Here is a 55,000-nt window from a genome sequence, read left to right as displayed (position 1 = left end):
GCAAGAGGAACCGCCCCTCCTGCAAGAGGAACCGCCCCTCCTGCAAGAGGAACCGCCCCTCCTGCAAGAGGAACCGCCCCTCCTGCAAGAGGAACCGCCCCTCCTGCAAGAGGAACCGCCCCTCCTGCAAGAGGAACCGCCCCTCCTGCTAGAGGAACCGCCCCTCCTGCTAGAGGAACCGCCCTCCTGCAAGAGGAACCGCCCCTCCTGCTAGAGGAACCGCCCTCCTGCAAGAGGAACCGCCCTGTCGTGACATCATCCCTGACAAGTAGTTTTATAATATATAATAGTAGTTTTATGTGTTTGAATTCTTATTTCAGTTCACAATACAAGTTGATAACAAGTATTTCCGTTCTCCGTCTATAGATGTTTAAACTTATCCTTTTGTAAAGGTATTCTAGCTCAGGTTTGTCCGTTTCCTTTGTTAAATAAATGTTGCCCAACCACTTACAGTGTGCCTGAACATAATTCATAAGTAAATAAATGACCTACGACCTTGCGAAAGTATTCGGCCCCAAAACTGATAGAGACATACCCCAAACGACTTACAGCTGTAATCGCAGCAAAAGGTGACGCTACAAAGTATTAACTAAGGGGGCTGAATAATTTTCCAATTTTTTCAGTTTTTTGATTTGTTAAAAAAAGTTTGAAATATCCAATAAATGTCGTTCCACTTCATGATTGTGTCCCACTTGTTGTTGATTCTTCACAAAAAAAATACAGTTTTATATCTTTATGTTTGAAGCCTGAAATGTGGCAAAAGGTCGCAAAGTTCAAGGGGGCCGAATACTTTCGCAAGGCACTGTATAAATTCTACTTAGAAATCAGCATATTTAAAGAGATCTTTTTTTTTACAAAGTACTGGTTAGCCATGTACTGTCACATGAATATCTCACACAGACAGGATGAGGCTGGATGACAGTGTTGTGTTGTGGTGAAGGATGAGATCAGAGATGATGACCGCAGCAGCTGTAGTTGACAGCCAGTAACAGTCTGGAGCTCATTAACCCTGACAGTAACAGTCTGGAGCTCATTAACCCTGACAGTAACAGTCTCTGTTACATTAACCCTGACAGTAACAGTCTGGAGCTCATTAACCCTGACAGTAACAGTCTCTGTTACATTAACCCTGACAGTAACAGTCTCTGGTACATTAACCCTGACAGTAACAGTCTGGAGCTCATTAACCCTGACAGTAACAGTCTCTGTTACATTAACCCTGACAGTAACAGTCTCTGGTACATTAACCCTGACAGTAACAGTCTCTGTTACATTAACCCTGACAGTAACAGTCTCTGTTACATTAACCCTGACAGTAACAGTCTCTGTTACATTAACCCTGACAGTAACAGTCTCTGTTACATTAACCCTGACAGTAACAGTCTCTGTTACATTAACCCTGACAGTAACAGTCTGGAGCTCATTAACCCTGACAGTAACAGTCTGGAGCTCATTAACCCTGACAGTAACAGTCTCTGGTACATTAACCCTGACAGTAACAGTCTCTGTTACATTAACCCTGACAGTAACAGTCTGGAGCTCATTAACCCTGACAGTAACAGTCTCTGGTACATTAACCCTGACAGTAACAGTCTCTGTTACATTAACCCTGACAGTAACAGTCTCTGTTACATTAACCCTGACAGTAACAGTCTCTGGTACATTAACCCTGACAGTAACAGTCTCTGTTACATTAACCCTGACAGTAACAGTCTCTGGTACATTAACCCTGACAGTAACAGTCTCTGTAACATTAACCCTGACAGTAACAGTCTCTGGTACATTAACCCTGACAGTAACAGTCTGGAGCTCATTAACCCTGACAGTAACAGTCTCTGTTACATTAACCCTGACAGTAACAGTCTCTGTTACATTAACCCTGACAGTAACAGTCTCTGTTACATTAACCCTGACAGTAACAGTCTCTGGTACATTAACCCTGACAGTAACAGTCTCTGTTACATTAACCCTGACAGTAACAGTCTCTGGTACATTAACCCTGACAGTAACAGTCTCTGGTACATTAACCCTGACAGTAACAGTCTGGAGCTCATTAACCCTGACAGTAACAGTCTCTGGTACATTAACCCTGACAGTAACAGTCTGGAGCACATTAACCCTGACAGTAACAGTCTCTGTTACATTAACCCTGACAGTAACAGTCTCTGGTACATTAACCCTGACAGTAACAGTCTCTGTTACATTAACCCTGACAGTAACAGTCTCTGTTGCATTAACCCTGACAGTAACAGTCTCGGTTACATTAACCCTGACAGTAACAGTCTCTGGTACATTAACCCTGACAGTAACAGTCTCTGGTACATTAACCCTGACAGTAACAGTCTGGAGCTCATTAACCCTGACAGTAACAGTCTCTGGTACATTAACCCTGACAGTAACAGTCTCTGTTACATTAACCCTGACAGTAACAGTCTGGAGCTCATTAACCCTGACAGTAACAGTCTCTGGTACATTAACCCTGACAGTAACAGTCTCTGTTACATTAACCCTGACAGTAACAGTCTCTGTTGCATTAACCCTGACAGTAACAGTCTGGAGCTCATTAACCCTGACAGTAACAGTCTCTGTTACATTAACCCTGACAGTAACAGTCTCTGGTACATTAACCCTGACAGTAACAGTCTCTGTTACATTAACCCTGACAGTAACAGTCTCTGTTGCATTAACCCTGACAGTAACAGTCTGGAGCTCATTAACCCTGACAGTAACAGTCTCTGTTACATTAACCCTGACAGTAACAGTCTCTGTTACATTAACCCTGACAGTAACAGTCTCTGTTACATTAACCCTGACAGTAACAGTCTCTGTTGCATTAACCCTGACAGTAACAGTCTCTGTTACATTAACCCTGACAGTAACAGTCTGGAGCTCATTAACCCTGACAGTAACAGTCTCTGTTGCATTAACCCTGACAGTAACAGTCTGGAGCTCATTAACCCTGACAGTAACAGTCTCTGTTACATTAACCCTGACAGTAACAGTCTGGAGCTCATTAACCCTGACAGTAACAGTCTGGAGCTCATTAACCCTGACAGTAACAGTCTCTGTTACATTAACCCTGACAGTAACAGTCTGGAGCTCATTAACCCTGACAGTAACAGTCTCTGTTACATTAACCCTGACAGTAACAGTCTCTGTTACATTAACCCTGACAGTAACAGTCTCTGTTGCATTAACCCTGACAGTAACAGTCTGGAGCTCATTAACCCTGACAGTAACAGTCTCTGGTACATTAACCCTGACAGTAACAGTCTCTGTTACATTAACCCTGACAGTAACAGTCTCTGTTGCATTAACCCTGACAGTAACAGTCTCTGGTACATTAACCCTGACAGTAACAGTCTGGAGCTCATTAACCCTGACAGTAACAGTCTCTGGTACATTAACCCTGACAGTAACAGTCTCTGGTACATTAACCCTGACAGTAACAGTCTGGAGCTCATTAACCCTGACAGTAACAGTCTCTGTTACATTAACCCTGACAGTAACAGTCTGGAGCTCATTAACCCTGACAGTAACAGTCTCTGTTACATTAACCCTGACAGTAACAGTCTCTGGTACATTAACCCTGACAGTAACAGTCTCTGTTACATTAACCCTGACAGTAACAGTCTCTGTTACATTAACCCTGACAGTAACAGTCTCTGTTACATTAACCCGGACAGTAACAGTCTCTGTTACATTAACCCTGACAGTAACAGTCTCTGGTACATTAACCCTGACAGTAACAGTCTGGAGCACATTAACCCTGACAGTAACAGTCTCTGGTACATTAACCCTGACAGTAACAGTCTCTGTTACATTAACCCTGACAGTAACAGTCTCTGTTACATTAACCCTGACAGTAACAGTCTCTGTTACATTAACCCTGACAGTAACAGTCTCTGTTACATTAACCCTGACAGTAACAGTCTCTGTTACATTAACCCTGACAGTAACAGTCTGGAGCTCATTAACCCTGACAGTAACAGTCTCTGTTACATTAACCCTGACAGTAACAGTCTCTGTTACATTAACCCTGACAGTAACAGTCTCTGTTACATTAACCCTGACAGTAACAGTCTCTGGTACATTAACCCTGACAGTAACAGTCTCTGCACCTATATTATCATACTACAGTATAGTCTGTCTGTAGCACCTATATTATCATACTACAGTATAGTCTGTCTGTAGCACCTATATGTACTACAGTATAGTCTGTCTGTAGCACCTATATTATCATACTACAGTATAGTCTGTCTGTAGCACCTATATTATCATACTACAGTATAGTCTGTCTGTAGCACCTATATGTACTACAGTATAGTCTGTCTGTAGCACCTATATTATCATACTACAGTATAGTCTGTCTGTAGCACCTATATGTAATACAGTATAGTCTGTCTGTAGCACCTATATGTACTACAGTATAGTCTGTCTGTAGCACCTATATGTACTACAGTATAGACTGCTTAAACTCCAAACTCAGACTGCTTCACTCTGTTTTAGGAGTCATGAAAATCTGTGAAGGCAACACACGCTGTCGCTCTGTGTGGTCAAAGTGCATCTCATCTCAACAGCACTACGCTCTCGAATGCTCCTCTCCTACAACCCCATCACATGAAACTATCTCTCTCTCTCTCTCTCTCTCTCTCTCTCTCTCTATCTTCTACACCCCCTCTCTCTCTCTCTCTCTCTCTCTCTCTCTCTCTCTCTCTCTCTCTCTCTCTCTCTCTCTCCTCTCTCCCCCTGTCTCTCTCTCTCCCCCTGTCTCTCTCTCTCTCCCTGTCGCTCTCTCTCACCCTGTCTCTCTCTCTCCCTGTCGCTCTCTCTCCCCCTGTCTCTCTCTCTCTCTCCCCCTGTCTCTCTCCCTCTCTCTCTCTCCCCCTCTCTTTCCTTCTCTCTCTCTCTCTCTCTCCCCCTCTCTCTCTCTCTCCCTGTCTCTCTCGCCCCGTCGCTCTGTCTCCCCCTGTCTCTCTCTTTCTCTCCCCCTGTCTCTCTCTCTCTCTCCCCCTGTCTCTCTCTCTCCCCCTGTCTCTCTCTCTCTCTCCCCTGTCTCTCTCTCTCTCCCCCCTGTCTCTCTCCTTCTCTCTCTCTCACCCCCTCTCTCTCCCCCTGTCTGTCTCCCTCTCTCTCTCTCTCTCTCTCTCTCTCTCTCTCTCTCATCCTCCCCCTCTCTCTCTTCCTCCCCATATCACTCTCCCTCTCTCTCTCTCTCATCCCCTTCTCTCTCCCTCTCTCTCTTTCCTCCCCATATCTCTCATTCTCTCTCTATCTCATCCTCCCCCCTCTCTCTCTCTCCCTCTCTCTCTCTTCCTCCCCCTGTCTCTCTCTCTCACCCCCTCTCTCTCTCTCTCTCTCTTCCTCCCCATATCTCTCCCTCTCTCTCTCTAATCCTCCCCCTCTCCCTCTCTCTCTCTTCCTCCCCTGTCTCTCTCTCTCTCATCCTCCCCCTCTCTCTCCCTCTCTCTCTCTCCTCCCCATCTCTCTCTCTCTCTCTCTCTCTCTCTCTCTCTCTCTCTCTCTCTCTCTCTCTCTCTCTCTCTCTCTCTCTCTCTCTCTCTCTCTCTCTCTCTCTCTCTCTCTCTCTCTCTCTCTCATCCTCTCCCCTCTCTCTCCCTCTCTCTCTTTTCCTCCCCTGTCTCTCTCTCATCCTCCCCCTCTCTCTCCCTCTCTCTCTTTTCCTCCCCCTGTCTCTCTCTCTCTCACCCCCCTCTCTCTCTCTCTCTCTCTCTCTCTCTCTCTCTCTCTCTCTCTCTCTCTCTCTCTCTCTCTCTCTCTCTGTCTCTCTCTCTCTCTCTCTCTCTCTCTCTCTCTCTCTCTCTCTCTCTCTCTCTCTCTCTCCCTCCCCCCTGTCTCTCTCTCTCTCCCTGTCGCTCTCTCTCACCCTGTCTCTCTCTCTCCTGTCACTCTCTCTCCCCCTGTCTCTCTTTCTCTCCCCCTGTCTCTCTCTCTCTCACCCCCTCTCTTTCCTTCTCTCTCTCTCTCTCCCCCTGTCTCTCTCTCTCCCTGTCTCTCTCGCCCCGTCACTCTGTCTCCCCCTGTCTCTCTTTCTCTCCCCCTGTCTCTCTCTCTCTCTCCCCCTGTCTCTCTCCCTCTCTCTCTCTTCCTCCCCATATCTCTCCATCTCTCTCTCTCTAATCCTCCCCCTCTCCCTCTCTCTCTCTTCCTCCCCCTGTCTCTCTCTCTCATCCTCCCCCTCTCTCTCCCTCTCTCTCTTCCTCCCCATATCTCTCTCTCTCTCTCTCTCTCTCTCTCTCATCCTCCCCCTCTCTCTCCCTCTCTCTCTTTTCCTCCCCCTGTCTCTCTCTCTTCCTCCCCTGTCTCTCTCTCTCTCTCATCCCCCTCTCTCTCTCATCCCCCCTCTCTCTCTAATCCTCCCCCTCTCCCTCTCTCTCTTTTTCCTCCCCCTGTCTCTCTCTCTCTCTTCCTCCCCCTGTCTCTCTCTCTCATCCTCCCCACCGCTCCCTCTCCCCCATCTCCTCTCATCACCCTCCTCCTCCCTCCCCCTCTCTCTCTCATCCTCCCCACCCCTCCCTCTCCCCCTCTCCTCTCATCCTCCCCACCCCTCCCTCTCCCCCTCCCCACCCCTCCCTCTCCCCCTCTCCTCTCTTTCCTCCCCATATCTCTCTCTCTCTCTCTCTCTCTCTCTCTCTCTCTCTCTCTCTCTCTTCCTCCCCCTGTCTCTCTCTCTCTCATCCTCCCCACCCTCCCTCTCCCCCTCCCTCTCATCCTCCCCACCCCTCCCTCTCCCCCCTCTCCTCTCATCACCCCCTCCCTCTCCACCCCTCCCTCTCCCCCTCTCCTCTCATCACCCCCCTCCTCTCCACCTCCCACAGCAGCAGGAAACACCTGTTCTACCATCCTCCCTCATCCTCCCCCTCTCTCTCTCTCCCTCTCTCTCTCTTCCTCCCCTGTCTCTCTCTCTCACCCCCTCTCTCTCCTCTCTCTCTCTCCTCCCCATATCTCTCCCTCTCTCTCTAATCCTCCCCCTCTCCCTCTCTCTCTTCCTCCCCTGTCTCTCTCTCTCATCCTCCCCCCTCTCTCTCCCTCTCTCTCTCTTCCTCCCCATATCTCTCTCTCTCTCTCTCTCTCTCTCTCTCTCTCTCTCTCTCTCTCTCTCTCTCTCTCTCTCTCTCCTCCTCTCTCTCTCTCTCTCTCATCCTCCCCCCTCTCTCTCTCTCTCTCTCTTTTTCCTCCCCCTGTCTCTCTCTCATCCTCCCCCTCTCTCTCCCTCTCTCTCTTTTCCTCCCCCTGTCTCTCTCTCTCTCACCCCCCCTCTCTCTCTCTCTCTCTCTCTCTCTCTCTCTCTCTCTCTCTCTCTGTCTCTGTCTCTGTCTCTGTCTCTGTCTCTCTCTCTCTCTCTCTCTCTCTCTCTCTCTCTCTCTCTCTCTCTCTCTCTCTCTCTCTCTCTCTCTCTCCCCCCCCTGTCTCTCTCTCTCTCCCTGTCGCTCTCTCTCACCCTGTCTCTCTCTCTCCCTGTCACTCTCTCTCCCCCTGTCTCTCTTTCTCTCCCCCTGTCTCTCTCTCTCTCACCCCTCTCTTTCCTTCTCTCTCTCTCTCTCCCCCTGTCTCTCTCTCTCCCTGTCTCTCTCGCCCCGTCACTCTGTCTCCCCCTGTCTCTCTTTCTCTCCCCCTGTCTCTCTTTCTCTCTCCCCCTGTCTCTCTCCCTCTCTCTCTCTTCCTCCCCATATCTCTCCATCTCTCTCTCTAATCCTCCCCCTCTCCCTCTCTCTCTCTTCCTCCCCTGTCTCTCTCTCTCATCCTCCCCCTCTCTCTCCCTCTCTCTCTCTTCCTCCCCATATCTCTCTCTCTCTCTCTCTCTCTCTCTCTCTCTCTCTCTCTCTCATCCTCCCCCTCTCTCTCCTCTCTCTCTTTTCCTCCCCCTGTCTCTCTCTCTTCCTCCCCCTGTCTCTCTCTCTCTCATCCCCCCTCTCTCTCTCATCCCCCTCTCTCTCTAATCCTCCCCCTCTCCCTCTCTCTCTTTTCCTCCCCCTGTCTCTCTCTCTCTCTTCCTCCCCCTGTCTCTCTCTCTCATCCTCCCCACCGCTCCCTCTCCCCATCTCCTCTCATCACCCTCCTCCTCCCCTCCCCCTCTCTCTCTCATCCTCCCCACCCCTCCCTCTCCCCCTCTCCTCTCATCCTCCCCACCCCTCCCTCTCCCCCTCCCCACCCCTCCCTCTCCCCCTCTCCTCTCTTCCTCCCCATATCTCTCTCTCTCTCTCTCTCTCTCTCTCTCTCTCTCTCTCTCTCTCTTCCTCCCCTGTCTCTCTCTCTCTCATCCTCCCCACCCCTCCCTCTCCCCCTCCCTCTCATCCTCCCCACCCCTCCCTCTCCCCCTCTCCTCTCATCACCCCCTCCCTCTCCACCCCTCCCTCTCCCCCTCTCCTCTCATCACCCCCTCCTCTCCACCTCCCACAGCAGCAGGAAACACCTGTTCTACCATCCTCCCTCATCCTCCCCCTCTCTCTCTCTCCCCTCTCTCTCTCTTCCTCCCCTGTCTCTCTCTCTCACCCCCTCTCTCTCCCTCTCTCTCTCTTCCTCCCCATATCTCTCCCTCTCTCTCTCTAATCCTCCCCCTCTCCCTCTCTCTCTCTTCCTCCCCCTGTCTCTCTCTCTCATCCTCCCCCTCTCTCTCCCTCTCTCTCTCTTCCTCCCCATATCTCTCTCTCTCTCTCTCTCTCTCTCTCTCTCTCTCTCTCTCTCTCTCTCTCTCTCTCTCTCTCTCTCTCTCTCTCTCTCTCTCTCTCTCTCTCTCTCTCTCCCTCCCCCTGTCTCTCTCTCTCTCCCTGTCGCTCTCTCTCTCACCCTGTCTCTCTCTCTCCCTGTCACTCTCTCTCCCCCTGTCTCTCTTTCTCTCCCCCTGTCTCTCTCTCTCTCACCCCCTCTCTTTCCTTCTCTCTCTCTCTCTCCCCCTGTCTCTCTCTCTAAACCTTACCAACAGTATTATATATTATATAGTATTATAAACCTTACCAACAGTATTATATATTATATAGTATTATAAACCTTACCAACAGTATTATATATTATATAGTATTATAAACCTTACCAACAGTATTATATAGTATTATAAACCTTACCAACAGTATTATATAGTATTATAAACCTTACCAACAGTATTATATATTATATAGTATTATAAACCTTACCAACAGTATTATATAGTATTATAAACCTTACCAACAGTATTATATATTATATAGTATTATAAACCTTACCAACAGTATTATATATTATATAGTATTATAAACCTTACCAACAGTATTATATAGTATTATAAACCTTACCAACAGTATTATATATTATATAGTATTATAAACCTTACCAACAGTATTATATATTATATAGTATTATAAACCTTACCAACAGTATTATATATTATATAATATTATAAACCTTACCAACAGTATTATATATTATATAGTATTATAAACCTTACCAACAGTATTATATAGTATTATAAACCTTACCAACAGTATTATATATTATATAGTATTATAAACCTTACCAACAGTATTATATAGTATTATAAACCTTACCAACAGTATTATATATTATATAGTATTATAAACCTTACCAACAGTATTATATATTATATAGTATTATAAACCTTACCAACAGTATTATATATTATATAGTATTATAAACCTTACCAACAGTATTATATAATATTATAAACCTTACCAACAGTATTATATATTATATAGTATTATAAACCTTACCAACAGTATTATATATTATATAGTATTATAAACCTTACCAACAGTATTATATAGTATTATAAACCTTACCAACAGTATTATATAGTATTATAAACCTTACCAACAGTATTATATAGTATTATAAACCTTACCAACAGTATTATATATTATATAGTATTATAAACCTTACCAACAGTATTATATATTATATAGTATTATAAACCTTACCAACAGTATTATATAGTATTATAAACCTTACCAACAGTATTATATAGTATTATAAACCTTACCAACAGTATTATATATTATATAGTATTATAAACTGTACCAACAGTATTATATATTATATAGTATTATAAACCTTACCAACAGTATTATATATTATATAGTATTATAAACCTTACCAACAGTATTATATATTATATAGTATTATAAACCTTACCAACAGTATTATATAGTATTATAAACCTTACCAACAGTATTATATATTATATAGTATTATAAACCTTACCAACAGTATTATATATTATATAGTATTATAAACCTTACCAACAGTATTATATATTATATAGTATTATAAACCTTACCAACAGTATTATATATTATATAGTATTATAAACTGTACCAAAAGTATTATATATTATATAGTATTATAAACCTTACCAACAGTATTATATATTATATAGTATTATAAACCTTACCAACAGTATTATATATTATATAGTATTATAAACCTTACCAACAGTATTATATATTATATAGTATTATAAACCTTACCAACAGTATTATATATTATATAGTATTATAAACCTTACCAAAAGTATTATATATTGTTATATATACCTTACCAACGGTATTATATATTATATAGTATTATAAACTGTACCAAAAGTATTATATATTATATAGTATTATAAACCTTACCAACAGTATTATATAGTATTATAAACCTTACCAACAGTATTATATAGTATTATAAACCTTACCAACAGTATTATATAGTATTATAAACCTTACCAACAGTATTATATATTATATAGTATTATAAACCTTACCAACAGTATTATATATTATATAGTATTATAAACCTTACCAACAGTATTATATAGTATTATAAACCTTACCAACAGTATTATATAGTATTATAAACCTTACCAACAGTATTATATATTATATAGTATTATAAACTGTACCAACAGTATTATATATTATATAGTATTATAAACCTTACCAACAGTATTATATATTATATAGTATTATAAACCTTACCAACAGTATTATATATTATATAGTATTATAAACCTTACCAACAGTATTATATAGTATTATAAACCTTACCAACAGTATTATATATTATATAGTATTATAAACCTTACCAACAGTATTATATATTATATAGTATTATAAACCTTACCAACAGTATTATATATTATATAGTATTATAAACCTTACCAACAGTATTATATATTATATAGTATTATAAACTGTACCAAAAGTATTATATATTATATAGTATTATAAACCTTACCAACAGTATTATATATTATATAGTATTATAAACCTTACCAACAGTATTATATATTATATAGTATTATAAACCTTACCAACAGTATTATATATTATATAGTATTATAAACCTTACCAACAGTATTATATATTATATAGTATTATAAACCTTACCAAAAGTATTATATATTGTTATATATACCTTACCAACGGTATTATATATTATATAGTATTATAAACTGTACCAAAAGTATTATATATTATATAGTATTATAAACCTTACCGTTGGTAAGGTATATAATACTATATAATATATAAATATTATATAGTATTATAAACCTTACCAAAAGCAATATATATTATTGTATAATAAACATTATTTATTTTACCGGGTAAGTTGACTGAGAACATGTTCTCATTTGCAGCAACGACCTGGGGAAGAGTTACAGGGGAATAATGAGCCAATTGTAAACTGGGGATGATTAGGTGACTGTGATGGTTTGAGGGCCAGATTGGGAATTTAGCCAGGGCACTGGGGTTAACACCCCTACTCTTACAATAAGTGCCATGGGATCTTTAATGACCTCAGAGAGTCAGGACACCCGTTTAACGTCCCATCCGAAAGACGGCACCCTACACAGGGCAATGTCCCCAATCACTGCCCTGGGGCATTGGGATATTTTTTTTAGACCAGAGGAAAGAGTGCCTCCTACTGGCCCTCCAACACCACTTCCAGCAGCATCTGGTCTCCCATCCAGGGACTGACCAGGACCAACCCTGCTTAGCTTCAGAAGCAGGCCAGCAGTGGGATGCAGGGTGGTATGCTGCTGGCAGAAATTATGTATTGTATAGTATTATATATTGTATAGTATTATACACCTTACCAACAGTATTTTATATTATATTCCTTACCTCCAGTATTATATAGTATTATATTCCTTACCTCCAGTATTATATAGTATTATAAACCGTACCAACAGTATTATATAGTATTTTATACCTTACCAACAGTATTCTATAGTATTATAGGGACGGTGGGAGGGAGGGTGGGAGGGGAGGGAGGGAGGCAGGGAGGGTGGGAGGTGAGGGAGGGAGGGAGGGAGGGTGGGAGGGAGGGTGGGAGGGTGGGAGGGGAGGGAGGGAAAGAGGGTCGGTCGGTGTGAGGGAGGGAGGGGAGGGTGGGAGGAGAGGGAGGGAGGGAAAGAGGGTCGGTCGGTGCGAGGGAGGGAGGGGAGGAGGGAGGGAGGGAGGGAGGGTGGGAGGGAAAGAGGGACAGTGGGAGGGAGGGAGGGAGGGGAGGGTGGGAGGGGAGGGAGGGTGGGAGGGAAAGAGGGAGGGAAAGAGGGTCGGTCGGTGCGAGGGAGGGAGGGGAGGAGGGAGGGAGGGAGGGAGGGAGGGGAGGGAGGGAGGGAGGGAGGGGAAAGAGGGAGGGAAAGAGGGTCGGTCGGTGCGAGGGAGGGAGGGGAGGAGGGAGGGAGGGAGGGAGGGGAGGGAGGGAGGGAGGGAGGGGAGGAGGGAGGGAGGGAGGGAGGGAGGGAGGGAGGGAGGGAGGGAGGGAGGGAGGGAGGGAGGGAGGGAGGGAGGGAGGGGGGGGGAGGGAGGGAGGGGAGGGAGGGAGGGAAAGAGGGACGGTGAGAGGGAGCCTCACTGCTGCTTTCCGAGTGCACTGTGTGTACTGCTCTTTGACACCCCTGTTGTCCTGTCTGATCTAAGGGTTGTTCTCTGCCTGATTGACATCTGTCTCAGGGTGTGTGTGTGTAACACAGTAAGGCAGAGTGTGTGTGTGTCTTGGGGTGTGTATGTCTGTGTTTCTTGGGGTGTGTGTGTCTGTGTTTACATTTACATTACATTTAAGTCATTTAGCAGACGCTCTTATCCAGAGCGACTTACAAATTGGTGCATTCACCTTATGACATCCAGTGGAACAGTCACTTTACAATAGTGCATCTAAATCTTAAAGGGGGGGGGGGTGAGAAGGATTACTTATCCTATCCTAGGTATTCCTTAAAGAGGTGGGGTTTCAGGTGTCTCCCGAAGGTGGTGATTGACTCCGCTGTCCTGGCGTCGTGAGGGAGTTTGTATTGGGGTTTCTTGGGGTGTGTGTGTCTGTGTGTCTTGGGGTGTGTGTGTCTTGGGGTGTGTGTGTCTGTGTGTCTTGGGGTGTGTGTGTCTGTGTTTCTTGGGGTGTGTGTGTCTGTGTGTCTTGGGGTGTGTGTGTGTGTGTGTCTTGGGGTGTGTGTGTCTGTGTGTCTGTGTGTCTTGGGGTGTGTGTGTGTGTGTGTCTTGGGGTGTGTGTGTCTGTGTTTCTTGGGGCAGATAGATGCTGATGTATCTGGTTTCACGCTGTGTCCTTGTGCTACCTGATATCCCCAGCTCGTGTGTGTGTGTGTGTGTGTGTGTGTGTGTGTGTGTGTGTGTGTGTGTGTGTGTGTGTGTGTGTGTGTGTGTGTGTGTGTGTGTGTGTGTGTGTGTGTGTGTGTGTGTGTGTGTGTGTGTGTGTGTGTGTGAGAGAGATATCCTGGTTCAGTGACACAACGGAACACAAAAATAACGACCAGCTTAGCGTCAAGACTCTAGAATACAATGTCTACATTCTAGTGTTCTATCCAGAGTGTTCTATCTAGAGTGTTCTGTGCAGAGTGTTCTATCTAGAGTGTTCTATCCAGAGTGTTCTATCCAGAGTGTTCTGTGCAGAGTGTTCTATCCAGAGTGTTCTATCTAGAGTGTTCTATCTAGAGTGTTCTGTGCAGAGTGTTCTATCTAGATTGTTCTGTGCAGAGTGTTCTGTGGCTGGGCTGTGGATCACAATGGGACTCCATAGAAGAGGATTCTAACTAGGCCGTCTCTGTTATTTGCGAGTTGAATAATTAATCCGTTGGTTGGAGGCAGCAGGGCAACATGAAGACGGTGGTGCTACTGGTGTGGATCAGCTGCTGGATCGATGGTGAGAGAACCTCTATCATGTTGATAATTAGTGTTATAGATAAATGGTGAGAGAACCTCTACCATGTTAATTAGTGTTATAGATAAATGGTGAGAGAACCTCTATCATGTTAACTAGTATTATAGATAAATGGTGAACCTCTATCATGTTAATTAGTATTATTGTTATGCAGGTGAAGGAGGACCCAAACGCGACTTAACAGAAACAGAGTTTATTAATGCTCAAAACCGAATAACTGAAATCCTCTAGATAGTAGAGGGGAAAACAACTGGAGAAGCGGCCACAGACTGCAGGTCGCTTCGGGTAGGCGCAGGCCGTAGTCAACTGAGACACCTGCTCACACGCAGCGTCTGAAGAAGGCACAAAACACGACAGGACAGGGTGATACACAATCACGGCAAAAAACACGACAGGACAGGGCGAAACGCAATTACAGCATGGAATACAAAACAAGGAACCGATGGAACAGGAACGGATCACAAAGGAATAAATAGGGAGTCTAATCAGGGGAAAGGATCGGGAACAGGTGTGGAAAGACTAAATGATGATTAGGGGAATAGGAACAGCTGGGAGCAGGAACGGAACGACAGAGAGAAGAGAGAGCGAGAGAGTGAGAGAGGGAGGGGGAGAGAGAAGGATAGAACCAAACAAGACCAGCAGAGGGAAACGAATAGCATGGGGAGCACAGGGACAAGACATGACAATGAATGACAAACATGACAGTACCCCCCCACTCACCGAGCGCCTCCTGGCGCACTCGAGGAGGAATCCTGGCGGCAACGGAGGAAATCATCGATGAGCGAACGGTCCAGCACGTCCCGAGACGGAACCCAACTCCTCTCCTCAGGACCGTAACCCTCCCAATCCACTAGGTATTGGTGACCCCGTCCCCGAGAACGCATGTCCATAATTTTATGTACCTTGTAAATAGGTGCGCTCTCGACAAGGACGGGAGGGGGAGGGAAGACGAACGGGGGTGCGAAGAAAGGGCTTAACACAGGAGACATGGAAGACAGGATGGACGCGACGAAGATGTCGCGGAAGAAGCAGTCGCACAGCGACAGGATTGACGACCTGGGAGACACGGAACGGACCAATGAACCGCGGAGTCAACTTACGAGAAGCTGTCGTAAGAGGAAGGTTGCGAGTGGAAAGCCACACTCTCTGGCCGCAACAATACCTTGGACTCTTAATCCTGCGTTTATTGGCGGCTCTCACCGTCTGTGCCCTGTAACGGCAAAGTGCAGACCTCACCCTCCTCCAGGTGCGCTCACAACGTTGGACAAACGCTTGAGCGGAGGGAACGCTGGACTCGGCAAGCTGGGATGAGAACAGAGGAGGCTGGTAACCCAGACTACTCTGAAACGGAGATAACCCGGTAGCAGACGAAGGAAGCGAATTGTGAGCGTATTCTGCCCAGGGAGCTGTTCTGCCCAAGACGCAGGGTTCCTGAAAGAAAGGCTGCGTAGTATGCGACCAATCGTCTGATTGGCCCTCTCTGCTTGACCGTTAGACTGGGGATGAAACCCGGAAGAGAGACTGACGGACGCACCAATCAAACGACAGAACTCCCTCCAAAACTGTGACGTGAATTGCGGACCTCTGTCTGAAACGGCGTCTAACGGGAGGCCATGAATTCTGAATACATTCTCAATAATGATTTGTGCCGTCTCCTTAGCGGAAGGAAGTTTAGCGAGGGGAATGAAATGTGCCGCCTTAGAGAACCTATCGACAACCGTCAGAATCACAGTCTTCCCCGCAGACAAAGGCAGACCGGTAATGAAGTCTAAGGCAATGTGAGACCATGGTCGAGAAGGAATGGGAGCGGTCTGAGACGACCGGCAGGAGGAGAGTTACCCGACTTAGTCTGCGCGCAGTCCGAACAGGCAGCCACGAAACGGCGCGTGTCACGCTCCTGAGTCGGCCACCAAAAGCGCTGGCGAATAGACGCAAGAGTGCCTCGAACACCGGGATGACCCGCTAACTTGGCAGAGTGAGCCCACTGAAGAACAGCCAGACGAGTGGAAACAGGAACGAAAAGGAGGTTACTAGGACAAGCGCGCGGCGACGCAGTGTGCGTGAGTGCTTGCTTAACCTGTCTTTCAATTCCCCAGACTGTTAACCCGACAACACGCCCATAAGGAAGAATCCCCTCGGGATCAGTAGAAGCCACAGAAGAACTAAACAGACGGGATAAGGCATCAGGCTTGGTGTTCTTGCTACCCGGACGGTAAGAAATCACAAACTCGAAACGAGCGAAAAACAACGCCCAACGAGCTTGACGGGCATTAAGTCGTTTGGCAGAACGGATGTACTCAAGGTTCTTATGGTCTGTCCAAACGACAAAAGGAACGGTCGCCCCCCAACCACTGTCGCCATTCGCCTAGGGCTAAGCGGATGGCGAGCAGTTCACGGTTACCCACATCATAGTTGCGCTCAGATGGCGACAGGCGATGAGAAAAATAAGCGCAAGGATGAACCTTATCGTCAGACTGGGAGCGCTGGGATAGAATGGCTCCCACGCCTACCTCTGAAGCGTCAACCTCGACAATGAATTGTCTAGTGACGTCAGGAGTAACGAGGATAGGAGCGGACGTAAAACGTTCTCTTAGAAGATCAAAAGCTCCCTGGGCGGAACCGGACCACTTAAAACACGTCTTGACAGAAGTAAGAGCTGTGAGAGGGGCAGCAACTTGACCGAAATTACGAATGAAACGCCGATAGAAATTAGCGAAACCTAAGAAGCGCTGCAACTCGACACGTGACCTTGGAACGGGCCAATCACTGACAGCTTGGACCTTAGCGGAATCCATCTGAATGCCTTCAGCGGAAATAACGGAACCGAGAAAAGTAACGGAGGAGACATGAAAAGAGCACTTCTCAGCCTTTACGTAGAGACAATTCTCTAAAAGGCGCTGTAGAACACGTCGAACGTGCTGAACATGAATCTCGAGTGACGGAGAAAAAATCAGGATATCGTCAAGATAGACAAAAACAAAAATGTTCAGCATGTCTCTCAGAACATCATTAACTAATGCCTGAAAAACAGCTGGCGCATTGGCGAGACCGAACGGCAGAACCCGGTACTCAAAATGCCCTAACGGAGTATTAAACGCCGTTTTCCACTCGTCCCCCTCTCTGATGCGCACGAGATGGTAAGCGTTACGAAGGTCCAACTTAGTAAAGCACCTGGCTCCCTGCAGAATCTCGAAGGCTGATGACATAAGGGGAAGCGGATAACGATTCTTAACCGTTATGTCATTCAGCCCTCGATAATCCACGCAGGGGCGCAGAGTACCGTCCTTCTTCTTAACAAAAAGAACCCCGCCCCGGCCGGAGAGGAAGAAGGCACTATGGTACCGGCGTCAAGAGACACAGACAAATAATCCTCGAGAGCCTTACGTTCGGGAGCCGACAGAGAGTATAGTCTACCTCGAGGAGGAGTGGTCCCCGGAAGGAGATCAATACTACAATCATACGACCGGTGAGGAGGAAGGGAGTTGGCTCGGGACCGACTGAAGACCGTGCGCAGATCATGATATTCCTCCGGCACTCCTGTCAAATCGCCAGGTTCCTCCTGAGAAGTAGGGACAGAAGAAATGGGAGGGATGGCAGACATTAAACACTTCACATGACAAGAAACGTTCCAGGATAGGATAGAATTACTAGACCAATTAATAGAAGGATTATGACATACAAGCCAGGGGTGACCCAAAACAACAGGTGTAAACGGTGAACGGAAAATCAAAAAGACATAGTCTCACTGTGGTTACCAGATACTGTGAGAGTTAAAGGTAGTGTCTCAAATTTGATACTGGGAAGATGACTACCATCTAAGGCAAACATGGGCGTAGGCCTGTCTAACGGTCTGAAAGGAATGTTATGTTTCCGAGCCCATGCTTCGTCCATGAAACAACCCTCAGCCCCAGAGTCAATCAAAGCACTGCATGTAGCACCCGAACCGGTCCAGCGTAGATGGACCGACATAGTAGTACAAGATCTAGATGAAGGGACCTGAGTAGTAGCGCTCACCAGTAGCCCTCCGCTTACTGATGGGCTCTGGCCTCTTACTGGACATGAAATAACAAAATGTCCAGCAACTCCGCAATAGAGGCACAGGCGGTTGGTGATCCTCTGTTCCCTCTCCTTATTCGAGATGCGAATCCCTCCCAGCTGCATGGGCTCAGTCTCAAAGCCAGAGGGAGATGGTTGCGATGCGGAGCAGGGAAACACCGTTGATGCGAGCTCTCTTCCACGAGCCCGGTGACGAAGATCTACCCGTCGTTCTATGCGGATGGCGAGAGCAATCAAGGAGTCCACATCTGAAGGAACCTCCCGGGAGAGAATCTCATCCTTAACCACTGCGTGGAGTCCCTCCAGAAAACGAGCGAGCAGCGCCGGCTCGTTCCACTCACTAGAGGCAGCAAGAGTGCGAAACTCAATGGAATAATCCGTTATGGACCGTTCACCTTGGCATAAGGAAGCCAGGGCCCTAGAAGCCTCCTCACCAAAAACTGAACGGTCAAAAACCCGAATCATCTCCTCTTTAAAGTTCTGGAATCTGTTAGAGCAATCAGCCCTTGCCTCCCAGATAGCTGTGCCCCATTCTCGAGCCCGGCCAGTAAGGAGTGAAATGACGAAAGCAACCCGAGCTCTCTCTCTAGAGTATGTGTGGGGTTGGAGAGAGAACACAATCTCACACTGCGTGAGAAAGGAGCGGCACTCAGTGGGCTGCCCGGAGTAGCAAGGTGGGTTATTAACCCTGGGTTCAGGAGGCTCGGCAGGCCAGGGAGTAACAGGTGGCACGAGACGTAGACTCTGGAACTGTCCAGAGAGGTCGGAAACCTGAGCGGCCAGGTTCTCCACGGCATGGCGAGCAGCAGACAATTCCTGCTCGTGTCTGCCGAGCATGGCTCCTTGGATCTTGACGGCAGTGTAACGAGCGTCTGAAGTCGCTGGGTCCATTCTTTGATCGGTTCCTTCTGTTATGCAGGTGAAGGAGGACCCAAACGCGACTTAACAGAAACAGAGTTTATTAATGCTCAAAACCGAATAACTGAAATCCTCTAGATAGTAGAGGGGAAAACAACTGGAGAAGCGGCCACAGACTGCAGGTCGCCGGGTAGGCGCAGGCCGTAGTCAACTGAGACACCTGCTCACACGCAGCGTCTGAAGAAGGCACAAAACACGACAGGACAGGGTGATACACAATCACGGCAAAAAACACGACAGGACAGGGCGAAACGCAATTACAGCATGGAATACAAAACAAGGAACCGATGGAACAGGAACGGATCACAAAGGAATAAATAGGGAGTCTAATCAGGGGAAAGGATCGGGAACAGGTGTGGAAAGACTAAATGATGATTAGGGGAATAGGAACAGCTGGGAGCAGGAACGGAACGACAGAGAGAAGAGAGAGCGAGAGAGTGAGAGAGGGAGGGGGAGAGAGAAGGATAGAACCAAACAAGACCAGCAGAGGGAAACGAATAGCATGGGGAGCACAGGGACAAGACATGACAATGAATGACAAACATGACAATTATAGATAAATGGTGAACCTCTATCATGTTAATTAGTATTATAGATAAATGGTGAACCTCTATCATGTTAATTAGTATTATAGATAAATGGTGAACCTCTACCATGTTAATTAGTATTATAGATAAATGGTGAACCTCTATCATGTTAATTAGTATTATAGATCAATGGTGAACCTCTATCATGTTAATTAGTATTATAGATAAATGGTGAACCTCTACCATGTTAATTAGTGTTATAGATAAATGGTGAGAGAACCTCTATCATGTTAATTAGTATTATAGATAAATGGTGAACCTCTATCATGTTAATTAGTATTATAGATAAATGGTGAGAGAACCTCTATCATGTTAATTAGTATTATAGATAAATGGTGAACCTCTATCATGTTGATAATTAGTATTATAGATAAATGGTGAACCTCTATCATGTTAATTAGTGTTATAGATAAATGGTGAACCTCTATCATGTTAATTAGTATTATAGATAAATGGTGAACCTCTATCATGTTAATTAGTATTATAGATAAATGGTGAGAGAACCTCTATCATGTTAATTAGTGTTATAGATAAATGGTGAACCTCTATCATGTTAATTAGTGTTATAGATAAATGGTGAACCTCTACCATGTTGATAATTAGTGTTATAGATAAATGGTGAACCTCTATCATGTTAATTAGTATTATAGATAAATGGTGAACCTCTATCATGTTAATTAGTGTTATAGATAAATGGTGAACCTCTATCATGTTAATTAGTGTTATAGATAAATGGTGAACCTCTACCATGTTGATAATTAGTGTTATAGATAAATGGTGAACCTCTATCATGTTAATTAGTATTATAGATAAATGGTGAACCTCTATCATGTTAATTAGTATTATAGATAACTGGTGAACCTCTATCATGTTAATTAGTATTATAGATAAATGGTGAACCTCTACCATGTTAATTAGTGTTATAGATAAATGGTGAACCTCTACCATGTTGTTAATTAGTATTATAGATAAATGGTGAACCTCTACCATGTTGTTAATTAGTATTATAGATAACTGGTGAACCTCTATCATGTTAATTAGTATTATAGATAAATGGTGAGAGAACCTCTATCATGTTAATTAGTATTATAGATAAATGGTGAACCTCTATCATGTTAATTAGTGTTATAGATAAATGGTGAACCTCTACCATGTTAATTAGTGTTATAGATAAATGGTGAACCTCTACCATGTTGATAATTAGTGTTATAGATAAATGGTGAACCTCTATCATGTTAATTAGTATTATAGATAAATGGTGAGAGAACCTCTATCATGTTAATTAGTATTATAGATAAATGGTGAACCTCTATCATGTTGATAATTAGTATTATAGATAAATGGTGAACCTCTATCATGTTAATTAGTGTTATAGATAAATGGTGAACCTCTATCATGTTAATTAGTATTATAGATAAATGGTGAACCTCTATCATGTTAATTAGTATTATAGATAAATGGTGAACCTCTATCATGTTAATTAGTATTATAGATAAATGGTGAACCTCTATCATGTTAATTAGTGTTATAGATAAATGGTGAACCTCTATCATGTTAATTAGTATTATAGATAAATGGTGAACCTCTATCATGTTAATTAGTATTATAGATAACTGGTGAACCTCTATCATGTTAATTAGTATTATAGATAAATGGTGAACCTCTATCATGTTAATTAGTATTATAGATAAATGGTGAACCTCTATCATGTTAATTAGTATTATAGATAAATGGTGAACCTCTATCATGTTAATTAGTATTATAGATAAATGGTGAACCTCTATCATGTTAATTAGTATTATAGATAAATGGTGAACCTCTATCATGTTAATTAGTATTATAGATCAATAATTCCTCCCTCTCCCCCTCCCTCTCCCCCATCCCATCCCCCTCTCCCCATCCCCTCCCTCCCCTTCTCCGTCCCTCCCCCTCCCTCTACCCCATCCCCTCTCAACCCCCCCGCCCCCCCCCCCCCTCCCCCATCCCCCCCTGCCCTGCCCTCCCTCTCACCCCTCCCCCTGCCCTCCCTCTCTCCCCTCCCTCCCCCCCCCCTGCCCTCCCTCTCTACCCTCTCTCCCCTCCCTCCCCCCCCTGCATCCCCCTGCCCCCCCCCCCCTCTCTCCCCTCCCTCCCTCCAGTATGTACCAGTGCCCAGGGTCGTTATGCCCAGAAGCTGCTTAACGACCTGATGGAAAATTACTCCAGTGCCCTGAGACCAGTAGAGGACACGGACAAGACCCTGAACGTCACACTACAGATCACCCTGTCTCAGATCAAAGATATGGTGAGGACTCACTATAGACCATCACCCTGTCTCACTATAGACCCTCACCCTGTCTCACTATAGACCATCACCCTGTCTCAGATCAAAGATATGGTGAGGACTCACTACAGACCATCACCCTGACTCACTATAGACCATCACCCTGTCTCACTACAGACCATCACCCTGTCTCAGATCAAAGACATGGTGAGGACTCACTATAGACCATCACCCTGTCTCACTATAGACCATCACCCTGTCTCACTATAGACCATCACCCTGTCTCAGATCAAAGATATGGTGAGGACTCACTATAGACCATCACCCTGTCTCACTATAGACCATCACCCTGTCTCACTATAGACCATCACCCTGTCTCAGATCAAAGATATGGTGAGGGCTCACTATAGACCATCACCCTGTCTCACTATAGACCCTCACCCTGTCTCACTATAGACCATCACCCTGTCTCACTATAGACCATCACCCTGTCTCAGATAAAAGATATGGTGAGGACTCACTATAGACCATCACCCTGTCTCAGATCAAAGATATGGTGAGGACTCACTATAGACCATCACCCTGTCTCACTACAGACCATCACCCTGTCTCAGATCAAAGACATGGTGAGGACTCACTATAGACCATCACCCTGTCTCACTACAGACCATCACCCTGTCTCAGATCAAAGATATGGTGAGGACTCACTATAGACCATCACCCTGTCTCACTACAGACCATCTCTCCAACCCTGTTCCTGGGTTACTGCAGGACTCTTTTTCCAACCCTGTTCCTGGGTTACTGCAGGACTCTCCAACCCTGTTCCTGGGTTACTGCAGGACTCTCCAACCCTGTTCCTGGGTTACTGCAGGACTCTCCAACCCTGTTCCTGGGTTACTGCAGGACTCTTTTTCCAACCCTGTTCCTGGGTTACTGCAGGACTCTCTCTCCAACCCTGTTCCTGGGTTACTGCAGGACTCTCCAACCCTGTTCCTGGGTTACTGCAGGACTCTCTCTCCAACCCTGTTCCTGGGTTACTGCAGGACTCTCCAACCCTGTTCCTGGGTTACTGCAGGACTCTCTCTCCAACCCTGTTCCTGGGTTACTGCAGGACTCTCCAACCCTGTTCCTAGTGTACTGCAGGACTCTCCAACCCTGTTCCTAGTGTACTGCAGGACTCTCTCTCCAACCCTGTTCCTGGGTTACTGCAGGACTCTCTCTCCAACCCTGTTCCTATGTTCCTGCAGGACTCTCCAACCCTGTTCCTGGGTTACTGCAGGACTCTCTCTCCAACCCTGTTCCTGGGTTACTGCAGGACTCTCCAACCCTGTTCCTGGGTTACTGCAGGACTCTCCAACCCTGTTCCTAGTGTACTGCAGGACTCTCCAACCCTGTTCCTAGTGTACTGCAGGACTCTCCAACCCTGTTCCTGGGTTACTGCAGGACTCTCTCTCCAACCCTGTTCCTATGTTCCTGCAGGACTCTCCAACCCTGTTCCTGGGTTACTGCAGGACTCTCTCTCCAACCCTGTTCCTGGGTTACTGCAGGACTCTCTCTCCAACCCTGTTCCTGGGTTACTGCAGGACTCTCTCTCCAACCCTGTTCCTGGGTTACTGCAGGACTCTCCAACCCTGTTCCTGGGTTACTGCAGGACTCTCTCTCCAACCCTGTTCCTGGGTTACTGCAGGACTCTCTCTCCAACCCTGTTCCTATGTTACTGCAGGACTCTCTCTCCAACCCTGTTCCTGGGTTACTGCAGGACTCTCTCTCCAACCCTGTTCCTGGGTTACTGCCTCTATAATAATTTGTGCAGTGTATTTTTAATGTCTCTAGAGGGCAGCAGTGGATCGTAATGTAGATATAACAATGTTAGTCAAATAACCAGGATGTCAAGGTTCACCTGTCCTGACGTCTTACGTGTGTGTGTGTGTGTGTGTGTGTGTGTGTGTGTGTGTGTGTGTGTGTGTGTGTGTGTGTGTGTGTGTGTGTGTGTGTGTGTGTGTGTGTGTGTGTGTGTGTGTGTGTGTGTGTGTGTGTGTGTGTGTGCGCGCACATGTGTGTGTGCGTGTGTGTGTGTGTTTGTGTGCGTGTGCGTGTGTGTGCGTGTGCGTGTGCGTGTGCGTGTGTGTGTGTGCAGGACGAGAGGAACCAGGTGTTGACGACCTACCTGTGGATCCGTCAGACGTGGTTCGATGCGTACCTGAAGTGGGATAAAGAGGAATACGATGGACTGGAGGTTATCCGCATCCCCAGTAACCTGGTCTGGAGACCTGACATAGTGCTCTATAACAAGTCAGTCTGGATCTCTGTCTCTCTGTCTGGAGACCTGACATAGTGCTTTATAACAAGTCAGTCTGGATCTCTCTCTGTGGAGACCTGACATAGTGCTCTATAACAAGTCAGTCTGGATCTCTCTCTCTGGAGACCTGACATAGTGCTCTATAACAAGTCAGTCTGGATCTCTCTCTGTGGAGACCTCTCTTTATACCTTTATGTCTCTATATACCTCTCTATATACCTCTCTATATACCTCTCTATATACCTCTCTATATAACTCTCTATATACCTCTCTATATACCTCTCTATATACCTCTCTATATACCTCTCTATATACCTCTCTATATACCTCTCTATATACCTCTCTGTATAACTCTCTGTGTCTCTATATACCTCTCTATATACCTCTCTATATACCTCTCTATATACCTCTCTATATACCTCTCTATATACCTCTCTATATAACTCTCTATATACCTCTCTATATACCTCTCTATATACCTCTCTATATACCTCTCTATATACCTCTCTATATAACTCTCTATATACCTCTCTATATACCTCTCTATATACCTCTCTATATACCTCTCTATATACCTCTCTTGTCTCTATATACCTCTCTATATACCTCTCTATATACCTCTCTATATACCTCTCTATATACCTCTCTATATACCTCTCTATATACCTCTCTATATACCTCTCTATATACCTCTCTATATACCTCTCTATATACCTCTCTATATACCTCTCTGTGTCTCTATATACCTCTCTATATACCTCTCTATATACCTCTCTATATACCTCTCTATATACCTCTCTATATACCTCTCTATATACCTCTCCATATACCTCTCTGTGTCTCTATATACCTCTCTATATACCTCTCTATATACCTCTCTATATACCTCTCTATATACCTCTCTATATACCTCTCTATATACCTCTCTATATACCTCTCTATATACCTCTCTGTGTCTCTATATACCTCTCTATATACCTCTCTGTGTCTCTATATACCTCTCTATATACCTCTCTCTGTCTCTATATACCTCTCTATATACCTCTCTATATACCTCTCTATATACCTCTCTTTATACCTCTCTGTGTCTCTATATACCTCTCTGTGTCTCTATATACCTCTCTATATACCTCTCTATATACCTCTCTATATACCTCTCTATATACCTCTCTATATACCTCTCTGTGTCTCTATATACCTCTCTATATACCTCTCTGTGTCTCTATATACCTCTCTATATACCTCTCTATATACCTCTCTATATACCTCTCTATATACCTCTCTTTATACCTCTCTGTGTCTCTATATACCTCTCTGTGTCTCTATATACCTCTCTATATACCTCTCTATATACCTCTCTATATACCTCTCCATATACCTCTCTATATACCTCTCTATATACCTCTCTATATACCTCTCTATATACCTCTCCATATACCTCTCTATATACCTCTCTATATACCTCTCTATATACCTCTATATATACCTCTCTGTGTCTCTATATACCTCTCTATATACCTCTCTATATACCTCTCTGTGTCTCTATATACCTCTCTATATACCTATCTGTGTCTCTATATACCTCTCTATATACCTCTCTATATACCTCTCTATATACCTCCTCTCTATATACCTCTGTGTCTCTATATACCTCTCTATATACCTCTCTATATACCTCTCTATATACCTCTCTGTGTCTCTATATACCTCTCTATATACCTCTCTATATACCTCTCTATGAATCTCTACATACCTCTCTATAAATCTCTATATACCTCTCTATATACCTCTCTATATACCTCTCCATATACCTCTCTATATACCTCTCTATATACCTCTCTATATACCTCTCTATATACCTCTATATATACCTCTCTATATACCTCTCTATATACCTCTCTATATACCTCTCTATATAACTCTCTATATACCTCTCTATATACCTCTCTATATACCTCTATATATACCTCTCTATATACCTCTCTATATACCTCTCTATATACCTCTCTATATACCTCTCTGTGTCTCTATATACCTCTCTATATACCTCTCTATATACCTCTCTATATACCTCTCCATATACCTCTCTATATACCTCTCTATATACCTCTCTATATACCTCTCTATATACCTCTCTATATACCTCTCTATATACCTCTCTATATACCTCTCTATATACCTCTCTATATACCTCTCTATATACCTCTCTATATACCTCTCTGTGTCTCTATATACCTCTCTATATACCTCTCTCTGTCTCTATATACCTCTCTATATACCTCTCTATATACCTCTCTATATACCTCTCTATATACCTCTCTTTATACCTCTCTGTGTCTCTATATACCTCTCTGTGTCTCTATATACCTCTCTATATACCTCTCTATATACCTCTCTATATACCTCTCTATATACCTCTCTATATACCTCTCTGTGTCTCTATATACCTCTCTATATACCTCTCTGTGTCTCTATATACCTCTCTATATACCTCTCTATATACCTCTCTATATACCTCTCTATATACCTCTCTTTATACCTCTCTGTGTCTCTATATACCTCTCTGTGTCTCTATATACCTCTCTATATACCTCTCTATATACCTCTCTATATACCTCTCTATATACCTCTCTATATACCTCTCTATATACCTCTCTATATACCTCTCTATATACCTCTCTATATAACTCTCTATATACCTCTCTATATACCTCTCTATATACCTCTCTATATACCTCTCTATATACCTCTCTATATAACTCTCTATATACCTCTCTATATACCTCTCTATATACCTCTCTATATACCTCTCTATATACCTCTCTGTGTCTCTATATACCTCTCTATATACCTCTCTATATACCTCTCTATATACCTCTCTATATACCTCTCTATATACCTCTCTATATACCTCTCTATATACCTCTCTATATAACTCTCTATATACCTCTCTATATACCTCTCTATATACCTCTCTATATACCTCTCTGTGTCTCTATATACCTCTCTATATACCTCTCTATATACCTCTCTATATACCTCTCTATATACCTCTCTATATACCTCTCTATATACCTCTCCATATACCTCTCTGTGTCTCTATATACCTCTCTATATACCTCTCTATATACCTCTCTATATACCTCTCTATATACCTCTCTATATACCTCTCTATATACCTCTCTATATACCTCTCTATATACCTCTCTATATACCTCTCTGTGTCTCTATATACCTCTCTATATACCTCTCTGTGTCTCTATATACCTCTCTATATACCTCTCTCTGTCTCTATATACCTCTCTATATACCTCTCTATATACCTCTCTATATACCTCTCTTTATACCTCTCTGTGTCTCTATATACCTCTCTGTGTCTCTATATACCTCTCTATATACCTCTCTATATACCTCTCTATATACCTCTCTATATACCTCTCTATATACCTCTCTGTGTCTCTATATACCTCTCTATATACCTCTCTGTGTCTCTATATACCTCTCTATATACCTCTCTATATACCTCTCTATATACCTCTCTATATACCTCTCTTTATACCTCTCTGTGTCTCTATATACCTCTCTGTGTCTCTATATACCTCTCTATATACCTCTCTATATACCTCTCTATATACCTCTCCATATACCTCTCTATATACCTCTCTATATACCTCTCTATATACCTCTCTATATACCTCTCCATATACCTCTCTATATACCTCTCTATATACCTCTCTATATACCTCTATATATACCTCTCTGTGTCTCTATATACCTCTCTATATACCTCTCTATATACCTCTCTGTGTCTCTATATACCTCTCTATATACCTATCTGTGTCTCTATATACCTCTCTATATACCTCTCTATATACCTCTCTATATACCTCTCTATATACCTCTCTGTGTCTCTATATACCTCTCTATATACCTCTCTATATACCTCTCTATATACCTCTCTGTGTCTCTATATACCTCTCTATATACCTCTCTATATACCTCTCTGTGTCTCTATATACCTCTCTATATACCTCTCTATATACCTCTCTATATACCTCTCTATATACCTCTCCATATACCTCTCTATATACCTCTCTATATACCTCTCTATATACCTCTCTATATACCTCTATATATACCTCTCTATATACCTCTCTATATACCTCTCTATATACCTCTCTATATAACTCTCTATATACCTCTCTATATACCTCTCTATATACCTCTATATATACCTCTCTATATACCTCTCTATATACCTCTCTATATACCTCTCTATATACCTCTCTGTGTCTCTATATACCTCTCTATATACCTCTCTATATACCTCTCTATATACCTCTCCATATACCTCTCTATATACCTCTCTATATACCTCTCTATATACCTCTCTATATACCTCTCTATATACCTCTATATATACCTCTCTATATACCTCTCTATATACCTCTCTATATACCTCTCTATATACCTCTCTATATACCTCTCTGTGTCTCTATATACCTCTCTATATACCTCTCTCTGTCTCTATATACCTCTCTATATACCTCTCTATATACCTCTCTATATACCTCTCTATATACCTCTCTTTATACCTCTCTGTGTCTCTATATACCTCTCTGTGTCTCTATATACCTCTCTATATACCTCTCTATATACCTCTCTATATACCTCTCTATATACCTCTCTATATACCTCTCTGTGTCTCTATATACCTCTCTATATACCTCTCTGTGTCTCTATATACCTCTCTATATACCTCTCTATATACCTCTCTATATACCTCTCTATATACCTCTCTTTATACCTCTCTGTGTCTCTATATACCTCTCTGTGTCTCTATATACCTCTCTATATACCTCTCTATATACCTCTCTATATACCTCTCCATATACCTCTCTATATACCTCTCTATATACCTCTCTATATACCTCTCTATATACCTCTCCATATACCTCTCTATATACCTCTCTATATACCTCTCTATATACCTCTCTATATACCTCTCTATATACCTCTATATATACCTCTCTGTGTCTCTATATACCTCTCTATATACCTCTCTATATACCTCTCTGTGTCTCTATATACCTCTCTATATACCTATCTGTGTCTCTATATACCTCTCTATATACCTCTCTATATACCTCTCTATATACCTCTCTATATACCTCTCTGTGTCTCTATATACCTCTCTATATACCTCTCTATATACCTCTCTATATACCTCTCTGTGTCTCTATATACCTCTCTATATACCTCTCTATATACCTCTCTGTGTCTCTATATACCTCTCTATATACCTCTATATACCTCTCTATATACCTCTCTATATACCTCTCCATATACCTCTCTATATACCTCTCTATATACCTCTCTATATACCTCTCTATATACCTCTATATATACCTCTCTATATACCTCTCTATATACCTCTCTATATACCTCTCTATATAACTCTCTATATACCTCTCTATATACCTCTCTATATACCTCTATATATACCTCTCTATATACCTCTCTATATACCTCTCTATATACCTCTCTATATACCTCTCTGTGTCTCTATATACCTCTCTATATACCTCTCTATATACCTCTCTATATACCTCTCTATATACCTCTCTATATACCTCTATATATACCTCTCTATATACCTCTCTATATACCTCTCTATATACCTCTCTATATACCTCTCTGTGTCTCTATATACCTCTCTATATACCTCTCTATATACCTCTCTATATACCTCTCTATATACCTCTCTATATACCTCTCTATATACCTCTCTATATACCTCTCTATATACCTCTCCATATACCTCTCTATATACCTCTCTATATACCTCTCTATATACCTCTCTGTGTCTCTATATACCTCTCTATATACCTCTCTGTATAACTCTCTATATACCTCTCTGTGTCTCTATATACCTCTCTATATACCTCTCTATATAACTCTCTATATACCTCTCTATATACCTCTCTGTGTCTCTATATACCTCTCTATATACCTCTCTGTATAACTCTCTATATACCTCTCTATATAACTCTCTATATACCTCTCTATATACCTCTCTGTGTCTCTATATACCTCTCTATATACCTCTCTATATACCTCTCTGTGTCTCTATATACCTCTCTATATACCTCTCTATATACCTCTCTGTGTCTCTATATACCTCTCTATATACCTCTCTATATACCTCTCTATATACCTCTCTATATACCTCTCTGTGTCTCTATATACCTCTCTGTGTCTCTATATACCTCTCTATATACCTCTCTATATACCTCTCTATATACCTCTCTATATACCTCTCTGTTTCTCTATATACCTCTCTATATACCTCTCTGTGTCTCTATATACCTCTCTATATACCTCTCTATATACCTCTCTATATACCTCTCTGTGTCTCTATATACCTCTCTGTGTCTCTATATACCTCTCTATATACCTCTCTATATACCTCTCTATATACCTCTCTATATACCTCTCTATATAACTCTCTATATACCTCTCTATATACCTCTCTGTGTCTCTATATACCTCTCTATATACCTCTCTATATACCTCTCTGTGTCTCTATATACCTCTCTATATACCTCTCTATATACCTCTCTATATACCTCTCTATATACCTCTCTGTGTCTCTATATACCTCTCTATATACCTCTCTGTGTCTCTATATACCTCTCTATATACCTCTCTATATACCTCTCTGTGTCTCTATATACCTCTCTATATACCTCTCTCTGTCTCTATATACCTCTCTATATACCTCTCTATATACCTCTCTATATACGTCTCTATATACCTCTCTATATACCTCTCTATATACCTCTCTATATACCTCTCTGTGTCTCTATATACCTCTCTATATACCTCTCTCTGTCTCTATATACCTCTCTATATACCTCTCTATATAACTCTCTATATACCTCTCTATATACCTCTCTCTGTCTCTATATACCTCTCTATATACCTCTCTATATACCTCTCTCTGTCTCTATATACCTCTCTATGTGTATATTTATACTAGGTGTGTCTCTGTGTCTGTTTGTCTCTGTGTCTCTGGGTCTCTGTGTGTCCGTTTGTCTCTGTGTGTCTGTGTGTCTGTATGTCTCTGTGTCTGTGTGTCTCTGTCTCTGTGTGTCTCTGTGTGTCTCTCTGTGTCTGTGTGTCTCTGTCTCTGTGTGTCTCTGTGTGTCTCTCTGTGTCTGTGTGTCTCTGTCTCTGTGCGTCTCTGTGTCTCTGCGTGTCTCTGTCTCTGTGTGTAGGGCTGATGAGGAAGCATCTGGTCCAGCAGACACCAACGTGGTGTTACGTTACAATGGAGAGATAACCTGGGACATGCCGGCCATCACCAAGAGCTCCTGTGTTGTGGACGTCTCCTACTTTCCCTTCGACTGGCAGTGGTGTAACCTCACGTTTGGGTCCTGGACATACAACGGGAACCAGGTACACACAGACAGACAGACAGACAGACAGACAGACAGACAGACAGACAGACAGACAGACAGACAGACAGACAGACAGACAGACAGACAGACAGACAGACAGACAGACAGACAGACAGACAGACAGACAGACAGACAGACAGACAGACAGACAGACAGACAGACAGACAGACAAGTTTCTTAAAAACGGAATAATTGCGGCCGGAAGAGACATTGGCAACACAGGAACAGGAAGAGACATTGGCACGTGGTCCTTCTGTAGCTCAGTTGGTAGAGCATGGCGCTTGTAACGCCAGGGTAGTGGGTTCGATCCCCGGGACCACCCATACGTAGAATGTATGCACACATGACTGTAAGTCGCTTTGGATAAAAGCGTCTGCTAAATGGCATATATAACACAGGAACAGGAAGAGACATTGGCAACACAGGAACAGGAAGAGACATTGGCAACACAGGAACAGGAAGAGACATTGGCAACACAGGAACAGGAAGAGACATTGGCAACACAGGAACAGGAAGAGACATTGGCAACACAGGAACAGGAAGAGACATTGGCAACATAGGAACAGGAAGAGACATTGGTAACCCAGGAAGAGACATTGGCAACACAGGAAGAGACATTGGTAACCCAGGAAGAGACATTGGCAACACAGGAAGAGACATTGGTAACACAGGAACAGGAAGAGACATTGGCAACACAGGAAGAGACATTGGCAACACAGGAACAGGAACAGACATTGGCAACACAGGAACAGACATTGGCAACACAGGAACAGGAAGAGACATTGGCAACACAGGAACAGGAACAGACATTGGCAACACAGGAACAGGAACAGACATTGGCAACACAGGAACAGACATTGGCAACACAGGAACAGACATTGGCAACACAGGAAGAGACATTGGCAACACAGGAACAGGAAGAGACATTGGCAACACAGGAAGAGACATTGGCAACACAGGAACAGGAAGAGACATTGGCAACACAGGAAGAGACATTGGCAACACAGGAAGAGACATTGGCAACACAGGAAGAGACATTGGCAACACAGGAAGAGACATTGGCAACACAGGAAGAGACATTGGCAACACAGGAACAGGAAGAGACATTGGCAACACAGGAAGAGACATTGGCAACACAGGAAGAGACATTGGCAACACAGGAAGAGACATTGGTAACACAGGAAGAGACATTGGTAACACAGGAACAGGAACAGACACTGGCAACACAGGAACAGGAAGAGACATTGGTAACACAGGAAGAGACACTGGCAACACAGGAACAGGAACAGACATTGGCAACGCAGGAAGAGACATTGGCAACACAGGAACAGGAAGAGACATTGGTAACACAGGAAGAGACACTGGCAACACAGGAACAGACATTGGCAACGCAGGAAGAGACATTGGCAACACAGGAACAGGAACAGACATTGGCAACGCAGGAAGAGACATTGGTAACCCAGGAACAGGAACAGACATTGGCAACGCAGGAAGAGACATTGGCAACACAGGAAGAGACATTGGCAACGCAGGAAGAGACATTGGCAACGCAGGAAGAGACATTGGCAACGCAGGAAGAGACATTGGCAACGCAGGAAGAGACATTGGCAACGCAGGAAGAGACATTAGTAACCCAGGAACAGGAACAGACATTGGCAACGCAGGAAGAGACATTGGTAACACAGGAACAGGAACAGACATTGGTAACCCAGGAACAGGAACAGACATTGGCAACGCAGGAAGAGACATTGGCAACGCAGGAAGAGACATTGGCAACGCAGGAAGAGACATTGGCAACGCAGGAAGAGACATTGGCAACGCAGGAACAGGAAGAGATATTGGCAACGCTGGAACATACATTGGCAACGCAGGAACAGACATTGGTGCATCAAAGCTGGAACCAAGAGACTATCTCAAGGCCATCAGACTGTTAAATAGCCACCACTAGCCGGCTAACACCCAGGTACTCAACCCTGCACCTTAGAGACTGCTGCCCTATATACAGAGACATGGAATCACTGGCCACTTTAATATTGGAACACTAGTCACTTTAATAAAGTTTACATACTGTTGTACTCATCTCATATGTACATACTGTATTCTACTCTACTGTATTTTAGTCATCTCATATGTATATACTGTATTCTATTCTACTGTATTTTAGTCATCTCATATGTATATACTGTATTCTATTCTACTGGTGTCTGTGTGTATATACTGTATTCTACTCTACTGTATTTTAGTCATCTCATATGTATATACTGTATTCTATTCTACTGTGTTTTAGTCATCTCATATGTACATACTGTATTCTATTCTACTGTATTTTAGTCATCTCATATGTATATACTGTATTCTATTCTACTGTATTTTACTCATCTCATATGTATATACTGTATTCTATTCTACTGGTGTCTGTGTGTACATACTGTATTCTATTCTACTGTATTTTACTCATCTCATATGTACATACTGTATTCTACTCTACTGTATTTTAGTCAATGCCACTCTGACATTGCTGGATCTAATATTTATATATTTCTTAGTTCCATTCTTTAACTTTTAGATGTGTGTGTATTGTTGGGTCTTGTTTGATATTACTGTACTGTTAGAGCTAGGAACACAAGCATTTAGTTAGATATTACTGTACTGTCAGAGCTAGGAACACAAGCATTTAGTTAGATATTACTGTACTGTCAGAGCTAGGAACACAAGCATTTCGCTAGATATTACTGTACTGTTGGAGCTAGAAACACAAGCATTTCGCTAGATATTACTGTACTGTTGGAGCTATAAACACAAGCATTTAGTTAGATATTACTGCACTGTCGGAGCTAGGAACACAAGCATTTAGTTAGATATTACTGTACTGTTGGAGCTAGGAACACAAGCATTTAGTTAGATATTACTGCACTGTCGGAGCTAGGAACACAAGCATTTAGTTAGATATTACTGTACTGTTGGAGCTAGGAACACAAGCATTTAGTTAGATACTACTGTTGGAGCTAGGAACACAAGCATTTAGTTAGATATTACTGTACTGTTGGAGCTAGGAACACAAGCATTTAGTTAGATACTACTGTACTGTTGGAGCTATAAACACAAGCATTTAGTTAGATATTACTGCACTGTCGGAGCTAGAAACACAAGCATTTCGCTAGATATTACTGTACTGTTGGAGCTATAAACACAAGCATTTAGTTAGATATTACTGCACTGTCGGAGCTAGAAACACAAGCATTTCGCTAGATATTACTGTACTGTTGGAGCTATAAACACAAGCATTTAGTTAGATATTACTGCACTGTCGGAGCTAGGAACACAAGCATTTAGTTAGATATTACTGCACTGTCGGAGCTAGGAACACAAGCATTTAGTTAGATATTACTGTACTGTCGGAGCTGGGAACACCAGCATTTAGTTAGATATTACTGTACTGATGGAGCTAGAAACACCAGCATTTAGTTAGATATTACTGCACTGTCGGAGCTAGGAACACAAGCATTTCGCTACTTCCGCAATAACAACTAAATAACACAACGCAATAACAACTAAATATGTGTATACAATTTGATTTGAACAGACATTAGCTACGCTGTGTGTATACTGTGTGTGTGTGTGTGTGTGTATACTGTGTGTGTGTGTATACTGTGTTTGTGTGTATGTGTGTGTGTGTGTGTGTGTGTGTATACTACATAATAGTTGTTTGTATACTGTGTCTCCCTGTGGACGTTGCCACGGGGATGGACAGTCTGTATACTGTAAGTGTGTATACTGTGTCTCCAGGTGGACGTTGCCACGGGGATGGACAGTCTGTATACTGTAAGTGTGTATACTGTGTCTCCAGGTGGACATTGCCATGGGGATGGACAGTGGGGACCTGTCGGACTTTGTGGAGAACGTGGAGTGGGAGTGTCACGGAATGCCGGCGGTCCGCAACGTCATCATGTACGGCTGCTGCTCAGACCCGTATCCTGACATCACCTACACCCTCCACCTGAAGAGACGGTCTCTCTTCTACATCTTCAATCTGCTGCTGCCCTGCTTCCTCATCTCCTTCCTAGGTACTCACCAGCACCATCAGTATTAATGTTCCTAGGTACTGGTATCACCAGCATCATCATTGTTAATATTCCTAGGTACTGGTATCACCAGCATCATCATTATTAATATTCCTAGGTACTGGTATCACTAGCATCATCATTGTTAATATTCCTAGGTACTGGTATCACCAGCATCATCATTATTAATATTCCTAGGTACTGGTATCACCAGCACCATCATTATTAATATTCCTAGGTACTGGTATCACCAGCACCATCATTATTAATATTCCTAGGTACTGGTATCACCAGCACCATCATTATTAATATTCCTAGGTACTGGTATCACCAGCACCATCATTATTAATATTCCTAGGTACTGGTATCACCAGCACCATCATTATTAACATTCCTAGGTACTGGTATCACCAGCATCATCATTATTAATATTCCTAGGTACTGGTATCACCAGCACCATCATTAATATTCCTAGGTACTGGTATCACCAGCACCATCATTATTAATTTTCCTAGGTACTGGTAACACCAGCACCATCATTATTAATATTCCTAGGTACTGGTATCACCAGCACCATCATTATTAATATTCCTAGGTACTGGTATCACCAGCACCATCATTATTAATATTCCTAGGTACTGGTATCACCAGCACCATCATTATTAATATTCCTAGGTACTGGTATCACCAGCACCATCATTATTAATATTCCTAGGTACTGGTATCACCAGCATCATCATTATTAATATTCCTAGGTACTGGTATCACCAGCACCATCATTATTAATATTCCTAGGTACTGGTATCACCAGCACCATCATTATTAATATTCCTAGGTACTGGTATCACCAGCACCATCATTATTAATATTCCTAGGTACTGGTATCACCAGCATCATCATTATTAATATTCCTAGGTACTGGTATCACCAGCACCATCATTATTAATATTCCTAGGTACTGGTATCACCAGCATCATCATTATTAATATTCCTAGGTACTGGTATCACCAGCACCATCATTATTAATATTCCTAGGTACTGGTATCACCAGCATCATCATTATTAATATTCCTAGGTACTGGTATCACCAGCACCATCATTATTAATATTCCTAGGTACTGGTATCACCAGCACCATCATTATTAATATTCCTAGGTACTGGTATCACCAGCATCATCATTATTAATATTCCTAGGTACTGGTATCACCAGCACCATCATTATTAATATTCCTAGGTACTGGTATCACCAGCATCATCATTATTAATATTCCTAGGTACTGGTATCACCAGCACCATCATTATTAATATTCCTAGGTACTGGTATCACCAGTACCATCATTATTAATATTCCTAGGTACTGGTATCACCAGCATCATCATTATTAATATTCCTAGGTACTGGTATCACCAGCATCATCATTATTAATATTCCTAGGTACTGGTATCACCAGCATCATCATTATTAATATTCCTAGGTACTGGTATCACCAGCACCATCATTATTAATATTCCTAGGTACTGGTATCACCAGCACCATCATTATTAATATTCCTAGGTACTGGTATCACCAGCATCATCATTATTAATATTCCTAGGTACTGGTATCACCAGCATCATCATTATTAATATTCCTAGGTACTGGTATCACCAGCACCATCATTATTAATATTCCTAGGTACTGGTATCACCAGCACCACCATCATTATTAATATTCCTAGGTACTGGTATCACCAGCACCATCATTATTAATATTCCTAGGTACTGGTATCACCAGCATCATCATTATTAATATTCCTAGGTACTGGTATCACCAGCATCATCATTATTAATATTCCTAGGTACTGGTATCACCAGCATCATCATTGTTAATATTCCTAGGTACTGGTATCACCAGCATCATCATTATTATTATTATTATTATTATTGTGCAACAGCAGGCTTTGGGGCGATTAGACTCCTCTATCCATCTCTATGGTTCATGTTGCTACAGCAGGCTTAGACCCCTCTATCCATCTCTATGGTTCATGTTGCTACAGCAGGCTTAGACCCCTCTATCCATCTCTATGGTTCATGTTGCTACAGCAGGCTTAGACCCCTCTATCCATCTCTATGGTTCGTGTTGCTACAGCAGGCTTAGACCCCTCTATCCATCTCTATGGTTCGTGTTGCTACAGCAGGCTTAGACCCCTCTATCCATCTCTATGGTTCATGTTGCTACAGCAGGCTTAGACCCCTCTATCCATCTCTATGGTTCATGTTGCTACAGCAGGCTTAGACCCCTCTATCCATCTCTATGGTTCATGTTGCTACAGCAGGCTTAGACCCCTCTATCCATCTCTATGGTTCGTGTTGCTACAGCAGGCTTAGACCCCTCTATCCATCTCTATGGTTCGTGTTGCTACAGCAGGCTTAGACCCCTCTATCCATCTCTATGGTTCGTGTTGCTACAGCAGGCTTAGACCCCTCTATCCATCTCTATGGTTCATGTTGTTACAGCAGGCTTAGACCCCTCTATCCATCTCTATGGTTCGTGTTGCTACAGCAGGCTTAGACCCCTCTATCCATCTCTATGGTTCATGTTGCTACAGCAGGCTTAGACCCCTCTATCCATCTCTATGGTTCGTGTTGCTACAGCAGGCTTAGACCCCTCTATCCATCTCTATGGTTCATGTTGCTACAGCAGGCTTAGACCCCTCTATCCATCTCTATGGTTCGTGTTGCTACAGCAGGCTTAGACCCCTCTATCCATCTCTATGGTTCATGTTGCTACAGCAGGCTTAGACCCCTCTATCCATCTCTATGGTTCATGTTGCTACAGCAGGCTTAGACCCCTCTATCCATCTCTATGGTTCGTGTTGCTACAGCAGGCTTAGACCCCTCTATCCATCTCTATGGTTCGTGTTGCTACAGCAGGCTTAGACCCCTCTATCCATCTCTATGGTTCGTGTTGCCGTTGAGAGGAGATGCTGTTGTTTGTATTGTTCTAGCTCATCTGGGTTTGTGGTTGTATTGTTTATTGTTGTTGTTTACATTGTATTGTTGGTTATTTAATGCTGTTGTTTGTTTGTGTTGTTCTAGCCCCCCTGGGTTTCTACCTACCCGCTGACTCAGGAGAGAAGGTTTCTCTGGGCGTGACGGTGCTACTGGCCCTCACTGTCTTCCAACTGATGGTGGCAGAGAGCATGCCTCCCTCTGAGAGTGTTCCCTATATAGGTGATAATATGATGCCTCAGAGAGTGTTCCCTATATAGGTGATAATATGATGCCTCCCTCTGAGAGTGTTCCCTATATAGGTGATAATATGATGCCTCAGAGAGTGTTCCCTATATAGGTGATAATATGATGCCTCTGAGAGTGTTCCCTATATAGGTGATAATATGATGCCTCAGAGAGTGTTCCCTATATAGGTGATAATATGATGCCTCTGAGAGTGTTCCCTATATAGGTGATAATATGATGCCTCTGAGAGTGTTCCCTATATAGGTGATAATATGATGCCTCTGAGAGTGTTCCCTATATAGGTGATAATATGATGCCTCTGAGAGTGTTCCCTATATAGGTGATAATATGATGCCTCTGAGAGTGTTCCCTATATAGGTGATAATATGATGCCTCCCTCAGAGAGTGTTCCCTATATAGGTGATAATATGATGCCTCAGAGAGTGTTCCCTATATAGGTGATAATATGATGCCTCCCTCTGAGAGTGTTCCCTATATAGGTGATAATATGATGCCTCCCTCTGAGAGTGTTCCCTATATAGGTGATAATATGATGCCTCCCTCTGAGAGTGTTCCCTATATAGGTGATAATATGATGCCTCAGAGAGTCTTCCCTATATAGGTGATAATATGATACCTCCCTCAGAGAGTGTTCCCTATATAGGTGATAATATGATGCCTCTGAGAGTGTTCCCTATATAGGTGATAATATGATGCCTCCCTCTGAGAGTGTTCCCTATATAGGTGATAATATGATGCCTCCCTCAGAGAGTGTTCCCTATATAGGTGATAATATGATGCCTCTGAGAGTGTTCCCTATATAGGTGATAATATGATGCCTCTGAGAGTGTTCCCTATATAGGTGATAATATGATGCCTCCCTCTGAGAGTGTTCCCTATATAGGTGATAATATGATGCCTCCCTCAGAGAGTGTTCCCTATATAGGTGATAATATGATGCCTCAGAGAGTGTTCCCTATATAGGTGATAATATGATGCCTCCCTCAGAGAGTGTTCCCTATATAGGTGTTAATATGATGCCTCTGAGAGTGTTCCCTATATAGGTGATAATATGATGCCTCAGAGAGTGTTCCCTATATAGGTGATAATAAGATGCCTCCCTCAGAGAGTGTTCCCTATATAGGTGATAATATGATGCCTCCCTCTGAGAGTGTTCCCTATATAGGTGATAATATGATGCCTCCCTCAGAGAGTGTTCCCTATATAGGTGATAATATGATGCCTCCCTCTGAGAGTGTTCCCTATATAGGTGATAATATGATGCCTCCCTCAGAGAGTGTTCCCTATATAGGTGATAATATGATGCCTCCCTCAGAGAGTGTTCCCTATATAGGTGATAATATGATGCCTCCCTCAGAGAGTGTTCCCTATATAGGTGATAATATGATGTCTCTGAGAGTGTTCCCTATATAGGTGATAATATGATGCCTCCCTCAGAGAGTGTTCCCTATATAGGTGATAATATGATGCCTCAGAGAGTGTTCCCTATATAGGTGATAATATGATGCCTCCCTCAGAGAGTGTTCCCTATATAGGTGATAATATGATGCCTCCCTCAGAGAGTGTTCCCTATATAGGTGATAATATGATGCCTCCCTCAGAGAGTGTTCCCTATATAGGTGATAATATGATGCCTCCCTCAGAGAGTGTTCCCTATATAGGTGATAATATGATGCCTCAGAGAGTGTTCCCTATATAGGTGATAATATGATGCCTCCCTCAGAGAGTGTTCCCTATATAGGTGATAATATGATGCCTCCCTCAGAGAGTGTTCCCTATATAGGTGATAATATGATGCCTCCCTCTGAGAGTGTTCCCTATATAGGTGATAATATGATGCCTCCCTCAGAGAGTGTTCCCTATATAGGTGATAATATGATGCCTCCCTCTGAGAGTGTTCCCTATATAGGTGATAATATGATGCCTCCCTCAGAGAGTGTTCCCTATATAGGTGATAATATGATGCCTCCCTCAGAGTGTTCCCTATATAGGTGATAATATGATGCCTCAGAGAGTGTTCCCTATATAGGTGATAATATGCCTCAGAGAGTGTTCCCTATATAGGTGATAATATGATGCCTCCCTCAGAGAGTGTTCCCTATATAGGTGATAATATGATGCCTCCCTCAGAGAGTGTTCCCTATATAGGTGATAATATGATGCCTCAGAGAGTGTTCCCTATATAGGTGATAATATGATGCCTCAGAGAGTGTTCCCTATATAGGTGATAATATGATGCCTCCCTCAGAGAGTGTTCCCTATATAGGTGATAATATGATGCCTCCCTCTGAGAGTGTTCCCTATATAGGTGATAATATGATGCCTCAGAGAGTGTTCCCTATATAGGTGATAATATGATGCCTCAGAGAGTGTTCCCTATATAGGTGATAATATGATGCCTCCCTCAGAGAGTGTTCCCTATATAGGTGATAATATGATGCCTCCCTCTGAGAGTGTTCCCTATATAGGTGATAATATGATGCCTCAGAGAGTGTTCCCTATATAGGTGATAATATGATGCCTCAGAGAGTGTTCCCTATATAGGTGATAATATGATGTCTCCCTCAGAGAGTGTTCCCTATATAGGTGATAATATGATGCCTCAGAGAGTGTTCCCTATATAGGTGATAATATGATGCCTCCCTCTGAGAGTGTTCCCTATATAGGTGATAATATGATGCCTCCCTCAGAGAGTGTTCCCTATATAGGTGATAATATGATGTCTCCCTCAGAGAGTGTTCCCTATATAGGTGATAATATGATGCCTCAGAGAGTGTTCCCTATATAGGTGATAATATGATGCCTCCCTCTGAGAGTGTTCCCTATATAGGTGATAATATGATGCCTCCCTCAGAGAGTGTTCCCTATATAGGTGATAATATGATGCCTCAGAGAGTGTTCCCTATATAGGTGATAATATGATGCCTCCCTCAGAGAGTGTTCCCTATATAGGTGATAATATGATGCCTCCCTCAGAGAGTGTTCCCTATATAGGTGATAATATGATGCCTCCCTCTGAGAGTGTTCCCTATATAGGTGATAATATGATGCCTCCCTCTGAGAGTGTTCCCTATATAGGTGATAATATGATGCCTCAGAGAGTATACTAAATGTGTGTGTGTGTGTGTGTGTGTGTGTGTGTGTGTGTGTGTGTGTGTGTGTGTGTGTGTGTGTGTGTGTGTGTGTGTGTGTGTGTGTGTGTGTGTGTGTGTGTGTGTGTGTGTGTGTGTGTGTGTGTGTGTTCCAGGGAAGTACTACATAGCGACGATGACGATGATCACAGCCTCGACATCTCTGACCATCTTCATCATGAACATCCATTTCTGTGGGGCAGAGGCCAAGCCTGTTCCTCACTGGGCCAAGGTAGGCCAAGCCTGTTCCTCACTGGGCCAAGGTAGGCCAAGCCTGTTCCTCACTGGGCCAAGGTAGGCCAAGCCTGTTCCTCACTGGGCCAAGGTGCGCCAAAGCCTGTTCCTCACTGGGCCAAGGTAGGCCAAGCCTGTTCCTCACTGGGCCAAGGTAGGGCCAAGCCTGTTCCTCACTGGGCCAAGGTAGGCCAAGCCTGTTCCTCACTGGGCCAAGGTAGGCCAAGCCTGTTCCTCACTGGGCCAAGGTAGGCCAAGCCTGTTCCTCACTGGGCCAAGGTAGGCCAAGCCTGTTCCTCACTGGGCCAAGGTAGGGCCAAGCCTGTTCCTCACTGGGCCAAGGTAGGCCAAGCCTGTTCCTCACTGGGCCAAGGTAGGCCAAGCCTGTTCCTCACTGGGCCAAGGTAGGCCAAGCCTGTTCCTCCCTGGGCCAAGGTAGGGCCAAGCCTGTTCCTCACTGGGCCAAGGTAGGCCAAGCCTGTTCCTCACTGGGCCAAGGTAGGGCCAAGCCTGTTCCTCACTGGGCCAAGGTAGACCAAGCCTGTTCCTCGCTGGGCCAAGGTAGGGCCAAGCCTGTTCCTCACTGGGCCAAGGTAGGGCCAAGCCTGTTCCTCACTGGGCCAAGGTAGGCCAAGCCTGTTCCTCGCTGGGCCAAGGTAGGCCAAGCCTGTTCCTCGCTGGGCCAAGGTAGACCAAGCCTGTTCCTCGCTGGGCCAAGGTAGGCCAAGCCTGTTCCTCACTGGGCCAAGGTAGGCCAAGCCTGTTCCTCACTGGGCCAAGGTAGGCCAAGCCTGTTCCTCACTGGGCCAAGGTAGGCCAAGCCTGTTCCTCACTGGGCCAAGGTAGGCCAAGCCTGTTCCTCACTGGGCCAAGGTAGGCCAAGCCTGTTCCTCACTGGGCCAAGGTAGGCCAAGCCTGTTCCTCACTGGGCCAAGGTAGGCCAAGCCTGTTCCTCACTGGGCCAAGGTAGGCCAAGCCTGTTCCTCACTGGGCCAAGGTAGGCCAAGCAGCCTGTTCCTCGCTGGGCCAAGGTAGGCCAAGCCTGTTCCTCGCTGGGCCAAGGTAGGCCAAGCCTGTTCCTCACTGGGCCAAGGTAGGCCAAGCCTGTTCCTCGCTGGGCCAAGGTAGGCCAAGCATGTTCCTCGCTGGGCCAAGGTAGGCCAAGCCTGTTCCTCCCTGGGCCAAGGTAGGCCAAGCCTGTTCCTCGCTGGGCCAAGGTAGGCCAAGCCTGTTCCTCACTGGGCCAAGGTAGGCCAAGCCTGTTCCTCGCTGGGCCAAGGTAGGCCAAGCCTGTTCCTCACTGGGCCAAGGTAGGTCAAGCCTGTTCCTCGCTGGGCCAAGGTAGGCCAAGCATGTTCCTCGCTGGGCCAAGGTAGGCCAAGCCTGTTCCTCCCTGGGCCAAGGTAGGCCAAGCCTGTTCCTCGCTGGGCCAAGGTAGGCCAAGCCTGTTCCTCACTGGGCCAAGGTAGGCCAAGCCTGTTCCTCACTGGGCCAAGGTAGGCCAAGCCTGTTCCTCGCTGGGCCAAGGTAGGCCAAGCCTGTTTTCCACTGGGCCAAAGTCTGGAGCTCTGTGTCACTGTGTGTGTGTGTGTGTGTGTGTGTGTGTGTGTGTGTGTGTGTGTGTGTGTGTGTGTGTGTGTGTGTGTGTGTGTGTGTGTGTGTGTGTGTGTGTGTGTGTGTGTGTGTGTGTGTGTTCCCAGGTACTCATCATTGACTACATGTCTAAGATCCTGTTTGTGTACGAGGTGGGGGAGAACTGCACTACACCAGAGAGTGAGAGAACACCTCTCTACAGTGAGGAACCAATGTCGGGCAACTCCGCCCTGGCACGGAACCATTACCACGACGACCTCTACCATGACGGCTGTTACCAAGACGACTGCCATCGCCTCTCTCCGTACCAGTACGGCAACGGGCACCTCCAAAACCACCTCGACAACTGTCGCTACGCTAACGGCGGTCACCGCGACGACCATTACAGTAACCGTAGTAACCAGAACCATCACAGCAACCCGAGCCAGACCTCCAAGGGGGAAGGGGCGAGGAGAAGAGGGAGCCCCTGAGACATTACCACCACATCGGGAGAGAGGAGCTGGACTATCAGGCACCTCCTCCAGGGAACCTCCAGAATGGTGGGCTGAATGAGCCGCTGCCTTACACCAAGGAGAAGCACCTCAACCCAGCCTCGGCCCCAGCCTGCTCCTGCCCCTGCCCACACCACAAACAGGTGACTAATGCCCACTGCATCACACAGTCAGGATTTATCGAGCTGTGCCTCCTCTCCCTCCCTCTCTCCTTCCTCTCCCTCCCTCTCTCATTCCTCTCCCTCCCTCCTCCTTCCTTCTCCCTCCCTCTCTCATTCCTCTCCCTCCCTCCCCCCTCACTCCCTCCTTCCTCTCCCTCCCTCTCTCCTTCCTCTCCCTCCCTCCCTCCCTCCCTCCTCCCTCCTTCCTCTCCCTCCCTCTCTCCTTCCTCTCCTCCCTCCCTATCTCCTTCCTCTCCCTCCCTCTCTCCTTCCTCTCCCTCCCTCTCTCCTTCCTCTCCTCTCCCCTCTCCTTCCTCTCCCTGCCTCTCTCCTTCCTCTCCCTGAACCCTCTCTCCTTCCTCTCCTGAACCCTCTCTCCTTCCTCTCCTGAACCCCCTCTCCTTCCTCTCCTGAACCCCCTCTCCTTCCTCTCCCTCCCTCTCTCATTCCTCTCCCTCCCTCTCTCCTTCCTCTCCTGAACCCTCGCTCCTTCCTCTCCTGAACCCCCTCTCCTTCCTCTCCCTCCACTCCCTCCCCTCCTCCCCCCCCTCCCTCTCTCCCAAATCTCCCTCCCTCCCGAACCCCCCTCCATCCCTCCCCCTCCCTCCCTATCTCTCTCCTCCCCCTCCTCCCTCCCTCTCCTCCCTTCTAGGTGGTGTATAACATTCAGTACATCGCCAACTGTTTCCGGGAGCAACGGGCAACGTGTGCTAAAGGGGCGGAGTGGAAGAAGGTTGCCAAGGTGATGGACCGGTTCTTCATGTGGATCTTCTTCATCATGGTCTTCCTCATGAGTATCCTCATCATCGGCAAGGCGACTTGACGGAGGGAGGGAGGAGAGAGATCGATGGATAGAGGGAGAGAGGAAGGGATGGAGGAGAGATGAGAGGGAGGAGAGGGATGGATGGATAGAGGGAAAGAGGAAGGGAGGGAGGAGAGGAAGAGAAGGAGGGAGGAAGGGAGGGAGGGACTAGAGGAGGAGAGGGAGGAAGAGAGGGGACGGAGGAGAGGAAGAGGAAGGGCAAGAGGAAGAGAGGGAGGTAGGGAGGAGAGGGGGAGGGAGGAGAGGAAGAGATGGAGGGACAGAGGAGAGGGAGGAGAGTGGGAGAGAGGCTGGGAAAGAGGTAGAAGAAGGACAGAGAGAGGGAGTGAGGCAGACGGAGGATAGAAGGACTAGAGAGGGGGAGGAGTCTCAATTCGTCGGGTCATGGACTCTACAAGGTGTAGAAAACGTTCCACAGGGATGCTGGTCCATGTTGACTCCAACGCTTCCCACAGTTGTGTCAAGTTGGCTGGATGTCCTTTGGGTGGTGGACCGTTCTTGATATACAGTTGAGCTTTAAAAAACCCAGCAGCGTTGCAGTTCTTGACACTAACCGGTGTCCCTACCACGCCCAGTTCAAAGGCACTTCAATCTATTGTCCTGCCCCTTCACCCTCTGAATGACACACACACACCATCCATGTCTCAAGGCTGAAACATCCTCTTCTTCAACCCGTCTCCTCCTCCTTCATCTACACTGATCGAAGGGCCGTCATTGGAAATAAGAATTTGTTCTGAAAACTGACTTGCCTTGTGAAAATCAATAAAAAAAAGTAGTGGATTTAACTTGTGTCGTCAGTAAGAGATCAGAGCTTTCACCCGGTCAGTCTGGGTCATGGTGTTCCTAATGTTTTGTCCACTCAGTGTGTACTACCAGGTAAAGGGATCAGAGCTTTCACCTGGTCAGTCTGGGTCATGGTGTTCCTAATGTTTTGTCCACTCAGTGTGTACTACCAGGTAAAGGGATCAGAGCTTTCACATGGTCAGTCTGGGTCATGGTGTTCCTAATGTGTTGTCCACTCAGTGTGTACTACCAGGTAAAGGGATCAGAGCTTTCACCTGGCCAGTCTGGGTCATGGTGTTCCTAATGTTTTGTCCACTCAGTGTGTACTACCAGGTAAAGGGATCAGAGCTTTCACCTGGTCAGTCTGGGTCATGGTGTTCCTAATGTTTTGTCCACTCAGTGTGTACTACTAGTTATTTAGAGTACAGATCAGTTATTTAGAGTACAGATCAGTTATTTAGAGTACAGATCAGAGATTGCCTGATGCAGTATAGTTCAGTTATTTAGAGTACAGATCAGTTATTTAGAGTACAGATCAGTTATTTAGAGTACAGATCAGAGATGGCCTGATGCAGTATAGTTCAGTTATTTAGAGTACAGATCAGTTATTTAGAGTCCAGATCAGTTATTTAGAGTACCGAACAGTTATTTAGAGTACAGATCAGTTATTTAGAGTACAGATCAGAGATGGCCTGATGCAGTATAGTTCAGTTATTTAGAGTACAGATCAGTTATTTAGAGTACAGATCAGAGATGGCCTGATGCAGTATAGATCAGTTATTTAGTGAAGGTCACAGCCTGGGGGAAGACACTATTCAGGATGTGGGAGGTTTCTGGTAGAGAGGGGGAGAGAGAGGACTGTCAGGGAGAGGGAGATAGAGGACTGTCTGTTAGAGAGGGAGAGATAGAGGACTGTCTGGTAGAGAGGGAGAGATTGAAGACTGTCTGGTAGAGAGGGAGAGATAGAGGACTGTCTGGTAGAGAGGGAGAGATAGAGGACTGTCTGGTAGAGGGAGATAGAGGACTGTCTGGTAGAGGGAGTAAGAGGCTGATCCTAGATCTGTAGTCTTCCTGGAGAGTAGATTATAGATCCTCTAAAATAGAATTATAAAGATAATAATGGTCAAGGTGATGCCAAAGATCAGCATCACCTTGACCATGTCCTTGTTGCCATGGTCACCCAGAACTCACCACCTTGACCATGTCCTTGTTGCCATGGTCACCCAGAACTCACCACCTTGACCATGTCCTTGTTGCCATGGTCACCCAGAACTCACCACCTTGACCATGTCCTTGTTGCCATGGTCACCCAGAACTCACCACCTTGACCATGTCCTTGTTGCCATGGTCACCCAGAACTCACCACCTTGACCATGTCCTTGTTGCCATCGTCACCCAGAACTCTCTCTTCAGGTCATGATTCTGGGCTTCCTTCTGCACTGGGGAGGAGAGGAGGAGCAGAGTGGGGAAGTGTGGAGAGGAAGGGGAGAGAAGGAGGGAGGAGAGGAGGAGCAGTGGGGAAGTTTTTTACTGTATGAAGAGAGGGAGAGAGGGGAGGAGGAGCAGAGTGGGGAGGTGTGGAGAGGAAGGGGAGAGAGGAAGGGGAGAGAGGGAGGACCACTGGGAGGGATTCCAAGCCTGGCTCGGGGAACCCTGGGGGTTCAGTGTCCTTAATAGGGAGGACCAACATGGAGAGGAAGGGGGAGAGAGGGAGGACCAACATGGAGAGGAAGGGGAGAGAGGGAGGACCAACATGGAGAGGAAGGGGAGAGAGGAAGGGGAGAGAGGGAGGACCAACATGGAGAGGAAGGGGGGAGAGGAAGGGGAGAGAGGGAGGACCAATATGGAGAGGGAAGGGGAGAGAGGGAGGACCAACATGGAGAGGAAGGGGAGAGAGGGAGGACCAACATGGAGAGGAAGGGGAGAGAGGAAGGGGAGAGAGGAAGGGGAGAGAGGGAGGACCAACATGGAGAGGAAGGGGAGAGAGGGAGGACCAACATGGAGAGGAAGGGGAGAGAGGAAGGACCAACATGGAGAGGAAGGGGAGAGAGGAAGGGGAGAGAGGGAGGACCAACATGGAGAGGAAGGGGGAGAGAGGGAGGACCAACATGGAGAGGAAGGGGGAGAGAGGGAGGACCAACATGGAGAGGAAGGGGGAGAGAGGGAGGACCAACATGGAGAGGAAGGGGGAGAGAGGGAGGACCAACATGGAGAGGAAGGGGAGAGAGGGAGGACCAACATGGAGAGGAAGGGGAGAGAGGGAGGACCAACATGGAGAGGAAGGGGAGAGAGGAAGGGGAGAGAGGGAGGACCAACATGGAGAGGAAGGGGAGAGGGGAAGGGGAGAGGGAGGACCAACATGGAGAGGAAGGGGAGAGAGGGAGGACCAACATGGAGAGGAAGGGGAGAGAGGAAGGGGAGAGAGGAGGACCAACATGGAGAGGAAGGGGGAGAGAGGGAGGACCAACATGGAGAGGAAGGGGAGAGAGGGAGGACCAACATGGAGAGGAAGGGGAGAGAGGAAGGGGAGAGAGGGAGGACCAACATGGAGAGGAAGGGGAGAGAGGGAGGACCAATATGGAGAGGAAGGGGGAGAGAGGAAGGGGAGAGAGGGAGGACCAACATGGAGAGGAAGGGGAGAGAGGGAGGACCAACATGGAGAGGAAGGGGAGAGAGGGAGGACCAACATGGAGAGGAAGGGGAGAGAGGAAGGGGGAGAGAGGAAGGGGGAGAGAGGAAGGGGGAGAGAGGGAGGACCAACATGGAGAGGAAGGGGAGAGAGGGAGGACCAATATGGAGAGGAAGGGGGAGAGAGGAAGGGAGAGAGGGAGGACCAACATGGAGAGGAAGGGGAGAGAGGGAGGACCAACATGGAGAGGAAGGGGAGAGAGGGAGGACCAACATGGAGAGGAAGGGGAGAGAGGGAGGACCAATATGGAGAGGAAGGGGAGAGAGGAAGGGGAGAGAGGGAGGACCAACATGGAGAGGAAGGGGAGAGAGGGAGGGGAGAGAGGGAGGGGAGAGAGGGAGGACCAACATGGAGAGGAAGGGAGAGAGGGAGGACCAATATGGAGAGGAAGGGGGAGAGAGGAAGGGGAGAGAGGGAGGACCAACATGGAGAGGAAGGGGAGAGAGGGAGGACCAATATGGAGAGGAAGGGGGAGAGAGGAAGGGGAGAGAGGGAGGACCAACATGGAGAGGAAGGGGGAGAGAGGGAGGACCAACATGGAGAGGAAGGGGAGAGAGGGAGGACCAATATGGAGAGGAAGGGGAGAGAGGAAGGGGAGAGAGGGAGGACCAACATGGAGAGGAAGGGGAGAGAGGGAGGGGAGAGAGGGAGGGGAGAGAGGAGGACCAACATGGAGAGGAAGGGGAGAGAGGAAGGGGAGAGAGGGAGGACCAACATGGAGAGGAAGGGGGAGAGAGGGAGGACCAACATGGAGAGGAAGGGGAGAGAGGGAGGACCAACATGGAGAGGAAGGGGAGAGAGGGAGGACCAACATGGAGAGGAAGGGGGAGAGAGGGAGGACCAACATGGAGAGGAAGGGGGAGAGAGGGAGGACCAACATGGAGAGGAAGGGGGAGAGAGGGAGGACCAACATGGAGAGGAAGGGGAGAGAGGGAGGGAGAGAGGGAGGACCAACATGGAGAGGAAGGGGGAGAGAGGGAGGACCAACATGGAGAGGAAGGGGGAGAGAGGGAGGACCAACATGGAGAGGAAGGGGAGAGAGGGAGGACCAACATGGAGAGGAAGGGGAGAGAGGGAGGACCAATATGGAGAGGAAGGGGGAGAGAGGAAGGGGAGAGAGGGAGGACCAACATGGAGAGGAAGGGGAGAGAGGGAGGACCAACATGGAGAGGAAGGGGAGAGAGGAGGACCAACATGGAGAGGAAGGGGAGAGAGGGAGGACCAATATGGAGAGGAAGGGGAGAGAGGGAGGACCAACATGGAGAGGAAGGGGAGAGAGGGAGGACCAACATGGAGAGGAAGGGGAGAGAGGGAGGACCAACATGGAGAGGAAGGGGAGAGAGGAAGGGGAGAGAGGGAGGACCAACATGGAGAGGAAGGGGAGAGAGGAAGGGGAGAGAGGGAGGACCAACATGGAGAGGAAGGGGAGAGAGGGAGGACCAACATGGAGAGGAAGGGGAGAGAGGGAGGACCAACATGGAGAGGAAGGGGAGAGGGGGAGGACCAATATGGAGAGGAAGGGGAGAGAGGGAGGACCAACATGGAGAGGAAGGGGAGAGAGGGAGGACCAACATGGAGAGGAAGGGGAGAGAGGGAGGACCAACATGGAGAGGAAGGGGAGAGAGGGAGGGGAGAGAGGGAGGACCAACATGGAGAGGAAGGGGGAGAGAGGAAGGGGAGAGAGGGAGGACCAACATGGAGAGGAAGGGGAGAGAGGAAGGGGAGAGAGGGAGGACCAACATGGAGAGGAAGGGGAGAGAGGAAGGGGAGAGAGGGAGGACCAACATGGAGAGGAAGGGGGAGAGAGGGAGGACCAACATGGAGAGGAAGGGGAGAGAGGGAGGACCAACATGGAGAGGAAGGGGAGAGAGGGAGGACCAATATGGAGAGGAAGGGGAGAGAGGAAGGGGAGAGAGGGAGGACCAACATGGAGAGGAAGGGGGAGAGAGGAAGGGGGAGAGAGGGAGGACCAACATGGAGAGGAAGGGGGAGAGAGGGAGGACCAACATGGAGAGGAAGGGGAGAGAGGGAGGACCAACATGGAGAGGAAGGGGGAGAGAGGGAGGACCAACATGGAGAGGAAGGGGAGAGAGGGAGGACCAACATGGAGAGGAAGGGGGAGAGAGGGAGGACCAATATGGAGAGGAAGGGGAGAGAGGGAGGACCAACATGGAGAGGAAGGGGAGAGAGGGAGGACCAACATGGAGAGGAAGGGAGAGAGGGAGGGGGAGAGAGGGAGGACCAACATGGAGAGGAAGGGGAGAGAGGGAGGACCAACATGGAGAGGAAGGGGGAGAGAGGGAGGACCAATATGGAGAGGAAGGGGAGAGAGGGAGGACCAACATGGAGAGGAAGGGGAGAGAGGAAGGGGAGAGAGGGAGGACCAACATGGAGAGGAAGGGGAGAGAGGGAGGACCAACATGGAGAGGAAGGGGAGAGAGGAAGGGGAGAGAGGGAGGACCAACATGGAGAGGAAGGGGAGAGAGGGAGGACCAACATGGAGAGGAAGGGGAGAGAGGAAGGGGAGAGAGGGAGGACCAACATGGAGAGGAAGGGGAGAGAGGAAGGGGAGAGAGGGAGGACCAACATGGAGAGGAAGGGGAGAGAGGGAGGACCAACATGGAGAGGAAGGGGAGAGAGGAGGGGAGAGAGGGAGGACCAACATGGAGAGGAAGGGGGAGAGGAAGGGGAGAGAGGGAGGACCAACATGGAGAGGAAGGGGGAGAGAGGGAGGGAGAGAGGAGGACCAACATGGAGAGGAAGGGGGAGAGAGGGAGGGGAGAGGGAGGACCAACATGGAGAGGAAGGGGGAGAGGAAGGGGAGAGAGGGAGGACCAACATGGAGAGGAAGGGGAGAGAGGGAGGACCAACATGGAGAGGAAGGGGAGAGAGGAAGGGGAGAGAGGGAGGACCAACATGGAGAGGAAGGGGAGAGAGGGAGGGGGAGAGAGGAAGGGGAGAGAGGGAGGACCAACATGGAGAGGAAGGGGAGAGAGGAAGGGGAGAGAGGGAGGACCAACATGGAGAGGAAGGGGGAGAGAGGGAGGACCAACATGGAGAGGAAGGGGGAGAGAGGGAGGACCAACATGGAGAGGAAGGGGAGAGAGGGAGGACCAATATGGAGAGGAAGGGGAGAGAGGGAGGACCAACATGGAGAGGAAGGGGGAGAGAGGGAGGACCAACATGGAGAGGAAGGGGAGAGAGGAAGGGGAGAGAGGGAGGGGGAGAGAGGGAGGACCAACATGGAGAGGAAGGGGAGAGGGAAGGGGAGAGAGGGAGGGGGAGAGAGGGAGGGGGAGAGAGGGAGGACCAACATGGAGAGGAAGGGGAGAGAGGGAGGACCAACATGGAGAGGGAGGGGAGAGAGGGAGGACCAACATGGAGAGGAAGGGGAGAGAGGGAGGGGGAGAGAGGGAGGACCAACATGGAGAGGAAGGGGAGAGAGGGAGGACCAACATGGAGAGAGAGGGGAGAGAGGGAGGACCAACATGGAGAGGAAGGGGAGAGAGGAAGGACCAACATGGAGAGGAAGGGGAGAGAGGAAGGGGAGAGAGGGAGGGGGAGAGAGGGAGGACCAACATGGAGAGGAAGGGGAGAGAGGAAGGGGAGAGAGGGAGGGGAGAGAGGAGGACCAACATGGAGAGGAAGGGGAGAGAGGGAGGGCCAACATGGAGAGGGAGGGAGAGAGGGAGGACCAACATGGAGAGGAAGGGGAGAGAGGGAGGACCAACATGGAGAGGAAGGGGAGAGAGGGAGGACCAACATGGAGAGGAAGGGGAGAGAGGGAGGACCAACATGGAGAGGAAGGGGAGAGAGGGAGGACCAACATGGAGAGGAAGGGGAGAGAGGGAGGACCAATATGGAGAGGAAGGGGAGAGAGGAAGGGGGAGAGAGGGAGGACCAACATGGAGAGGAAGGGGAGAGAGGAAGGGGAGAGAGGAAGGGAAGAGAGGGAGGGGGGAGAGAGGGAGGACCAACATGGAGAGGAAGGGGAGAGAGGGAGGACCAACATGGAGAGGAAGGGGAGAGAGGGAGGACCAACATGGAGAGGAAGGGGAGAGAGGGAGGACCAACATGGAGAGGAAGGGGAGAGAGGGAGGACCAACATGGAGAGGAAGGGGGAGAGAGGAAGGGGAGAGAGGGAGGACCAACATGGAGAGGAAGGGGGAGAGAGGAAGGGGAGAGGGAGGACCAACATGGAGAGGAAGGGGAGAGAGGGAGGACCAACATGGAGAGGAAGGGGAGAGAGGGAGGACCAATATGGAGAGGAAGGGGAGAGAGGGAGGACCAACATGGAGAGGAAGGGGGAGAGAGGGAGGGGAGAGAGGGAGGACTAACATGGAGAGGAAGGGGAGAGAGGAAAGGGAGAGAGGGAGGACCAACATGGAGAGGAAGGGGAGAGAGGAAAGGGAGAGAGGGAGGGGGAGAGAGGGAGGACCAACATGGAGAGGAAGGGGAGAGAGGGAGGACCAACATGGAGAGGAAGGGGGAGAGAGGGAGGACCAACATGGAGAGGAAGGGGAGAGAGGGAGGACCAATATGGAGAGGAAGGGGAGAGAGGGAGGGGAGAGAGGGAGGACCAACATGGAGAGGAAGGGGGAGAGAGGGAGGACCAACATGGAGAGGAAGGGGAGAGAGGGAGGACCAATATGGAGAGGAAGGGGGAGAGAGGGAGGACCAACATGGAGAGGAAGGGGAGAGAGGGAGGACCAACATGGAGAGGAAGGGGAGAGGGAGGACCAATATGGAGAGGAAGGGGAGAGAGGGAGGACCAACATGGAGAGGAAGGGGAGAGGGAGGACCAATATGGAGAGGAAAGGGGAGAGAGGGAGGACCAACATGGAGAGGAAGGGGAGAGAGGGAGGACCAACATGGAGAGGAAGGGAGAGAGGGAGGGGAGAGAGGGAGGACCAACATGGAGAGGAAGGGGAGAGAGGGAGGACCAACATGGAGAGGAAGGGGAGAGAGGGAGGACCAACATGGAGAGGAAGGGGAGAGAGGAAGGGGAGAGAGGGAGGACCAACATGGAGAGGAAGGGGGAGAGAGGGAGGACCAACATGGAGAGGAAGGGGAGAGAGGAAAGGGAGAGAGGGAGGGGGAGAGAGGGAGGACCAACATGGAGAGGGGGGGAGAGAGGGAGGACCAACATGGAGAGGAAGGGGAGAGAGGGAGGACCAACATGGAGAGGAAGGGGAGAGAGGAAGGGGAGAGAGGGAGGGGGAGAGAGGAAGGGGAGAGAGGGAGGACCAACATGGAGAGGAAGGGGAGAGAGGAAAGGGAGAGAGGGAGGACCAACATGGAGAGGAAGGGGAGAGAGGGAGGACCAACATGGAGAGGAAGGGGAGAGAGGAAGGGAAGAGAGGGAGGACCACTGGGAGGGATTCCAAGCCTGGCTCGGGGAACCCTGGGGGTTCAGTGTCCTTAATAGTCCCAGCTCCAAATCGGCCTCTAATCCGTTCCTTGAATGTTCCTACCGAATAAATCACCTGGGCGATGCCAGCTCGCGGCATTAAATCAAGGCCTCCAGGATTAGGTTAACCTAAATATATCTCCCTCTGGGTTTCTCCAATAGCTGATAGGATAATGGGTGAGCTCTGAAAGCGGTGACTGTCTCTGTCTCTCTAATCGTGAGCGTGCTCTGTAGGCTCAAGACTCCCTCTGCTCCACGTTGTTCTCAGTCTCTGATTCCGAACGGCTCTGTTAAATAATGGAGGTGGCCTCCCGTCGCTCAAACTGAGTTTAAGGAACCTGTTTTCAAGCTACTTGTCGGACGGCATGCCCTGCCTCCAGTCCGAACCGCTGCAGGAGCAGATGGCCTCGGATGGAGTGACTCCCGACACTTCCTCTCCTTTCGACTCTCCCTGCCCGGGCGGAAGGGAACAACCCGCGGTGACCAGCGCTGGTTGGTTTTTCTCGCCGCTGTGGAGCCGTCGGACCAAGACGCATCGATGGGGGTTCGGGAGCGGAGTGGACAGCAACAGGGTGGAGGTTTGGCTGGATGATCACTCGTCCAGGTAAGACCTTGATGAGATGTTG

The 55,000-nt window shown here is 46.5% G+C and overlaps 1 protein-coding gene across 1 annotated transcript; it reads left to right on the top strand.

The window, feature by feature from the left end:
* The first annotated feature begins 13,773 nt into the window (after positions 1-13,773).
* Positions 13,774-45,563, top strand: LOC124026867 (neuronal acetylcholine receptor subunit alpha-9-I-like). The gene is given in 10 exon segments (XM_046339539.1): positions 13,774-14,154; positions 21,872-22,017; positions 24,134-24,288; positions 31,576-31,756; positions 35,606-35,822; positions 38,898-39,032; positions 42,307-42,422; positions 44,125-44,458; positions 44,461-44,651; positions 45,322-45,563. Coding segments are annotated over 10 exon segments (1,692 nt in total). The 5' UTR covers positions 13,774-14,108; the 3' UTR covers positions 45,493-45,563.
* The last annotated feature ends 9,437 nt before the right edge of the window (positions 45,564-55,000 follow it).

The sequence above is a fragment of the Oncorhynchus gorbuscha genome, unplaced genomic scaffold (assembly GCF_021184085.1).
Source record: "Oncorhynchus gorbuscha isolate QuinsamMale2020 ecotype Even-year unplaced genomic scaffold, OgorEven_v1.0 Un_scaffold_2845, whole genome shotgun sequence".
Taxonomy (NCBI): domain Eukaryota; kingdom Metazoa; phylum Chordata; class Actinopteri; order Salmoniformes; family Salmonidae; genus Oncorhynchus; species Oncorhynchus gorbuscha.
The sequence above is the reverse complement of the archived record's forward strand: the minus strand, read 5'-3'. Positions and strand labels throughout refer to the sequence as shown.